Here is a 72,089-nt window from a genome sequence, read left to right on the forward strand (position 1 = left end):
TTGTGACTAGCGCTACAGTGCTAGGCTAAGTGGTCTGGGATGTTTTAGGCTCTGTTTGTAGCGCTGTAGCGTTACCCTGTTTCCAGAAAGGGGTTTTTGGGTTATTTGCAAGGGTTTTTGCCCGGGGGTTCAGGGTTTGATTCCACCACCCTGTTTGGTGGAATTAGGGCTTCCCGAGGCTAGGTTTTGGACTTGAGGTTCGGTGATGATTCTGATCTATGGCTGTGACTAGGTGTGCGCTAGGGCTCGGACGAGATCGTGCTTGAGGATCAAATTGAACAAAGCTAGTGAATCCAAAGGTAAGAAAACTGCACCCGGTTAAGTGTTTGTGATGGGACTAAGAGCTCCCTATATCTGTATGATGTCATAGGTGGTATTATGCCATGGGACATGTGATAAACGGCCTAAGGGTGCCGTAAATAATACTTGCGCATAGGGCGCGGCTCGACCACTGGTAGCTGAGGACAGCTTAATATTCACTGAGCTCGATTTAAGCGGCCCGGAGTCAGTGGGATAAATAGAGGGTGCGGCCTAAGGGCGTTAACCCTAGTTATTATATGTGATTTGATTACTGATATGAGATTATATATCTGGTATGCTGAATACTTGATTAACATGAATGCTGAAACTATTGAATACATGCTTATGCGGTATGAGTTATCTGATTGTCTGCTGAATGATTATGCTCTGTTATTGTGTTTTCTTATTGGGCCTTGGCTCACGTGTACTACGTGGTGCAGGCAAAGGCAAGTTGGACCTATCCTGAGATGGAGAGCTGCGGGGCTGAATGTACATAGCCAGCTGATCGGCCGCCACGGCCGAGAAGTGGAACAAGACAAGAAAAGCTTAACCGTCAGTTTTTCCTTAGAGTGGCTAATCACTGTATTTAAATCTGGAAACATTTGTAAACAGTCTTTAACTTATTACTTTTGGGATCCCATATAAAAAGAATGTTTATTTAAAAGAAATGAAGTTTTGAGACCAAAATCTTTTAACCCTAGTTCAACTATAGTTTCAGTAACACGTTTTGAATTAAATGACTTGATTAGCAAGTATTTAACCTTTACAAACACACAGGGTAACAGTCTTCGTTCTCCAGGGCGTTACAACTTAGTATCAGAGCATCCTAGGTTTAAGGGTTTATGAAGACTGGCTGGACATGTACATTCATCGCGAGAGACAAGCTCGACTCAGGGTTTGGTAATTGTGTATACATGACTATGTGCTTAAATGATTTGAATGAGATATGACTGTTGATATCTGCTTGATTAATAGGGAGCATGAGATACTGATAGGGCCTGGCCCTTAACTATTGCATGATGATATTGAGGTGTGCTTATCAGCAATACTATGCATGTGAATGAATATATGGATGAATATTTGGATAAATTTCTATATTTTGATTGCTTGTGAATGTTTGAGGTTCTAATGGTGGATCATGAAAGGATTATTACCCTGTCATCATAGTCTGATTGCCGAGTGTTGATTGCAGATTGACTTGGATAATTATGCGTCCAAGAAAATCTACACGACTAGCCGGCAGGTTTGAGGCTAGAGATGATGATCAGGGCCAGACCCCTCCGCCAGTCCCTGAGAACTGGCAGCAGCTTATGGAAAACATGCAAGCTCAGCTACAGAGCCAGGATGAACAGATCCAAATTTTGCGGCAACAGGCTCCATCAGGGAGTGTTGCCCCCATTGTGCCACATGCAGTGGTACCTGTTGTACATCCAGTAGAGGTTGGGAATAGATGGGAGTCGTTGAATGAGAAGTTTAGGAAATAGCAGCCCCCGATCTTTGAGGGAGGACCTGATCCACTGAAGGCTGAACAATGGATGACCATGATTACTACCATTCTGAACTTTATGAGTGTAGAGGGACATGACAGAGTGGCCTATGCCACATATATGTTGAGAGAGGATGTCTGGATCTGGTGGGAGGTGGCATCACAGACCAGAGATGTTATTGCTTTGACTTGGGAAGGAGTCAAGGACCTATTTAGTCAGAAGTATTATAATGTTGCCATCACGGCAGCGAAGGTAAATGAGTTTGTGGGGCTGGTTCAGGGCAACATGACAGTTACAGAATATGCCCTAAAGTTTGACAGACTTGCAAAATTCGCACCAGATCTTGTGCCTACTGATGTAGCTAGGCAGGACAGATTTATTAGAGAGCTTAATAAGATGATAGCCCGAGATGTGAGGATTACAACAGTACCTGGAGGGATAACTTATGCCCAGGCTGTAGAGAAGGCTCTTAACGCTACAGAAGAAGAGAATAAGATATGGAGAGAGGGTGCTGCAAGACGGGAGGGCCGCAGGGCGGTGCCTCCATATTCTGGTTCCGGTAGGGACGGAGGCCCCAGTAATTTAAAGAGGAAGACCCCTGATGCTTCGACCATTCCTGGACCTGATAGAAGAGGTCGAGGTACTCAGGGTGGCCGTCAGGGAGGCGGTGATACATGGAAAACTTACCCTGAGTGCACGAGGTGCAGAAGACGCCATCTGGGCTAGTGTCGGGCTAAGGCCTATTATGTGTGTGGGGGTGGTGGGACACCTCAAGAAAGATTGCCCGACAGTGAAGAAGGGAGATGCGGGGAAGGTGGACAGCTTGACTTCAGCTCAAGTGTTCACCTTGATGCAGGCAGAGGCCGAGGCTAGCCCCTCAGTAGTGACACGTCAGCTTTCTAGCATTGGCTCTCTTTTTACTGTATTGATTGACTCGGTGCTACACATTCATTTATTTCTAGTAAGGTGATTGATAGACTGTGTAGACCTAGTGAGTATTGTACTTCAGGGTTTGGGACTATTTTGCCTACAGGGGAACTGGTAGTATCTAGGAGGTGGGTTAGAGCAGTGCCAGTGATAGTTGACGGTAGAGAGTTGTCAGTGGATTTGATTGAGTTGAGTATGGAGGACTTTGATATGAATGTAGGTATGGATTGGTTGGTTAGATATGGAGCTACTATTGACTGTAGGAAGAAGATGGTGACCTTTGAGCCAGAGGGCGAGGATCACTTTGTTTTTGTGGGAACGATGCATGGACCCCGCGTACCCAAGATATCTGTGTTGGGAGCCAGAGATTTGTTACAAGGAGGGTGTGTAGGTTTTCTTGCTAGTGTGGTAGATACCACCAAGGTTTCGCCAATAGGATCGAAAGAGACCAGATTGGTTTGCAAGTTCTTTGATGTGTTCCCTGAGGACTTGCCGGGGTTGCCGCTGCGTAGAGAGATTCAGTTTGTCATTGAGTTGGCACCAGGGACAGAGCCAGTGTCGAGAGCACCATATAGGATGGCACCGGCGGAACTGAAAGAATTGAAGATACAGTTGTAGGAGCTTCTAGACTTGGGGTTCATAAGGCCTAGTTACTCGCCATGGGGTGCTCCAGTTTTATTTGTGAAGAAGAAGGACGGGACCTTGAGAATGTGTATAGACTATAGGGAATTGAACAAGTTGGCTATCAAGAATAAGTACCCCTACCAAGGATTGATGACTTGTTCGATCAGCTGCAGGGTAAGACGGTGTTCTCAAAGATTGATCTTCGATCTGGTTATCACCAGCTGAGGATCAATGACGAGGACATACCGAAGACGGCCTTCCGAACGAGGTACGGGCACTATGAGTTTTTGGTCATGTCATTTGGTTTGACCAATGCCCCAGCAACCTTTATGGACCTAATGAATAGGGTGTTCAAGGACTTTCTAGATCAGTTCGTTATTTTCTTCATCGATGACATTTTAGTGTACTCTAGTTCCGAGGCAGAGCACGAGCTTCATCTTCGACAGGTTCTTCAAAGGTTGAGGGAGCATCAGTTGTACGCCAAGTTTAAGAAATGTGAATTTTGGTTACCAGAAGTGACATTCCTTGGACATATCGTGGGTGCAGATGGGATTAAAGTGGATCCATCTAAGGTAGAGGCAGTTAGGGATTAGCCGAGGTCAAGGAACGCCTCAGAGGTGCGGAGTTTTCTTGGTTTAGCGGGTTATTATAGACGGTTTGTGGAAGGCTTCTCGAAGATAGCAGCACCGATGATAGAATTGACACGGAAGAATTTGAAGTTTATCTGGTCAGAAAAGTGTGAGAACAATTTCCAAGAACTGAAGCGACGACTTATTACTGCGCCTGTGTTAAGTCTTCCTTCGGGGGAAGGGAAGTTTGTTGTTTACTGCGATGCATCGAGGTTGGGTCTAGGCTGTGTGTTGATGCAGAATGAGAAGGTCATAGCTTATGCATCACAACAGCTGAAGGAGTATGAACAACGGTATCCTACCCATGATTTGGAGCTAGCAGCAGTGGTATTCGCACTGAAGATTTGGCGACATTATTTATATGGGGAGAAGTGTGAGGTATACACTGACCATAAGAGTCTGAACTATTTCTTTACACAGAAGGACCTGAACATGAGACAGAGGCGTTGGCTAGAGTTGGTGAAAGATTATGATTGTGATATTCTTTGCCATCCGGGGAAAGCCAATGTAGTGGCGAATGCATTGAGCCGGAGAGGCCCAGGTTAATTATATAGTTCCACCCAGATCTCGAGAGAGTTAGCGGATGAGATGGTTAGAGCGGGGATAGAATTGGTGGCAGGTCGGTTGGCCAATATTACTCTGCAGTAGACCCTGCTAGAGCGGATTAGAGAAGGACAGTTGGTAGATGCTCAGTTACAGGAGGTTAGAAAGAATGTCTTAGCGGGAGTAGCTAAGGACTATTCTATTACTGAGGTTGATATGCTTCAGTATCAGGGACAGATTTGTGTTCCAGCTGATGAGGGGATCAGACGAGAGATATTGGATGAGTCTCATACGACGTCGTACTCACTTCATCCGGGTACCACGAAGATGTACCAGGATCTACGGACGTTATATTGGTGGGCCAGGATGTAGAAGGATATGGTGGAGTATGTAGCTAGATGCTTAACCTGTCAGCAGGTGAAAGCTAAGCACTAGCGACCAGCAGGGTTGCTTCAGCCTTTGGGTATTCTTGAGAGGAAATGGGAGGATATTACGATGGATTTCGTGGGAGGTTTACCCAGAAAAGTTGGGCTTCATGACTCGGTGTGGGTGATAGTGGATAGATACACCAAGTCAGCCCATTTTCTTCCAGTGAGGCCGACATATACTGTGGATCAGTATGATGAGTTGTATGTGAGGGAGATCGTACGTCTCCAAGGGGTTCCTAAGTCTAGTGTCAGACCGGGATCCTATCTTTACTTCCAAGTTTTGGGGTGGTTTGCAGAAGGCTATGGGGACTCAGTTGAAGTTCAGTACAGCCTTTTATCCTCATACTGATGGACGGTCTGAGAGGACGATTCAGGTGTTGGAGTATATGCTCAGAGCGTGTGTGATCGACTTTGAGGGATCATGGAGTAAGTATCTCCCGTTGATTGAATTTTCATATAATAATAGTTACCAATCAACAATTGGAGTGGCTCCCTATGAGATGTTATATGGGAGGAAGTGTAGATCACCCATTCATTGGAATGAGATGGGTGAGAGAAAGTATTTGGGGCCAGATATGGTTCAGAGGACAAGTGAAGCTATAGAGAAAATCTGGGCTAGGATGCTCGCCTCACAGAGCAGACAGAAAAGCTACGCTGATCCCAAGCATAGGGACGTGGAGTTCTAGATTGGGGACCACGTGTTTGTCCGAGTTTCACCGTTGTGAGGGGTGAGGAGGTTTGGAAAGAATGGCAAGCTAAGCCCTATATTCATTGGACCTTTTGAGATCCTGGAAAGGATTGGTCAGGTGGCTTACAGGTTAGCCTTGCCACCATCATTGTCAGGATTCCATGACGTATTCCATGTTTCTATGCTCCGGAAGTACGTCTCAGATGCGACTCATGTGTGAGATATGAAGATTTGGAATTGCAGACATATTTAGCGTATGAGGAGCAACTGATTCAGATCTAGGATCGAAAAGATAAAGTATTACAAAATAAGATGATTCCTCTTGTTAAAGTATTGTGGAGGAATAGTAGGGTTGAGGAGGCGACCTGGGAGTTTGAGACAGCGATGCAGGATCAGTATCCTGAGTTATTTAGGTAAATTTCGAGGACGAAATTCTCATTAGGATGGGATAGTTGTAACAACCCGAATTTACTATTAAGGCTTAAGGGCCTTGAATAGTGTGTCGGGAGGGCATAACTGGATTATATGTGATTTAATGATTTAAAAGCATGTTATATGATTATTTGAATATTTGTGATGCATGACTATGTGTATTAGTATGCATGTAGGCCCTGATTAGGTTAGAAGGGCATAATCGTAATTTTGGCCCGTTGAGGGCATAACTGTACATATACGTGATAAATTGTCGAGACCACATTATTATGTGGATATATTTGTAATCTGTGGCTCAAGATGATCCTAGTGAGCGGTTTAGCGAAAAAGTCACGGCGGGGATTTAAACCCGGCTCGGGGCGAGCCTAGGGGTATTTCTGGGAGTTTAGAGAATATATTGGAGTCTATTTTGACATTGAGGAATAAATTGGTGATTAGTTATGTGCCGGGAAGTAAGCGGTAAATATTAGAGACATTCGAGGAAATAGCGGGAATTGGGTGAAATGACCAAAATGCCCCTAGGTTGATTTAAAGGCTTAAGGATAAAGGGGAGGGCAAATTGGTCATTTGGCATATAAAGGATAAGTGTTATCAGGCTTTATGCTTTAGTGGAAAATGTAGAAGGTCTTAGAAGTCTGAAGGAAAGAAAGAAAAGAAAGAAGAAAAGGAAAAGAGAAAGAAAAACAGGGTGATTTCCAAGAACGGTTTGGGACTTCTTCATCATTTTCTTCTGGAGATTTGAGGCTAGAATCCAAAGGAGCTTAAGGCTGAGATTGTACACTTGGGGTCTTGATCAGGTTGGGGAAACTAGCTGAGGTTGCTCAACTTTTGAGGTAAGATTTTGAGGTTAATATTCAGTTCCCGGTGTTGGTGTTGAGCTGGTTTTTCTAAGGAAAGTTTTGTGGGAATTCTAGGGAGTTGAGGCTGAAGATTTGAGCAGGAGAAGGCTAAGCAATAGTGGGAGACAAACTAGGATAAGCTTATCCATCAAAGGTAAGAAACTCTAGTTTCAAGCTTTGTGATTTCTGTGGTTTTGCTGAGATTTTGAGCTTTAGGTTTAGCCATGATGAATTTTGTGATTTGGAGTGCATGTGATTGAGTTATGTGTGGTTGGGATGTTTGGGATGAGTGGAGGATGTTGGTAGGCTTTTATTTATGTTTGGTTGAAGTTTGGAAGAGTTTTGGTAAGGTTTGGCTTGGGGAAAATCGAAGGAGGAAAATGCAGGGTTTGATGTGTTGTGACTAGCGCTACAATGCTAGTCACTGGGCGCTGTAGCGCTAGGCTAAGTGGTCTGGGGCATTTTAGGCTCTATTTGTAGCGCTCTCCTTAGAGCACTGTAGCACTACCCTATTTCCAGAAAATGGGTTTTTGGGTTATTTTCAAGGGTTTTGGCCCGAGGGTTCGGGGTTTGATTCCACCACCTCGTTTGGTGGAATTAGGGCTTCTCGAGGGCTCGAGATTGGTCCCGAGGCTAGGTTTTGGACTTGAGGTTCGGTGATGATTCTGATCTATGGCTGTGACTAGGTGTGCGCTAGGGCTCGGACGGGATCGTGCTTGAGGATGAAATTGAACAAAGCTAGTGAATCCAAAGGTAAGAAAACTGCACCCGGTTATGTGTTTGTGATGGGACTAAGAGCTCCCTATATCTGTATGATGTTATATGTGGTATTATGCCATGGGACATGTGATAAACGGCCTAAGGGTGCCATAAATAATACTTGCGTACAGGGCGCGACTCGGCCAATGGTAGCTGAGGACAGCTTAATATTCACTGAGCTCGGTTTAAGCGGGCCGGAGTTAGTGGGATAAATAGAGGGTGCGGCCTAAGGGCATTAACTCTAGTTATCATATGTGAATTGATTACTGATATGAGTTTATATATTTGGTATGCTGAATACTTGATTAACATGAATGCTGAAACTATTGAATACATGCTTATGCGGTATGAGTTATCTGATTGTCTGCTGAATGATTATGCTCTGTTATTGTGTTTTTTTGCTGGGCCTTGGCTCACGGGTGCTACGTGGTACAGGTAAAGGCAAGTTGGACCAATCCTGAGATGGAGAGTTGCGGGGCTGAATGTACATAGTCAGTTGATCGGCCACCACGGTAGAGAAGTGGAAGAGGACGAGAAAAGCTTAATCGTCAGTTTTGCCTTAGAGTGGCTAATCATTGTATTTAAATCTTGAAACCTTTGTAAACAGTCTTTAACTTATTACTTTTAGGATCCCATGTAAAAATAATGTTTATTTAAAAGAAATGAAGTTTTGAGACCAAAATCTTTTAACCCTAGTTCAACTATAGTTTCACTAACACGTTTTTGAATTAAATGACTTGATTAGCAAGTCTTACACCTTTACAAACACATAGTGTAACGGTCTTGACTATCCAAGGCGTTACAAACTCAAGGATTAGGTATTAAAATTTTTGGTCAAGCAGTAATCATTTCATAAAAAAGTTTAAGTCTGTACACGGGATTGCAAAAAGAATCTATTAATTGATACAAATAAAAAATAAACACAAATGGTCGGCCTAGGTGGCAAAATCAGGGTTCAACCCTAGTTCCAGCAAGTAATCTCGGTCGTGGCGGTCGAGCAGGTCACATATGTACACTCCGCCCTTGAAGCTCTCCAACTCATGGTTGGTCCAGTTTCTCTTTGCCCTTACATGCACCACGTTGCACCTGTGAGACAAGGCTCAGCAAGAAAATATAAACATGCTCATAAACAGCTTTTCAACAGACTACAAATAAAAAATAGCATGCATTCAATACATTTAAGAGGCCATAGAGCTACACATGTGCCCATCACACTATTCCTTTTGAAACGACTACAGAGCCGGCCAAGTGTGAACCACACTCTATATTAAGCGGCTGTAGATCCGTGCAAGCGTATATCACCCTTCTGAGGTGGCCCAACCATAACGGGTTGCGTTCCGCACTCTAATGTCAACCACGACTTATAAGTTGAGTTTTTCAATCAGATACAAATAGATAAGCATTTATAACTTAATACAGATAAACACAGTGCAATTCAATCATGTTTAATCAAACATTTCATGCATGGTTATCACCATGTTCCCTAACCGAGGCTTAAGCCCTAATCACAGTCCAGGTGCAGTTTTCTTACCACAAGTCTTGAGCAAACTAGGTATGATGACTCTGAGTGCGATCCTTTCCTCCCAAACCTAGCAGTACACCCTAGTCATAGCCATAATAAAGAATATTCATCAAGAATCAAACCAGTAAAGGGTTTCACGACCAAACCCTAGCCCTCGGGACCTTAAATCCTTCTAAACTAGGAAGTAGAATCATTCCCACGCCCTTAGGTTAGGGTTCCCATAACCCAAAACTTCATTTCTAATCTTTTTGCAATTAGCATCCCAGCGACCACCACCAAGGGTCACAGCGCCAGACTAGGCAGAGAGCCCACCTAGATTTTTCCTCCAATTTGTGCTGCATCGCTAAGGCGCACCAAGGGAACCCCCAGCCTCGAAGATGTTCACGTGGGTCGCGACACTCTTGACAAGTGTCGTGTTGCTACCCAAAAAACCCAGAAAACCAACGATTTCCTAAAATCCCAGCTCTCCCAAATCCAATCCAAAAACCAATTTTAATCAAAATTGACCATCAAGTTGGTCAAGCAATACAAATACACAAAATATTACCCTCTAAACCCACCAAAACAACTCCAAAACCCAAAATCACCAATTTGAGCTTCAAACTCCATTTTCTTTCCAAATCCAAAAATCAAACCTTAACTTACAGATTTTCAGTCTAATTTTAGTGCACAAATTTTTTGCTTAACATATTTCTAACATCATTGCTCTTAGATAAACACTCAGAACTCAAGAATTTTTTAAAAAATAAGCCATAACCCAAAATCCTTCAAGAATAATGAAGAACACAAGAAAACTCAAAAAATCCATACCTTTGATGAAGAATTTTGTGATCCTAGCCCTTGAATGATCACTTGACATCTCCTAGCTTTAGGGAATCCCCCATTTCCTCAAGAAATCCCACTAACTTCAAGAATTGGACAATTGAAAGCTTAGAGTGTGCTTAACCATTTGAAAGAAAACAAGGAGAGAAAGAGAGCTAGTGTATACGTGAATGACCAAACCCTCAGCAAAGGGTTGCCTCTTACTCTAATTGTGTGGTCAAATGACCAATTTTCCTTTACTCCAAACTTGTCCTCGTAACCAACTCAAGGGCATTTTAATCATTTGCCAAAATTCCCGCTAACCTCAAATTTCAACACGAATTTCCCAATTAAATCCATTAAACCCAAACACTCATAAAATTAATTCCAATTACCCAATAAATCCTAGTAACTTGCCAAATTACAAAGTACCCCTGGGCTCACCCCGAGCCGAGTATTTATCCCCGTTGTGACTTTACCCCTATTTTTCTCGAAAAGACCGACTCTTGACGAATATCTCAAATATATCCACATAATAATGTGGTATCAAACATATAGCACATATAATTACAATTATACCCTCAATGGGTCAAAATTACAAAAATGGCCCTTTTTTTAACAAAAACAGGCCTTTAAGCATATTTAATACACATAAGCATGCATAAACAATCATATCATAATATAACTCATATAATTCATATAATCACATATTCATCCACTTAATTAACCCATATTTACTCCATGTTCCCTCTCGACACGTCAATCAAGGAACAAAGCCTTATTAGGAATTTTGGGACGTTACACATGGATGGGACCAGTCATAAAATATATAACCACCGGAGAGCTCCTAACTGAAAAAAAAAACAGAATGTCACTAAATTACCAAATCCCTTGCTACATTTTTATGTACAACATGCTATATAGAAGGTCGTACTCGATGCATCTTCTAAGAAGTGTAATCCTTGAGGAGTCCAAAGCCATTTTGTAAGAAGTTCACGAAGGGTTCTGCGATGATTATACTTTGGGAAAAGTTTGTCCAAGAAAATCCTATGGCAGGGTTAATTTTGGCCATCCATGAACAAAGACTCTCTAGACTACATTAAAGGATTCAAAAAATGTCAGCGGTATGCCAATATAATCTGAGCACCTCGCAATGAGTTAACTCAGATGGCCCTTTGCGGTTTGGGGAATCGACTTAGTCAAGTCGTTACCTATAGGAAAATGGGTGTACGATACACAATGGTAGACGTCGAATACTTCACCAAATGGGTTGAGACCGAACTACTTGCAACCATCATGTCCAAGAAAATTCTGGATTTTAAAATCAAGAACATCATCTACTAATATGCCCTCTCGAGAAAGCTGGTGTTCGACAATGGTTTACAGTTCGATAGCAGCCTTTTCATTGATTTTTGTGAGAAGCACGAAATTCACAAGAGCTTCTCAGTTGTAGCACACCCCTAGGAAAACCGCCAAGTAGAAGCTTTGAACAAAACACTCAAAATGTCCCTAAAAAAGTGGTTGGAACAAGCAAATGGTGCTTGGCCCAAAGAAATGCCCCAAGTACTTGGGCCTATCGAACTCTTGCTTGGAAAACCACTAAACACACACCGTTCTACATGGCCTATGGGTGCAAAGCTATGCTCCTAGTTGAGGCAACCATCCCCACCCATCGACGTGCCACCTACGACCCGACAACCAACCTTGAGCTACTTCAAGAGTCGTTCGACCTGGTTGAGGAATACCGTAAGCTATCATAGCTTCAGGCCGCATCATATCAAAAAAAGGTCACTCGATATTTTAACTCTAGGATAAAAGATCGGAAGTTATCGGTAGGGGACCTCGTCCTTAGGCGGGTGTTCCTTTCCACCAAAGATCCGAGAGTAGGGGTTCTAGGCCCCAACGAGGAAGGTCCATACCAGGTGAAGAAAATCATCAGGCCTAGGATGTATAAGTTGGTCAGATTGAACGGAGAATTAATATCGCATGACAAGAATGCCGAGCACCTTCGCCGGCATTACTAATGAAAATTTTAGCAAAGATCTGCACTATTTTTTACTTGCAATTTCCTTTTTTTTTTTTTGGTTTGTCTATGCAATGAACTATGAGCAAAAATTCGTTAATATCATGTAGTCCTAAAACAAGATACGAGGTATATCAGGAAGTTATTGTTTAATTATGTATCAATAATGGCATCGCATGTGACTCGCCCAAAAACCTAAACAAGTGATCACATATTAAAGATTTCTAATCACTTGACGGGCAGATAAGTAGGGCTCGAATCACTCAAGAGCTACATTTCTAGAATGCTAGACCTAAGCAGAACTCAAATAAAAGTAACCTAAAGAGGTACCTTAGAGTATTTTAAAACCTTAGTGTCGACAATAGGCATGCAAGATCTCGAACATGGTCTCCGACCACCGCACGCTTACGACTATGGTGTCCTCAGACCCAAAAGTCAACACGAAAAGCAGCGGATCCAAATATAGCTTTAAATCGTTAGGCCAACTAGGATAAGAGGAACCTAAAAGAGGTACCTTAGAGTTGGGAAAAGAATGAACTAAAGCTAGGAAAGTTGAGTAATCGTACTACAAGACCTGAGTGCATCCCAGGGACTTAGTGTCAAACTGATAAGTACGTAAAAATCTCAAAATGAGCATGAAACTACAAACCTAGGTTTAAACTGCGTAGTGGTATATGTGGAAAAACCTGGAAGTGCGTCTTGGGCCCTAATGACCAAAATAACTCGAAATACTTAAAAAATCAGGCATAAAGTTGCCTATCAATCCAAACATAGTCAGAGAACATCGATACCAATTTACACTATGGAGGCATGAGTGCATTGCGAGGCCTCAATGCCAAAAACTACATGTATGAAGAACCATAAAGCATAATTGACTAAGTTAAAGGGGATAAATGTGTTAAGTAAAAAGAGTTATATATTACATTGATAAAATTAAAATTTATGTACAAAGAGCTCGGGAGTGCGAATGATATTAAGTTTGAGCTCCGAGGGCCCGAGGACTAACAAAAGTTACACATAGAAAAATAAAAAAAAACAAGGCTACTGAAGGGGCTACCCATCACCATTGGTAGGAGCGCCCGAGGACCCTGTGGGTAGCTCAGCAGCAAGAACAATGACATCCAATAGGCCTGTAGTTCCAGGAGTCATCACACACTATTTTCATGGGCCTCCTCGGCCTTCAAACGCTCTTCACAAAGGGCTCAGACGTAGGCCTCATCGTCTTCAAGATAGCTCAAGTCCAGTTCTGGGTTGAAGAGCAACACTTGAAAGATATCATCCATGCCAACCGAGTTGGACAACTCACGAAATTTTGTATTCTCCGCCAAGCGCTCCTTAATCACCTCGACCACCTGGGATACTTGGGCGTGGTTCTTAGACTTTAGAGTCATCTTATGGTGGATCAGGTCTGCTTTGTCTTTCTCTAGGGCGACTATTTTCACTCAAGCCTCAGCGAGCTCTTTCTCAACAACCTTATGAAGAGTTTTCTCCTCATTATTGGCAATTTTCATGACCAGCTCTTTCTCGATAGATTTCCTACGAGCTTTCTCTTCATCTCGAGCAAGTTCAGCCTTCGCAAGAGACTGAGCAAACGTCTTCGCCTTGTCAGGAGGAAGAACGCCACCCCCTTTCAACTTTGCCTGCCCCTCTTCAGAATTTTTCAGCATGGTAGTGTAATTCTAGAGCTCCCCTTGAAGATATTGAGTGTCCCATATAAGTCAATTCACAAACTCACTTTGTTAAATAGTGAGGAGGGTCATCTAAAGGAAAAACAAGCATCATAAGTTAGTTAAAGATAAGTGAAACTAATGGTGAATGTATATTCTAAATTGAAGACCACTTACCAGAACGGAGGTCACCGATTGGCTTTGAGAAAGATGGGCGATCTTTTGCTCTTGCAGCTGAGCCCATCAACGAGAAGGTATACTCCCCATAATTTCACCCACCATTGTCGATAGTCCTGTAGCGAGGGGGCGACCTCCTCCCCAAGTCCTCGGAGGAACTCCTTGAACATAGCACTGGCTGACGCCTCTGAATCGTCTTGGCCATACTCAGCAGAGGGATCACTCGGGAGCCCAGAAAGGGGGCCGTGACTCAGTGAAGCTGCCAAAGAGGGTGTCGACTCCTCAGCAATAGGCCTCTTAGGTCGCAGAGAGCCTTTTGATATCCTCCAATTGTAGGGGAAGGGGATTGGCCACGTCCTTAAGAGGGTCCACCAGGAGAACCAAGCCAATGGTTGATGATGGGCTTCGCTAATTGAGACAGTTAATCCACCGCCTAGGCAGCTGCAGGGACATTTGTGGTGTTGACCCTCAATCTTTTATGTGCCCCTGAGGACTTGCCAGCGTGCTTCCTCTAGCAACCTCCAATTAGGGGTCACACGAGCTGGGTTGGCCGGTTTTGAGGTGTTTGAATAGGCCAACCCAATGACTACGATTTGGAAAAATTATGGGTCATTCCTTTTTATTATTATTCAACCCAACCCTACTTTCCAAATGGATATCAGGGTTGGGTTGGGTTTGTTTCATTGGATTGTTGCAGAAAATTTAAGCTATAATTTTGATATAAAAAAATGATTGAATTTAATTTTCTCATAATTTACTTAAAAACAAAAAAATATTCTAGATCAGTAATAATATATCATGAACAATGTCAATAAAAAACCTATAAAAAAAAGATATCGTAATTAATTTAGTACCCATGTCATGCATCAATGTATATGTATAGCTTGCAAGCAAAGCATAACATATAAGCATAGTTATAATAAATTACAGTGGTAAATATTAAAATTCTCCTCAATAAAATTAAAAGTCTACAAATTTAAAAGAAAGTTCATAATGATTTAAGAAAGATAAAACTAGCTCCATGTTCTACAAAAGATTTCTCTCCAAAAGATGTTATGCACACATATTTAACAAATGAATAAGTTATCTATAAGCTATAAAGAAATTTAAATTTTCAACCAAAAAATCAGCAACAAAAAAAAGACGAATTTTTTATCACTTAGTTAACTAACATAATTTTTTAAAACTTAATATAAAAACTAATAATAAAATGTAAGAATCCAAAAATATTAATCAGTCAAATATTAAACTTCACAAGTCTATAAAGACATATCTATATGAATCTATATTCATATAATACTTAGAGTTGCTAGACATATCAAATTGTATATATAGTATATGTTGTTGTGATTGGTTAAATATATGGTAAAATTGGTTAAGCACGAAGAGGTGAAAAAACCTTAATGATTTTACAAAAGTCAACATGTGAGTGTTGACTTTCAGTATAGGCATTTATAAATCATCGCTTTGGGTCCAAAGTGTTTGTTTGGAGTACATGAGAGTACCTAAAAAGTTTGGGAGCATTTGGGGATGTTTTTAGACAAATTTTTTAGTGTCAAAACAGAGTCGTTGGCGATGCGTTGCCTCCCAAAGGCGACGCCTCGCACAGGCAAAATTAGTAGACCAAGCGACATGTCGTCTGGTGCTAGGTGACGCATCCCGTGGTGCCAGGCGACGCATCGCCTAGGTCTTCCGTACAGTGACATGTTTTGGCTCCAAAATTAAAATTAAAATGCTCTAATCTCATTGGTTGAGTCTAATGAGGTTCCTATACTATTTAAATAGATCATTTGAGTTAATTAGTGACTTGATCACTCACCTCTCTCTCTTTAAAAAGAACTCTCTCTCTCTCTCTCTCTCAAGCTTTCAAAATTACTAATTTTCTCCAAGATCTTCATCAAGAAAGCTTGACTTGTATGAAGGATCAAGGCTTTTGAATCCCAATCTCATTCCATTGTAGTAGCTTCAAGCAATTCCAATGAGAAGGCTAGGAATAGAGATTTTTGTACAACAAATCTACATTTGTGTCAAGCCTTATCACCTTTGTGTTTCACAATAATCATAGCTTTGTGATTTTGTGTTTGAAGATTGTTCTTCGAGAAAGGTCTAATCTATACTTTGATGCTTTTGTGTTTATGTAATTTGTGATTATCTACACATAGAGTTAGATTACTTGTTGTTTTATGCTTTGAGTTGTTATACAAAACAAGGTTAATTAAGTCTAATCTCCAACAATAAAAAATCTCTCTCTTAATCTTTCTTTTGTATCAAAGTTTGTCTATCTCTAAGGTTCTATACTAACCAAATCAATGGAAGAAAGCTCTTCAGTCTCAGCCCTCAAATTCAGGTCTCAAGATCTAGTAAGAGTAGATATGTTTGATGGCTCAAATTTTGTAAGATGGCAAGACAAGATCAAGTTCCTCCTCACAACTTTGAAAGTGCACTACATCCTTGACAAACATTTGAAGACTTTGGAGCCCCCAAAGGATGATGATTCTCAAGATGTGATCAAAGAAAGGAATAAAATGGAAGAGGATGAACTCGTTTGTAGAGGTCACATACTCAATGCTTTTTTGGATCGTTTCTATAATCTCTACACAAACACTACAATGGCAAAGGAAATATGGGAAGCTCTTGAGAAGAAATACAAAAATGAAAAAGAAGGTACCAAAAAATTCATTATCACTCAATACATGGAATTGAAATTATTTGATGCTAAACCCTTACTCCCTTAAGTACATGAACGTCAAGTTATTGTAAATAAGTTATCTACTCTGATAACATTGTTGAAACCCTTCGTTGTGGGAGGGATTATAACTAAACTACCACCAGCTTGGAGAAGGTATAGAAAGAAGATCCTCCATAAGAATGAAGTTATATCTTTGGAAGAAATCTTGAAGCACTTAAGGATTGAAGAGGATTCTCGTTCTAGAGACAAGTGCATGGAAGAGTCCAATGTTGGGACATCAAAGACTAACGCCATAGAGAAACCCTCTCAATCCAAATGGAAGACTTACGAGAAGCCTCAATCAAAGAAAAATACTTATCTATCTCCAAGGAATAATGAAGGGCAATTCAAGGGTGTGGGAGGCCCTTGTTTTGTTTTTGGCAAGAGTGGCCACATGGATAGAGAATGCAAGTATCAAAAGCCCTATAACCATGGATCCAAGGTCAACACAACCAAAGAGGAGTTGGTTGCAACCTTGAGTGAGGTGAATGTCACCCAAAGAAAAGTGCAAGGATGGTGGTATTACACTTGTGCCACCATTCAAGTTACTTATGATAGAAAGATCTTCAAAACCTTTGAAGAGTAAAAGGATGAGCATGAGATCCAAATGGGGAATCAGCAAAGGTCAATAGTGTTGGGCAAGGGGAATGTTGATCTTTACTTCGCATATGGAAATAAGGTTTTATTGACCAATGTGTTGTATGTTCCGGATATGCGTAGGAATATTGTGAGTGGGCATTTGTTGAGTAAATCGGGCATCAAAGCGGAGTTTGAGTTTGGCAAGCTAATTCTATCCAAGGGCAACTACTTTGTGGGGAAAGGGTATGTGTATGATGGGATGATTATATTGTGTACCAAAGACAATGGTTTTGATAATGATGCATGCTCATCTTCCTCTTATGTGCTTGGTTTCGATTCTATTACTTTGTTGCATAATAGGCTTACTCATATAGGATATAGTACAATTAAAAGAGTAATCAAATGGGGTTTAATTGTATGCAATGATGTTGAGCATCATAAGTGTGAATTATGTGTTAAATCTAAGATGGTAAAGAAACATTTTCCAAGTGTTGAAATGGAATCTAATTTATTAGATTTGATACATAGTGATTTATGTGAATTGACTAGAATAATTACTAACCTCGGAAATCACGTACTGTGTATGGACTAAACCTAGTGTAAATCGCAATCTTATGGGAAATAAACAGAGTATACATAACTTTGAGGGAGTTAACCAAAGGAAAAGTATTACGTGATAAAAAATGTCAATAAGTTTAGCAGATTGTGTAGTGTCTCAGAATTTTACTTAGCTATAGCATTTTAATTTTCATGATATTAGTCCCAAGTCGAGATTTTTTTTGGAAACTCGTAGAGCTAGTTATGAATTTTATAAGTTTATCCTATAGTTTAGAAATATTAATTGGTCCTAAGAAAATTATTTATTATAACCTAAGATTTAAATAGAATAATTAAGAATGTGACATTTGTCACATAAGGATTTAAGGATTTTAGATGAATAAAAATAATCATGGGTAAATATAAAGGTAAGGATATTCATAGGAAGTCTAGAACCTTCCCTCAGATGCTTGGATCTCGTATTAATCAATCAAAAGGGTTTAAAAAGCTTTAAGTGTGCTTAAAACGTGCAAAAATGTGGTTTATGTAAGCGTAAGGCGATATATCGCAGCTATAGATGGCGATATATCGCTTATGTTGACATGGAAAAACACGTCAACTTTGTATGATTGAAACCACGGAACCTCGACAAAACAGGGTAGACAATATATCGCCTATAGTGGGCAATATATCGGTTGTGCGTGCCAATTATGAATCTTCGTGAAATCCGAAGCTAGAATCAGTCCTCAACTGCTTGGACTTGTTCTTAAATGATTTTGACTGAGTTCTAAGTATTTGTTGAGAGAAAATGCCATTTTTATTCATTTATTTATTAATTTTAATGGGAGTTAGTTTCACTTGAATCCTATAAATAGGTACCTTCACTAAGTCATTTGCATTTTTTTTCAAACACTACTCAGAGCATCCAAGCTGTCGTTTTCATTCTAGAGAGAAACACCAGGGTTTTGGGGATAAAGTTTTCAAATCTAAGTTTTTCTAAACACTTGCAAAGTACGATATAGTGTGATTTCGGTGTTTGTAGTATAGATCGAAGCTCTAACTATATAAGGTACTCTTAATCCTCAGATCTAGCTATTTTTATTCTACTTATTCTTCGACTTTTAATCAAAATCCTAACTCGTCATAATGACTTTTGGTTAGGTACTCAATTTCTTTGAAACTTAATATTTTCGGTAAGTCTTTATTTGGATAGTTTATATCTTCTCTTCATCTTCTTTTCTATAGGAAACTCATGGTTTTTAATGTTTTTTTAGGAGTTTCCAATCCCGCACTTGTCTCCAATATATCGATTTCGGTAACGAAAATAAGCTAGATTTTATGTGCTATGTGTTTGTATGTTTTTTTTTATGTCTTTAGTCACTCGAGAAATATGGTTGGGCTTGTGTATCGGGCGAGGAACTAAAGAAATGAACTGATGGGATCGATTGAGGATGACGTTGTTATTTTGAGTCTTATGAATTATGTCTTTAAAGTTTTCGTACTTAGTACTTTGAAATATTTAAATTTTAATTAAAGATTTTGTTTCCTTTATTTTTTTTAATGAACAATGGGATCTCGTTTATATGCATAAAGTTCTCCTTGATACACACACAAAAGCTCCAGGTCTAACCGTCAATGTAAGTATTTATGTTATGAATAGTATGCTTATGTTAAAACTAATGTTTTAGTTAATATATGACTTATCACGATATCAATGCCATTAAGGCATTGAAATGGATTAGAGAGCCAAAGGATACAATAAATGTGCTAGAACGAATCACTCGAGAGATATCTCACCTTCAAATCACTAGGCAAATTATGATGAGAGCCATGGATCAATATGTCCTAGTATTTAGACTTTTCAGAGATATGCCTTTTGTAGTTTCAAAATTGAAAGAATTATGGGAAGCTCTAGATAATGAGGACAACTTACTGATAGCCATTGGATATTATTTTCTTATACTTAGGTTTACCTATATAGTTGAAATTTAATTCACCAATGAACAAAAGAATAATATCCTAATGAATATTTCCTGTAGTAGATTCGAGGCTTATGATAATGATGATTATGAGGAATTAACTAATGATATTTTAGATGAAGGATCAGATGTAGAAGATCCTAATTTTTCAAAAAATTTACTTGAATTATTATTAGTATTATTTCTGTCATTATTTTGAATTATTATTGTACTAAGTGAATTTTTTCCAAATGAATAAAGTTATTATTATTTTTGAATGGTATGTACGAAATTTGAATTTTTTTTTTGGAAATCATAATTAATTTAGAATAATTCAATAAATAATGACTGAGTTTGGTGGGTTACAAATCAATGGACCAAGTTCTGTATTGAGAGTTTAGGGGGCCATAGTGGTGGGAACAATTGTACTGATCTCAGCCCTCCCTCAGTATGGTTAACTTCGAAACAACGACAAGTTTCGATATAGGGTGGTTTGAAATAGACTTAGAAAAAGTAATAAAGATGGCATAATAGTCTAAGTAAAGAAACACACCCAAATTTATAAAGATGACTTACATAATTTTTCATAAGAAATTATAAATGGTAGGTCCGAGTTATGTTTGCTTAGACTAAGATTTTGCCTTAGAAACTATTAGGGTAAGTTCTAACTTGTTTCTCTTTATTGTTAGAACTCTGCCAAAGATGTCGCTCCAAAGGTCTGCATGCACTAATGGCAATGCCACCACCAAAAAGACACTCAAGACCCCTCTAGTCCGAAGAAGGGGAGGACCTGCTGCCACTACTGCTGCTACTAGGAACGCACCACCTCTATTTGACAATGACATTGAAGTTATCTAGTTACGATGACAAGTTGAAGAACTACACCAGCAACACAACAACCTCAGCTGCAGCCTCAGCCAACGACTCAAGCACCCCAGCCAGAGCAGAACGAATTATACCAAAATGATGGCTATCCGAATGGAGGATACTCGTACGGGGGATGGACAATGGAAAAATTTTCACCCTATCTAGCCCAGTACATGGAACCAGTCTACGAGCATTTATGAAAGTAGCACACTCCAAATTTTGAAGGGACAACCGACCCCTTTGAGATTGAGGATTGGCTCAGGAATGTAGAATCGATTCTGATGAACATGAACCTCGGCAACGCGGATCCCATATCCTGGGTTTCATCTTTACTTAAAAAGGATGCTAGAATCTAGTGGGATCTAGTGCATCAGTGTCACAATATCACCACCATGACCTGGGCCAGATTTGTGGAGTTGTTTCATAAGAAGTACTACAATTTGGCAGTCATCGCTACAAGGGAGGAAGAATTTTTCAGCCTGAAATAGGGAAATTTGTCGATAGTCGAGTATGCCTGACAATTTGATCCGCTAGCAAAGTTCACACCAGAGTTAGCCTCGAATGACTACTTGTGGGTAACCAAGTTTTCTAGAGGGCTCATACCAGGGCTACCCCCTAATTGGGAAATTGACTTCACAATTGAACTAGTATCGGGAACAGAGCCAGACTCAAAGGCACCATACCGGATGGCACCTACTGAACTCAAGAAGTTGAAAACGCATTTACAAGAGCTCTTAGACTTGGGATTCATCAGACCAAGCCATTCGCCATGGGGGGCACCAATTCTATTTGTGAAGAAGAAGGATGGAAGCATGCAGATGTGTATCGATAACCATGAGTTGAACAAGGTGAAAACTAAGAACAAGTACCTGCTACCCCAGATTGATGACTTATTTGATCAACTCCGAGGAGTGACTGTATTTTCAAAGATTGATCTACAGTCCGGTAATCACCAGCTCAAGGTAAGGGAAGAAGATATACCAAAGACAGCTTTTAGGACTCGATACAGACATTACAAGTTCCTAGTTATGTCTTTTGGTCTTACCAACACTCCAGCCACATTTATGAACTCAATGAACCAGGTCTTCAAGGATTACCTAGAAAAATTTGTTGTGGTATTCATTGACGATATATTTGTGTACTCCAAGGACAAAGTCGAGCACGAGGAACACTTAAGACTGACCATGCTGCGACTAAAGGAGCGCCAACTTTACGCCAAGTTCAAGAAATGTGAATTTTGGCTATAACAAGTGGCGTTTCTCGAGCACATAGTATCCAAGGATGGAGTCGCAGTGGACCCAACTAAGGTAGAGGCTGCGAAGGATTGTCCAAGACCTAAGAATGCGTCAGAGGTTAGAATTTTTCACGGGCTGGCAGACTATTACTAGAGGTTTTTGGAAGGCTTTTCTAAGATAGCCACTCTACTTACCAACCTGACCCGGAAATAACAAAAGTACAATTGTACAAATAAATGTCAAGAAAGCTTCCAGTTGCTTAAAGAAAAATTGTGTTCAACACCAGTGCTTTGCGTACCGACACCCAATGACAAGTTTGTAGTATTCTGTGATGCATCCAAGCAAGGGTTGGGCTGCATGCTAATGAAAAATGACAAGGTAATAGCCTATGCCTCAAGACAGCTGAAGGAATATGAGAAACACTATCCAACAAATGATATGGAGTTAGCAGCAATGGCCTTCACACTGAAAAATCTAGCGCCACTATTTATATGGAGAACGATGTGAGATTTATACGGATCACAAAAGCTTAAAATATTTTTTCACACAAAAGGAGCTCAACATGAGGCATCGCAAGTCAAGACTACATACATTGCGTATCAGTACGTAGACATCTATGTTCAAGAAATTGTACGACTGCATGGAATCCCTAAGACCATAGTTTCCAATAGAGGTTCGGTGTTCACATCGAGATTTGGGGGAGCTTGCAACAATCCATGGGTACCAAGCTAAGTCTCATTTCGGCATTTCATCCTCATATCGATGGATAGTTTGAGCGTACCATACAAATTTTAGAAGATATGTTGCGCGCTTGTGCACATGACTTCGGAAGATCATGGAGTAAATATTTGCGACTTACAGAATTCTCCTACAATAACAGCTACCAAGAAATAATTGGTATGGCGCCCTATGAACTACTTTATAGAAGGAAATGTTGGTCGTCATTACATTAGGATGAGGTAGGAGAAAGACAACTGCTTGGACCCGAGGGTGTTAGAGAGGCTCAAGATGCAGTGGAGCTAATGAGAAAGTATATGCTCGCTGCTCAGAGTCAAAAAAAGAGTTACGCAGATGCCAAGCGACGGGATGTGGAATTCAAGGTCAGAGATAAAGTCTTCTTAAGGATATCTCCAATGAAAGGAGTGAAGTGGTTTAGGAAGAAAGGAAAACTCAGTTCCCAGTACATAGGTCCTTTCGAGTTATTGTGTAACGACCCACAAATCGCTAATACGGCTTAGGGCCTTGATTAGTGTGTCGGGAGGGCATAATTGGTTTAATGCGTGACTACGTGGCAAGCATGATTAATATGATTATATGGATATATTATATGCATGTTTATGAGTATTAGATATGCATGTGGGCTTTTATAGCTTATAAGGGCATATTTGTAATTTTGGCCCGTTGAGGGCATAAATGTGATTTTATGTGATTTATGATTAAGATCACATCATTATGTGGATATATTTGCAGCATATGGCTCGAGACGGTCCTAGTGAGCAGACTAGCGAAATATTCACAACGAGGCTTAATACCTGGCTCAGGGGGGAGCCTAGGGGTATTTTGGGAATCTAGGGAAATATTTTGGGAGTTATTAGATAAAGAATACGTACTGGGGGTTAATTGGACATGACGGGATTAATTGGTAAATATTAGGAACACTTGAGGAATCAGCGGGAACTGGGGGAAAATACTATTTTACCCTTAGAGTAACTAAATGTTAGGAAGATTTCAGGGGCATTTTGGTCCATTTTGATTAAGGGATATGATCTACTAAACTAAGATCTAACTAGAACTCACTAGAAAGTATTAAGTGAATCTCAGCTTCTCTCTCTCTCCCTCATATACATATTCCTCTCTCTCTCTCTCTCTCATATGCTTAAGGCATTCTTGGTGAATTGAGGCATTAAACTAGGGAATTCAGCTGGGAAAAAACTTGGGAATTGAAGCTCAAAGATTGAAAGATTGAAGTTGTGCAATTGGGCTACAACCTGAGGTAAGAATTTTTGTTAGTTTCTCTAGAATTCTGTTAGAAACCAAGTTAAGGTTTGAGTTTGCATGAGGCTTAGTTCTGTTAGCTGGTTTTGGTTGAATTTGAGTGCTTAATAGGAGTAAGAAATTTTTATAGACTGAATTTTTATAGATCTGAAGCTAGAATCAGTCCTCAACTGCTTGGACTTGTTCTTAAACAATTTTGACCAAAATTTGAGCATTTGTTGAGCGAAAAGTGCCATTTTTATTCATTTATTTATTCATTTGAATGGGAGATAGTTTCACTCAGTGAATCCTATAAATACCTTCACTCGGTAATTTGAATTTTTTTAAACACTTCTCAGAGCCTCCAAGCTACTATTTTCGTTCTAGAGAAAAACACTAGGGTTTTGGGGTTAAAGCTTTCAAATCTAAGCTTTTCTAAACACTTGGGAAGTAAGATATAGATTGAAGCTCTAGCTATCTACGGCACTCTTAATCCTCAAATCTAGTGTAGCATCCCAAATTTTATAATAAGTTAATTAGCGTGTCGGGAGGGCAATAATTGATTTATTAATGTTAATATGCAAATCAAATGACTATGTGATTAGAAATGCATGTGTTAGGTGAATTAAATATGCATGTGGGCCCAATTTGGTAATTAAGGGCATATTTGTAATTTTAGACCATTGAGGGCGTAAATGCAATATATATGTGTGTTGTGATTGATACCATGAGATTGTGGTGATAAATTTGTTATGGGCGATAAGAGATGGTCCTAGGGAGCGGAATAGCTAAATAGTCACAACGGGGTCGAATTCCTGGATCGAGAGGAGCCTAGGGGTATTTTTGGGATATATTATGTGCTTGGGATTTACCAAGTAATAGGTAGTGATTTAATGTTGGTTTAAGCATGCCGGGGATTAAATGGGGATTTATAGGAGTATTCGAGGAATTAGCGGAAATGGTGGGTTAGAAGGACGAGGCATGTATCTAGGGGCATGTTGGTCTTTTGGTGAGTAGGCTAACCTTAGGTAACCTAGAACTAACCAGAACCAAGTAATCACTCAGCTCTCTCTTTCTCCTTCACGTTTCCCTCTCTCCCTTGGTCTTTGGAAGGATTTTGAGAGTTTTGAAGAGAATTGTCCAGAAATTGAGGATTCAAGGCTAGAATTTGCTGAGGATTGAAGCTAGAAGTGCTAGGAAGTGGCTCAGGGTCAAATTCATTACAGAGGTAAGGATTAGATCAAGCTTTTTATGAATTTCTCTGTTTTTTGTTAGAGTTATGGGGTTTGAAACTTTGGAGATTGAATTTAGTTTATTTTAGTTTATGTGATGTTCTGAGTATAGTAGTGTTTTGGGGTTCAATTCGGGCATTAGAACCTGTTTGGATCGTTTTGCAGGAGGTTTAGAAATCTAAAAATGGGGGGAAATTCTGGGTTTCTGGGGTCGCACCGCGGCCCGCATGAACTCAGTGGCTATCAGGGGTTCACTAAATCCCCTTAGCTCTACGGCTCTAAGTAGGGTGCGCCGCAATGCGATTCTAGGAAATTCAAGTGTGGCTCTCTAACTTAGAGAGGGTCGCGGATCTAATTGGGGGCATTGCAGTGCCAATAGGTAATTTTGGCTGATTTAGGGTTCCAAGCTCGGGAACCCAAATGTTAAGGCTCGGGAAGGATTCTACTACCCGGTTTAGTAGAATTCGAGTTTCTACAGTCTAGTATAGTAATCTGAAGTTCTTATTTGGTTTAGGGCTTGATGGATTGATATTATTGATGTGTTGTGACTAGGTTTACATCAAAGCTCGGGTTAGGGGATCGTGATGGGGATCGCGGTACTCAATCAACTCGGGACACAGGTAAGAAAACTATTTGTGCCCACAGAGCAGGGCATGACCCTATTGTTTGTGTTTCAAGGCATGGCCCTATTGGTTGTGTTTAATACATGTGTGTATATATGTGAATGTTATGTTGCGTTATGCATGTTAATGAATGAACGGTGAAGGTCGGGTATGACAAGGGGCGGGATCAGTTTTAAGCATGCTGAGTGCAGACCGCTAGGGCGAGACCATCCACCCGCTCAATGAAGACAGTGAACCTGGGTCGGCGTAGGCCACTATGTGTTTAGCCTGTTGACTGTTTTGCGGTATACTATTGGATTGAGATTTTATATGTTATATGCGTTGAGTTTTCTTGCTGGGCTTCGGTTCACGCAGTTGGAGAGCGTTGAGCGACGGGTACATGTTCGGCCTACCTGGCTACCACGACTTGGGTTATTTTGGGAAAAGTATTGTAATGATTTGCTTTGTCGCTTAGGTCCACCATAATTATATTTTTGAGTTGTAATACATTTTCTAAACAATATTTTGGGATCCCAAATCTACATTTTTTATGATTCTAATGAATGACTAAATCTTTATATCCAATGTTGCCAAATAAATTTTTATTTCAACTTTAATCACACTTTTTAACCTAAAACCTCGATTAGCGAGCTAATGGCACATTTACAAATCACATGGTAATGGCTCTAAGGAAGTAGGTCGTTAGAATTTGGTATTAGAGCGTACCAAGGTTTATGGTTCCTAAAGATCGACCGAACATGTACGCTCGCTGCCAGTGTCAAGCTCGTCTCAGGGTTGGTCGGTATTTAATGAACTATATGCTTAACTACTTGTTTAAGTTTCCCTGTTTTCCTAAATGTATAGATAAAACATGATTAATGTGTTGATATATGCATGATGCTAAGGCATGGCCCTCTTGACTGTTATATGCTATGTGCGATATGTTGATTTGTTGACTGTGGCAGATTGATGAGATTGGGAGGTGGCTTTGGATGTTTTTATCATGCCTAATGTGCGACGTCATTGTTGGTAGGCATATTGCAGTTATGCCTCAGTGATCGATGAGACTCCACGAAAATAGGTCCAAAGATGACAACGAGGGTCAGGACCCTCCACCTGCCCCACTGAACTGGAAACAAATGTATGCCAAAATGGAAGCCAGACTTCAACGAACGAAAGATGAGCTCCGGGAGTTGAGGCAACAAGCCCTTCCTCGGGATACTGAGTTACACGTTCCACAGACTGTGGCACCAGTGCCAACCCAGCCTGCGATGGAAAATAGGTGGGAAACCTTGTACGAGAGTTTCAGGAAGCAACATCCTCCCACCTTTGAGGGTGGTCCAGACCCACAATGGGCAGAGTAGTGGATGAAAATGATTTCTTCCATCCTGGATTTCATGAGGGTTGAAGGGAATGAGAGAGTGGCCTGCGTTAGCGATATGTTGTGAGAAGACTCCGCATCTAGTGGGTTGTTGTGTTTCAGAGAAGGGATGTGATAGTTATGACTTGGGAAGAATTTAGAAACATATTCAATGAGATATATTACAATGTTGCAGTCCGAGCTGCAAAGGTGGACGAGTTCGTTAATCTGACTCAAAACCTGATGACAGTTATAGAGTATGATTTAAAGTTTGACCAGTTAGCGAAATTCGCGCTGGACATGGTGCCTACTGATATGGTATGCAAGGATCGGTTTGTGCAAGGATTGAACATCGTGATAGCATGTGACATCAAGATAACATTGGATTCAAGAACTACCACCTATGCACAGGTAGCGGAGAATGCCCTTACTACTGAGGGGACTGAGGACCAGATATGTAGAGAGGGCACCACTAAGCGCGATGCATGCAGGATGGTGCCTCCTTTTAATGGATCTAGCTGGGGTAGTGGCCCCAATGAGCAGAAGAGAAAGGCCCCAGATTCTTTTGTTCCTCATGGCTCAGATAGGAGGCCACAGGGTGCTTTCAGTGGTCGTCAGGGCGGGGGGGGGGGGGGGGGGACAACTGGAGGAGATTCCTAGTGTGTCCTCAGGGCCTGCTTTACTTATGCGAGCATTAGTCATCTGAGGAAGGACTGCCCACAAGCCAAAAAGAAGAACTGAAGCAGAGTGACAGCCTCACTCATGCCAGAGTATTTACCTTAACTCAGACTGAGGCTGAGTCTAGCCCCTCAGTCGTGACAGGTCAGATTTCTAGTGTCAGTTCTTCCTTTATTGCATTGATTGACTCAGAGGCTACCCATTCATTTGTATCTGCTAGAGTGATAGATCTGTTGTGTAGACTTAGTGATTTGTATGCTAGGGGATTCAGGACCTTGTTGCCAACTAGAGAACTGGTAGTCTCAAGGAGATGGGTTAGAGCATTGCCAATAGAGATAGACAGTAGGGAGTTATCTGATTGAGCTAGTGATGGATGACTTTAATATGATCCTAGGGATGGATTGGTTATCAAAGTACGGGACGACGATTGACTATAAGCGCAGGATGGTGACCTTTGAACAAGAAGGGGAGGTACCCTTTGTATTTGTGGGAATAGTGATTGGACCGTGAGTACCTATGATTTCGGCACTGAAGGTTAGAGACCTAATGCCAGAGGGTTGCATAGGATTCCTAGCAAACATTGTGGATACCTCTAGGGTTGTTTTGGTTGGACCGGATGAGACTAGATTAGTATGTGAGTTTCTGATGTGTTCCCAGCAGATTTGCCAGGGTTGCTACCACACCGAGAGATCAAGTTTGTCATAGAATTGGCGTCAGGGGCGGAGCCAGTATCTAGGACACCTTATAGAATGGCTCCGACAGAGTTGAAGGAACTGAAGATTCAGTTGCCGGAGTTACTTGATTTAGGGTTTATTAGACCTAGATTTTCTCCATGGAGTGCTCTAGTGTTATTTGTCAAGAAGAAGGATGGACCCTTAAGGATGTTCATCAACTACAGGGAGTTGAATAAATTGACCATTAATAGCAAGTACCCACTTCCTAGGATCGACAACTTGTTTGACCAACTACAGGGGAAGACATTATTCTCTAAGATGGACCTTCGTTCCGGCTACCACCAGTTAAAGATTTTAGAGGAGAACATACCAAAGACCGCATTCCGCATGAGGTAGGGACATTATGAAATCCTGGTCATATCCTTTCGATTAACCAATGCTCCAGCAACCTTTATGGACTTGGTGAATAGGGTCTTTAGGGATTATTTGGACAAGTTTGTGATCATATTCATTGATGATATACTGGTGTACTCTCAGTCAAAGCCAGAGCACAAGCAACATCTTCGCCTGGTACTACAGTGGTTAAGAGAGCATAGGTTATATGCTAAGTTCAGCAAGTGTAAGTTTTGGTTACCCCAAGTAACATTTCTAGGGCATATTGTCAGCAAGGAGGGGATTTTTGTGGACCCAAACAAGATTGAGGCAGTGAGTATTTGGCCCAGGCCAGCAGTGTACCAGAGGTTAGGAGTTTCTTGGGATTAGTAGGGTACCATCAGCCGTTCATTGAGGGATTCTTCATAATAGCTACACCATTGAATGAACTGACATGTAAGAAGATCAAGTATGTATAGACAGACGGATGTGAGAACAACTTCAAGGAGTTTAAGCGGCGACTGATCATCGCTCCAGTATTGAGTCTGTTGTCAAACAATGAGAAATTTGTAGTCTATTGCGATGCTTCCAAGCAGGGTTTGGGGTGTGTATTGATGAAATTCGAGAAGGTGATAGCTTACGCATCGAGACAGATGAAGGAGTATGAGCAGAGGTATCCCACTCATGATCTGGAATTGGCAGCAGTGGTATTTGTACTAAAGGTTTGGAGGCATTATTTGTATGGTGAGAAGTGTGAAATATACAATGACCATAAGAGTCTAAAGTATCTTTACTCAGAATGATCTAAATATGCACCAGAGGCATTGGCTGAAATTGGTAAAGGATTATGACTGCGGCATTCTATACCATCCTGGGAAGGCAAATGTGGTTGCTAACGCGCTGAGTCGGAAGGGCCCAAGACAGTTATTCAATTCAAGGCAAATATCAGGTAGGTTAGCTGAGGAGATGACCAGAGCAGGAATTGAATTGGTAGTAGGTCAGGTAGCCAATATCACTCTTTAGTCTACGCTACTTGAGAGGATCAAGGAAGCATATGGGGGAGGATCTCCAGTTGAGGGAATACACAGAGGACATCTTAGCCGGAGCAGCTAAGGACTTTTTTATTTCAAAGGTGGGTTTACTGAGGTATAAAGGTCGAATTTGTGTTCTGATGGATTTCAGTATCCAGCAAGAGATTTTAGATGAGTATCATACCACTCCTTATTCCTTACATCCGGGTACGACAAAGATGTACCAAGATTTGACAACCTGGTATTTGTGGCCGGGAATGAAGAGGGATGTGGTGGATTATGTGGCCAAGTGTTTAACTTGTCAGCATGTAAAGGCTGAACATCAAAGGCAAGCAGCATTGCTGCAGCCTTGGGATTTTGGAGTGGAAGTGGGAGGATATCACCATGGACTTCGTGGTTGGATTATCGAAGACTGTGGGACAGTATGATTTGGTGTGGGTGATTGTGGATAGGTACACCAAATCAGCCCTGTTTTTGCCTGTTAGGACCACTTATATAGTGGACTAGTATGTTGAATTGTATGTGAAGGAAATTATGTGACTACATGGGGCTCCGAGGTCGATAGTATCCGATATGGACCCTACCTTCACCTCCATGTTTTGGGAGAGCCTATAGAAGGCTATGGGCACACAATTACGGTTTAGTACTGCTTATCATCCTCAGATGGATGGATAGTCTAGATGATTCAGATACTGGATAATATGTTATGAGTCTGGATACTGGACTTTGGGGGATCTTGGAGTAAGTATCTCCCTATGATTGAGTTTGCATACAATAAAAGTTATCAAGCAACTATCAGAGTGGCTCTGTATGATATGTTATATGGGAACAAGTGCATATCACCCATCCATTGGGATGAGACAGGTGAGAGGAAGTATTTAGGTCCTGAGGTTGTTCAGAGGAACAATGAGGCGATTAAGAAGATTAGAGCTCGAATGCTCGCCTCCAAGAGTCGGCAGAAGAGTTATTCAAACTTGAGACGCTGGAGCATAGAGTTTCCAGTCGACAATCACGTGTTTCTCGGAGTTTCTCCCTTGAGAGGGGTGAAATGATTTGGGGTGAGGGGTAAGTTGAGCCCTAGATTTTTGGCCCCTTTGAGATTCTAGAACGGCTTGGAGATGTAGCCTACAGATTAGCGATGCCTCCATCTCTATCAAGGGTTCACAATGTGTTTCATGTATCCATGCTCCGGAAGTATGTATCAGATTCTACACACGTGCTGAGTTACAAGAACTTGAAGCTAGATCAAGATTTATCTTATGAGGAGAAGTCAGTTCAGATTCTAGATCAAAAAGATAAAGTCTTGTGGAACAAGACCATTGCCACAGTGAAAGTGATGTGGAGGAACAACAAAGTGGAAGAGGCAACTTGGGAGTTTGAGTCTGATATGCGGGATCGATATCCCGAGTTATTCAGGTAAATTTCAAGGACAAAATTTCAGCAAGGAGGGCATAGTTGTAGCGTCCCAATTTTGCTAATAAGGCTTAGGACCTTGATTATCATGCCAAGAGGGCAATAATTGATTTAATTATGTTATTATGTGATTAGAAATGCATGTTTGGGTGAATTAAATATGCATGTGGGCCCAATTTGGAAATTAGGGGCATATTTATAATTTTAGCCCGTTGAGGGCATAAATGCAATATATATGTGTGTTGTGATTGATACCACGAGATTGAGATGATATATTTGTTATGTGCGATCTGAGACGGTCTTAGGGAGCAGAATAGCTAAATAGTCACAACGGGGTTGAATTCCTAGATCGGGAGGAGCCTAGGGGTATTTTGGGGATATAGTATGTGTTCGGGATTTACCAGGTAACGGGTAATGATTTAATGTTGGTTTAAGAGTCTTGGGGATTAAATGGGGATTCATAGGAGTATTCGAGGAATTAGCGGGAATGGTGCGATTGATAGAGTTGCCCTTGGTGGGTTAGAAGGACTAGGCATGTATCTAGGGTCATGTTGGTCTTTTGGTGAGTAGGCTAACCTTAGGTAACCTAGAACTACCCAGAACCAAGTAATCACCCAGCTCTCTCTTTCTCCTTCATGTTTCCCTCTCTCTCTCTCTCTTGGCCTTTTGAAGGATTTTGAGAGTTTTGAAAAGAATTGTCCAGAAATTAAGGATTCAAGGCTAGAATTTGTTGAGGAATGAAGCTAGAAGTGCTGGGAAGTGGCTCAGGGTCGAATCCATTACAAAGGTAAGGATTAGAACAAGCTTTTTATGAATTTCTCTATTTTTTGTTAGGGCTTTGGGGTTTGAAACTTAGGTGATTGAACTTGGGTTATAATGAGGTTTTGTTTAGTTTATTTGAGTTTATGTGTTGTTCTGAGTATAGTGTAAGTGTTTTTGGTCTCAATTCGGGCATTAGAATCTGTTTGGATCGTTTTGCAGGAGGTTTAAAAATTTGAAAATGGAGGAAATTATAAGTTTACGGGGACGCATCGCGACGCTGTTCTTGAGCGCCGCGGCCCGCATGAACTCAGGGGCTTTGGGGGGGTTCACTGAATCCCCTTAGCACCGCGGCATTTGGGTAGGGCACGCCACGGCGCATGTCCAGGAAATTCAAGCGTGGCTCTCTGACTTAGAGAGGGTCGCGACTCTTATTGGGGGCATAGCGGTGCAATGCTCGAGAACCCAAATGTTAAGGCTCGGGAAGGATTCTGCTACCCGGTTTAGTAGAATTCGAGGTCCCGGAGTCTAGTATAGTAATCTAAAATTATTATTTGGTTTAGGGATTGATAGATTTATATTATGGGTGCATTGTGAATAGGTTTATGCCAAAGCTCAGGTTAGGGGTTCGTGCTCGGGATTGCGATACTCAATCATCTCGGGACACAGGTAAGAAAAGTATTTGTGCCTGTAGAGCAGGGCATGTCCCTATTGTTTGTGTTTCAGAACATGGCCCTATTGGTTGTGTTTAACATATGTGTGTATATCTGTGAATGATATGACGTGTTATGCATGTTAATGAATGAACAACGAAGGCCGAGAACGGCGAAGGTCAGGTAGGACAAGGGGTCGGGATCAGCGTTAAGCACGTTGAGTGCAGGCCGCTAGGGCGAGACCATCCAAGGGTGTTGTATCCACCCGCTCGGTGAAGACTACGAACCCAAGGCCTGCTAAAGTGCCTGGGTCGGCGTAGGCCACTATGTGTTTAGTCTGTTGACTGTTTTGTGGTATACTGTTGGATTGATATGTGATATGTTATATGAGTTGAGTTTTCTTGTTGGGCTTTAGCTCAGGGTGCTCTATGGTGTAGGTAAGGGCAAAGGAAAGGTCGACCAACCATGAGTCAGAGAGCATGGAGCGACGGGTACATGTTCAGCCTACCTAGCTGCCACGACCAGGGTTATTTTGGGGAAAGTATTGTAATGGTTTGCTTTGTCGCTTAGGTCAAACGTAATTATATTTTTGAGTTGTAATACATTTTCTAAACAGTATTTTGGGATCCCAAATGTATAACTTTTATGATTTTAATGAATGTCCAAATCTTTATATCCAATGTTGCCAAATGAGTTTTTATTTCAATTTTAATCACACTTTGTAACTGAAAACCTCGATTAGCGAGCTCATGGCACATTTTAAAATTACATGGTAACGACTCTAAGAAAGTAGTGCATTACATCTAGTCTATTTCTATTCTTCTTATTCTTATACTTTTAATCCAAATCCTAACTCGTCATAATGAATTTTTGTTAGGTACTCGATTTCTTTGAAACTTAAGATTTTCGGTAAGTCTTTATGTTGATGGTTTAGATCTTCTCTTCATCTTCTTTTGTCTAGGAAACTTATGGTTTTTAATGTTTGATTTTATGAGTTTCCAATCTCGCACTTGTTTCCAATATCTCAATTTTGGTAAGGAAAATAAGTTATATTTTCTGTGTTATGTGTTTGTATGTGTTATTTTATGTCTTTATTCACTCGGGAAATACGGTTGCTTAGACAGAAAATCCTGAGATTTTTATTGTTATCGTAGACTATAGTTGTGTCTAAACCTACCTCTAAAATAATAGTTAAAATAAGAGGACTATAGCGGTTTTTATCACATACTACGATAATGAGTTAATAACCATTAATATTGAAGTCTATATTATGTTTTATGTTTTAGTAGTTTTTCCTTACTGGGCATTAGGCCCGCTCCTTTTTATTTAGATTGTGCTATAAAATGAACATGGAATGTGGGACAGATCCGAGGCAGATTTGGCTTGTGTTTCAGGTGAGGAACTAAAGAAATGAACTGATGGGATCGATCGAGGGTGATGTTACTTTTTAGTCTTTTGAATTATGTCTTTAAAGTTTCTGCACTTAGTACTTTGAAATATTTAAATTTTTATTAAATATTTTGCTTCCTTTATTATTTTATGTACGAACAATGGGATCCCGTATTTTTGGACTTTCTAAGTATTAATAATAAAGTTTGATTATTTTACATATATATATATATATATCCAAACGATAGAAGTTAGGTCTTAGTAGTTCTAAAGGTACGAGGTCTTTATATTAGTTGGGTCTTTACAAGTAGTCCTCACTCAAATAAATCGACACCTTTCGACATTGAGTATCCTCACCGAACTGTTGGGGTGGTTGATTGGCTCTAGGGAAAACAATGAGTGAGCTAGCAGGTTTGATGAGGAGATGGATCTACAACTCAAGAAAATGAAAATGGAAAAAAAGGTTCTAGTGAAAGAAAAGAGAGAACAATTGTGGGATTAGGGTCAGAGGGACTCTATTACCATCTGACAACCCATCTAGGGAAGTACCATCTTGAGACGCTCGTTGAGTTGACAAACTACTTCTCAAGTCAAACAAGTAGGGGAATTCCCAGAGTCCCGACTAGTCAAGACACGACATGTGCCCCATGCATTTAATACAATTGTAGATGTTTAACCACTCTGATTGCAGCACGTGTCTTAGCATTTAATCCAATCATAGAGGTCCCACCACTAGGGATTCAACACATGCACTGCCTTGACCCCAACACAAGTCCCAAAGCAGCCTTAATGTTTGATAGTTGTCCAGCCGAACTGTAATGCCCCGGAATCCCTAATGCGGTTTAATGGCGGGATTAGTAGGCCAGGAGGGCCATAATTGTTTAATTATGTCATTAACTGATAATATGTATGTATATGTGAATTATATTATAATATGATGTTAAATGAATGCATGTGGGTCCACATTGTAATTACAGGGGTGTTTTGGTAATTTAGCCTGTTGATGGCATAATTGTATATTTGTATGCATGTCGGTGACATATTGATGAGACTGCATTATAATGTGGGTTTGTTCGATCTATTCGGCATGAGACGGTCATGGAATATTAATTAGCGGTCTAGCCATAACAGGTTTAAGTTCGGGGCTCGGGATGAGTCTCGGGGTGATTTTAATGATTAGAGCATTACCGGGAATTAAAGGGTGACGGGATATAAATTATTGGTGTTTGAGATTATCGAGAATAGCGAGAATTGTAGAGCGTTAATTATGATTAACGAGAAAGGTGGGGAATACCAATTTTTCCCTTGGGAGCCTTTAGAAACCTTTAATTGACCTAGGGGTATAATGGTCTTTTCAACCCTAGGATTGATATAAACCATTTTAGGCTGTAATAGCAGTAGAAAAAACAGAGCATCTTCAAGAACCTTCCCGTACCTTTTCTCCTTCAGTTTCCTTTGTGATTTTTGAACCATTCTTGAGGATTCAAGCTTGGAAGTTTGGGAGAGTGTTCCACCATTAAAGAGCATCACAAGCTGAGCTTGGGGTAAGTTTCTAGCCATTGAATTCTCTGGTTTGCCCTGTTTTGGTTCTAGTTTTCTGTTGTGATTTCTAGGTTAAATACTTGGTTTTGTTGGGACATTTGGCTAGGGTTCTTATGATTGTGATGCTTGGGGTATGTTAGGATCGTTTTTGGGTTCATTTGGCACCAAAAATGGGATTTGGAAGCATTGGAAACAGGTTGGAATCGAAGGAGTCGAAGAAGAAAGTTTCAGGGGAGTGCTGGTCTGGGTGTAGCGCTACAGCGCCCATCCTAGGGCGCTATAGCGCTACACATGATTCTTTTGGGAATTTTGGGGGTTCTGAGAATAGCGCTAGGGAGCAACGCTGTAGTGCTACTCTGTTCCTTCAGAATCCTGTTTTGAGTGTTTTTGGCTCGGGGTTTCAATCCTTAAGGCCCGGGATCGAATCTACTCACCGTATGGGCATGTTTCGAGGTCCCGAGAGTGGGGTTTAGGTTAAGACCCTTTCATTGTTGATTTTCATTAATGGAGGTTATAATTGGTTGTGATTAGGTAACCGTTAAGGAACCAAAAAGTTGATCGTTCTCCGGAGTCGTTCTTATAATACTTCTCGCTCGAACCTGAGGTAAGAAAACTGCACCTTGTGTATATGACATGCATGATTGTTGTTGAGGCATGTTGGTTGATAAATGTGGACATTGATTGCATATTAAATGCTAGTGAATATTGTTTACTTGTATATGGCACTGACTAGTCAAGGACACTGACCTAAGAGTCAGAAACGGCATAAGCGTCCTGAACGCAGGGCCGAATGAAGATTAGATCTAATCGATATCAGCTTTGAATGACTCTATGGCATTAATGCTGGACCGATCCTAAGGTCGATGAAACTTATAAGCACTTGACTAGCCTAAGCTAGTTACTCAGAGCCAAGGCCTAAGGCCTAGGTGACTGTTTGTCACATGGCTAGGGAACGATGTTTCAGGGTTATGACTCTATGGTCATTAGGAAGGTTATGTTGGTGACTAGTCACCATGCACCTATCCTGTTTAAGCTAGTGAAAGGTTCACTTATCTATTAAGCCCCGGTGACCCTATCGTCACATGACTAAAGGGAGTTGTTCCCATCTTGGTGACTTTTGCGACTGTCACTTGTCTGTTTTGGACTGAAAGTCCTGAATGATTATTATGATCATTGTTGATATTATATCATGCTATATTGTGTTTTCTTGCTGGGCCTTGGCTCATGGGTGCTATGTGGTGCAGGTAAAGGGAAAGAAAAGCTCACCCACCCTTGAGTGGAGAGCTTAGGTGGTGATGTGTACATATGCGGCTGCTTGACCACCACGGCCAAGGAGTACTCAGAGGAACTAAGGGTTTACCCTATTTTTGCCGCTTAGGTCGATGGGTTTGTAAATTTGAAATAGTAATGACCATTTTATGTTGTGAATAACTTGTAAAAGATTTTATGGGCCCATGAACAGTTTTATATATTTAGTAAAATATATCCTTTCCTTTTTATTGGTTTTTCACCTTAGCCTGTTAATAACACTTAGATGCACGTTTTAACCAAAGGACTCGGGTAGCAAGTCAAATTTCCGGTTCACCGTTCACCGTAACTATTCTGGGGTAACCAGGGCGTTACACGAACACAAGTTTGCCAACTAGGGGCTCGAGTAATTTTTTGCCACGTGTCTATTGGTGAGAAGTCTCAACCGCACAAAATATGCCAGAGACTTGGGGGGCAAATGTTTCAGACCATTTTCGCCCTACCATCCAACAATTCCTGACAGGTGACCACATACATGGCATATTTCCTAAGGATTCCTCGGGAAAGTATTACCCTGCGAAGGAACCATTCATATACATGGCATATTTCCTAAGGATTCCTTGGGAAAGTATTACCCTGCGAAGGAACCATTCATATCCGAGCAACTAGACACCTGAAGAAGGACCTCAAAACCCTCTGTGAGTCATTGTGGAATAACTTCTCGGGAAGTCCCCAAGATCAGACCCATGAAGAAAGCCTTCACGTCAACTTCTCAGAGAGCTCGAGAAACCTCACTAATGGTCTATCAAGATTTTCGAAGATCTAGGGACCACAAAGGATAGGATTCACACGGACTTCATTGGAGAAGTGGTCCCGGGTACCTTTCTGTTAGGATTTCGAGGACCACCCTCTTTTCATGTTAGAAGGCCACCCAATCGGGCCTGTAGCTGAGTGACACATGTAGAATATTATTTCTGTAATGGATAATTCCCCAAAAATTAAGGAAATAAATGTAAACATTTTATTCATTATGGCTAACAGCCCATTTCTACCCTCATGAGGGATCATTTGTAAGGATTTGAAACCCTAGATTTGGACTCCCATTTTTACCTTGGAATAAGAAAATCATCTACCCAAGCTGTAAAACCCTAAAAATCTTGTGATTTCGGTGACCTTTCCCTAATACAAGTGACTCGTGGGCTAGACCTCGTTAACGGTTGAACCACACAAAATTGTTTGTGCTCTCTGATTATTCTTTTCTACAAGCTTTCTTTTTTTCATAGTTGACAGAAAATCAGAATAATGATAATAATTAGCAAATCAGCAGGCATATAATCCTTAGCAATAATAATAAGGATATCCATAGATGAAATCCCTATTTGTAAATAATTTTGCATAAATCATAAACAATTACCCCAAGCCCATTCATAATAATTATAAAAAAAATTGATCTCTATTATTGCAAAAAAATTATATTAATATAACCATTATTCTTGGTTAACTATATAATTATGATTAAAATCCATAATTGCCAAAATAAAATTCTTAATAAAATGTTAATTTGGGTCTTTAATCATTAATTCATACTAGTGTCCATATCTCATATCATAATTTGAAGCTATTATAATAATATAGCCTAAGGCTCATGCTCATAAAACTTTATTCAACAAGCTTTGGAAATTATTTGTTTATTGTTTCATAATTCATAATAATGAAAATAATAATTTCCTTTTAATAATTTCTAATATTATTTAGAAATTCATACTATAAAAATTATGTTGATAATTCAAACAGGAACAATTTCCTCTTTCACTAAGTTAAAAATCATAAGTTCCTATTTCTTTCAAAATCCATAATAACCATAATAATAGCTTCCATTTGATAACAACATTGATATTATTATGAAAACCGCACTATTAACTCATAATAACATATCGCTCATAAAAATTTCTAATAAAAATATTTTTCTAGCCTCGAGAGATATTAAAAATACTAACTAAAAATTTCATATTCGTAACTTAAATTGACAATCTTTAGAAACCACTATTCTAATTAATTCTAATATAACAAATAATTTTATATAACTAACTCAATACGAGTTCGTTAATTTTCTAGAAATTTAGGCAGCATAATGACTGCAAATCAGACATCCCCAAATTTTAAAAACCTGCATAAATAACACAGTTACATTCCCAAAGTAGACAAATAAATCACAGAACGATCTAACTCATCAATACAATCCATAACAAACAATTAAACACAAAAATGCACAATAATTATCCTAAATCCCATTTAATTTCTAAAACTCAAATATATAAATTTAAGGATTAGAATTTATACCCAACACCCGGAGACTGATACGAGTTTGATGGTGAGCTTTGGCGGTCAAAGTGAAATCCGAGGCACCAAAATGGTGGCTAGCCGAGACCCACAGAGGGGTATCGGCAACGGCGGGGGCAGCTCATAGTAGTGGCCACCCAAACATGCAGAACCAAGGAGAAAAAGGTTGCACTTGAATCCTCAAACTCAACAAGCGGGGTGGTGTCGTCCATCTCCACCATATGCGACGGGATCGACTCCGAGAGTAAACAACTCTGGAGTGATTCAAAGATACTTTCTGGTGATGGTTAGCTCTGATCCACTACTGGGTTTGGGAGCTCAAACCATGAAGAATATCGTGGAGGTGGTGGAGTGGCTTGGGAAGATAGGAGACCGCCAAAAAATCCCTCGAAACTTCTTGGTGGCAGACGCCTTCGGCAACTACGTTGTGGCCCTTAGGCGGTGCGTGGGGTGGCTTGCTCATGGGGGCTGGGGTTTCGGCTGCCTGTGAAGCTGCCTATGCGGTGCGTGTCATCGTCGATAAATGGAACGGCGGCCATCAAGCATGGTAAAGATGAGACGCAAGAGAGAGAGAGAGAGAGAAAGAAGGATGCTAATCCAAAAATTTGGGTTTTCTTATTTATTTTTTATTCTTATAGTTTTCATTTTCTTTTTCTTAAAAATCTAATTCATTTGTTTAATAATTATAGAAAACATCTGATACTTTTTAATAAAGTTTAAATAAAATTTTCATTTTATTTTCCATTTAAATTATTATTCTTACAAAATTATATTTAGGGCCCAAAATTATAAATTCTCTACAATAAATTCTTTAGTAAAATCACTTTAATTCTATAAAATTCACAAATATTATAAATTTACTTTATAATATAAATAAACCAAAAATTCTCTTATAATTTCAATAAATCCCACAAAACTTTTCAAAATCTCATAAATTTCATTTTGTTGAAATTAAAAAATTCTTGTTATTTATTTTCATAAAATAATGTAATAATAAAGAGATCAAAATTTCTTTTATTTTAAATCTCATAATTTAAAACATAAATCTTCAAATCTTGATAAATTATATTCATCAATTTAAAGATTTCTTATTATTTATTTTCCAGTACATAATAATAATACAAATTAAAAATAAAACTCTTTGAATTCAAAAATTTTCCATATATAAACTTTAATATCATTTATTATTTATTCTGGAGAATATTACATAATTTGGGACATAAAAATTCATTTATTATCCCAATAAAAAATTGAATAAATAATGAATTAAATTTCATAATTTCACAATTAAACTCTTTTTAAAGTAAAATATCATTTTTCCTTTAATTTTTCTAGTGTAGAAAATGCGAGAAGTTACAACCAAACCTTCTATTTGTTCCATATAGATCTCCATATCGAGATCTCCATTTCGGAATGTCGTTTTGACATCCATTTGATGAACATAAATGTTATATATTGATTATATGGAAAATAAAACTCTTATTGTGGTTGTCCTAACAACTAGTGCATATGTGTCAAAACAATCGATTCCTTCCTTTTGTTTAAACTCTTTGACTACAAATATAGCCTTGAAGGTTTGTAAGGTGCCATCGGTGTGGTATTTGCACCTAATTGGTTTTGAAACTTGTGGAAGGTCTACTAATTCCCATGAGTGGTTTGACATAATTGAATTTATCTCTTCATTTGTTGCCTCTTTCCAAAAAAATAGAGTCTTTCGAAGACATTGCTTCTTGGTAGGTTTTGGGATCATCCTCAACTTCAAGACCCATAGGAAATTTCCATTTGACTTCTTCAAGGTTTCCCTCTACTAGGTAGAGTATCTCCACTTGAGAACATTTCTCATTTGATCCCAACTATTTAAGCATATGGCTTCTCCGAGGCAATTTAGGTTGCTCATCATCCTTTGGATCTTTCTCTTCACGAGATTCTCCAACACATGTGGGTTCTTGAGAGTTGCTATCACAATATAATATGTTCTCAAAGTACTCAACTTCTCTTAATTCAATTACCACACTAGACTTAAGTCTAATAGCCTATAGGCCTTGCTATTTGAGGCATAGCCTACAAAGGCACACTTAACGGCCCTTGGACCCAACTTGGTCCTTTTAGGCTTCGTGCTCTTGCAATAAGCAAGACACCCCCACACTTTAAGATAGCCTAGGTTAGGTTTATTTCCTCTCCATAATTCATATAGAGACACATCACTCTTTTTCTTAGGAATTCGATTCCATATATGACACACATCAAGAAAATCGTCACCCCACAAATTATAACACAATTTAGCATGTAGAAGCATAGAATTAATGATCTCATGATAAGTCTTATTCTTTCTTTCAGCTATTCTTTTTTTTTTTTGTGGAGCGTATGGTGCAGTGCATTTATTTATAATACCATGGTGTTCACAAAACACATTGAAATCATTTGAAGAGTATTCAACACCTCTATCACTTCTAAGAATCTTAATTTTCCTTTCCAATTCATTTTCTACTTCAGTTGTATAGATTTTAAATGCATTAAATGCCTCTTCCTTACTCTTAAGAAAATACATATAAGTATACCCAGAGCAATCATCTATAAAGCTTATGAAGTATCTATTTCCTCCTCTAGTCAACATACCATTTAATTCACATAAATCACTATATATTAAATCTAGCAAGTTTCAACATCTATCAACACTTGGAAAAAGTTTCTTAACCATTTTATATTTAACACATAATTAACTTTTATCGTGCTCATTCACATCACAATTTATTAATCCACATTGAACAACTCTTTTAATTGCTATAACCTATATGAGCAAGTTTATTTTGCCACAAATTAATAGAACTATAATTAATAACATAACAAGAATTAGATGCAAAATTATTATTGTCATTATCAAGAGTACATAGTTTGATCATCTCATTATATGAATAAAACTTTCCCACAAAAGTGCCCAATTTAGTCAAAATGAGTTTACCGGATTCAAATTTCATTTCAATATCAGATTTACTCAATAAGCAACACTTACAATGTTTCTCTTGATATCGAGAACATAGAAAATATTAGCTAGAGTTAATTTATTTCAATTAGTGAAGAACAAATCAATGCAGCCCCTTCCAAGTACCTTGGAGCTCTTTTCATTTTCCATTTGGACTACAAGTCACCCTGTAATGCCCTAATTTCTCATAATATTATCGATAACGCAACATTTGATCATAAACATAAATATTGCTCCTTTATTTAAGAAAATCATAATAAGCAAAAGGGATCCCATGTCTTTACAAAAATAAGATAAGGTTTGTAACAAGATAAAATGAGCAACATTAAGATATAAAAATAAAACTTAAAATAAAATGCTTTAATACATTGGCCCGCTAGATCATTCCTCAGTTATATGGTCCCCACAAATATATCACTAAGCTCTTAGGTCCCACTCACCAGCGGCCTTTCTATCCTCAAATTTCTGCACAACAACATAATAAGGAGTGATCTTCTAAGCCCACTAAGGAAAATACAAACAAAAGTCATATAACAAGTAATCATAACAGACATATCATAAATCATACAAAAAGTTCATAATACCTTAAAACATAAACATAATATAGATCTTAACCATAGGTCATAAGAGGTCATAATAATAATAATAATCATAGGTCATAATAATAAGACAGGTATAAGAAAACATTAAGTGCTTATATAGGGGTGGCAATTAAGCCTCGGACATAAGTCAGTTGTACAATTTTGGCAACCGAGCCTACCGGACATCAACTTAGGTCCGTCATACATTTTTGAACACCTTATGTCCAGCCACACTTATCTTCTTTTTGTACCTGAAATGTTAGGGTCATACATATCACAAGCTAGGTCATGAACTAAACTACCTAATTTTCCTTACCTTGAGTGTGGAAAAAGAGAAGAAAAGAGATTGCTTTTGCTATAGGGAATCCCACAAAACATTTATATATGACATAAAAATTTAAGATTAGAAATTTATAATAAAACTATACTTCCAAAAATTCTAAACCTCATAAAATCATACAGTCACCCTAGAACAAAAAGATGAAATCCCAAGCCTTCACTATAATGCTTGTCTCCAACAACGACACTAAGAGCTTTAATACTTGAGTATATTTTGGCTATATATTTTCTTGATAGGGTTTATTGTTTTGGCTGTAGGGTTTATAAGGACAATAGTGTTTGAGGCTTAATAGAAAAATAGAAGAAGAAATTAATTCCCGAGCACTATAAAGACTATAGAGGTTCGGTTATGTTGTGTTTATGTGGCAAAAATATGAGAGATTTTGGGAGCCATAGATTTCGAAAATGAGAGGCTTGAAATCTTTGCTTTGAGTGTGAAAAATGAAGTGGTGAAAGGAACTATTTATAGGCTTCAACCCCAACTCTTTTCCATGATTCTCTCCAACTCCATTTAACACATTTTCAAAATTCAAAAAATCCTTCCTTAATAGTAGTTTTGGCCAGCCCATCTTCCTACCTATTCAAAGTTCTAAAAATACTCACTTGATGCCACACATACTCACTTGTAACCATAAGTAGTCAAAGTCCTAACTAGCTTACCCAAAGAGTCTCCCACGCCTACACCTAGCATATTCAAATTCAAAAGTTTTCAAATGGTTTCAACCATCACCAACTTAGTCACTTAGTTCAAACTTAGTGTGACACCTCCCATGTAAATTCAAAATGAGTCAAAATCTAGCCTATTTCAATACTACACATCCAAGACTAAGTAAGACTTCATTTGGTTCTTCAAATTAGTGCTAATACTTAATTAAATTAATTCACAAAAATTCTACCTAATGAAACTATAGGGAATTTTGGCTATACACTTTAAAATTTAAATTTTGTGACTTATTTTTATGCCACATGTATACCTCTTAGACCACCAAATAACATGTGTGCATAATTTAATTAAAAGCATAAAATTATACACTAATTTAATCATATACTAAAATCTTATAAGTATTAACCAAAATAATTATAATTATCCTAACCTAATTATAATTATTTTCCAAGTCATGGAAATCATAACTTAAAATAATTAATTTAAAGCTTTAAGCAATATTTTTAATTTCCACCACTCAAATTAAACTATAAACTATAATAAAAACTAACCTATGGTCATAATTAAGGAGCTTATAAGAAAATAATAACATTGGTTATTACAATCTTCCCCCCTTAAAGAAATTTTGTCCTCGAAATTTTACTTACCAAATACCTCGGGATACCGTTCCCTCATATCTTCCTCCAATCCCCATGTTGCCTCTCTTTCATTGCTATTGCTCCACAAGATTTTAACTATAGGGATACTTTTGGACCTTAACTCCTTAGTTCCCCGCTCTAAAACACATACTGGCCATTCTTCATAACTAAATCTTGTTTTAACTCTAAAGTCTCGTAATCGAGCATATGGGATGGATCTGATACATACCTTGTTAACATAGATACATGGAAAACGCTATGCGCTTCTACTAATGATGGCGGTAAGGCCAACTGATATGCTACTTGCCCTACTTTATCCAATATATCAAAAGGACCTATAAACCTTGGGCTTAACTTTCCTTTCTTTCTGAAACGCATAATCCCCTTCATCAGAAATACTTTGAGAAAGACTTGATCACTTACTAAAAACTCAACATTTTGCCTCTTAGCGTCGGCATAGCTCTTCTGGAAACTTTGAGCGGCAATTATTCTTTGTCTTATCTTTTCTATCACTTTTGTTGCTTCTCTTACAGCCTCAGGTCCTAAGTGTTGTCTTTCACCAACCTCATCCCAATGAAGCGGTGATCGACACTTCCATCCATATAGCATCTCATAAGGCACCGTGCCTATCGTCTCCTGATAACTATTGTTGTAAGAGAATTCTATTAATGGAAGTTCCTTGCTCTATGATCTTGAGAAGTATAATGCACACGCCTTCAGCATATCTTCTAATATTTGTATCGTGCATTCTGACTGACCATCAGTTTGAGGGTGAAATGTCGTACTTCACTTTAACTTAGTGCCCATTGCACACTATAGACTTTCCCATATCTTTGAGGTAAAAATTGATCCTCTATCAGAGATTATCGTCTTTGGAACTCCATGTAATCTTACTATCTCTACCACGTATAGCTTTGTGTATTGCTCTGCATTGTAAACGGTTCTTACTGGCAAGAAGTGAGAAGATGTTGTAAATCTGCCTATAATCACCGACACAGAGGCATGCTAGTTGGTGGTCCTTGGTAACCCCATCATGAAGTCCATCGCTATATCTTTGCATTTCCATTCAGGAAACTCTAACGGTTACAATGTTCCAGTGGGTCTCTGATGTTTGGCCTTAACTTGTTGACATGTAAGGCATTTTCCTAAAAATTGTGTTATGTCCTATTTCATTCTCGGCCACCAGTACATTGTCGTGACATCATTGTACATCTTGGTCGACCCCAGGTGAAGTGAATACGGAGTGGTGTGTGCTTCTTTCATAATACTGTCTCTTAATTCACCTTTTTCTGGCACCTTCCATTGTCATTGAAAAGTCAACATTTTCTGAGCTTTGTAGTGCTGCCTTCTTCTTAAGAGGAAACTCATCCTCTTGTTATTTCTCCTTAATTTCCTCCACCAGTGTTAACTTGATCATGAGAGAAGTGAAAAGGTTAGAAAATAACCTACGAAGTTGTGATATCACTGATCGGAAGATGGTTTTACCTAGTTAGAAAATAATTCACTCGACTAGATAGGAATTTAACTGGTCAAGAGGGAGTCTTACCTGACCAGACACATCAGAAGGGGTGTTTTTCCGACTAGGAAAGGGTTTAAGTGGTCAAAAAATGATTTACCCAACTGGATAAGAATTTTGTCTGGTCAGGAGGGAGTCTTACCCGACCAGAAACATCAGAAGGGCAGTTTATCCGACCAGGTAAGGATTTAACTTGTCAGGAAACGATTTACTCGACCGGATAAGAATTTTGTCTGGTCAGGAGGGAATCTTACCCGACCAGACACCTCAGAAAGGGGTTTCACCTGACCAGTTACCTCAGAAAGGGGGTTCACCCGACCAGTTACCTCAGAAAGGGGTTTCATCCGACCAGCTACATTAAAAGGAATATTTAGCCGACCAGCTATGTTAGATTGAGGAGTGTAGCCGACCGGATGTGTCAGAATCTCAGGAGTTAACTGCCGAGTGACTTCTTTACAGAATCTTAGTAACAACTTCAACCCGAATTGTTCGTAACTATCGCGCGAATCTCTCAGATATCCCGAATAATAGCAATATTGTTGTAATTTGAATTTTTTTATTACTTTATTAATTAAAGTTGGTTGAAACAACCAAGGATCCCGTCAAACGGATATTTTTCATGTATGATCCATGAGCCTATAAATAAAGGGCTCATGGCATCATTTTAGGGGATTTGATCTTTCAAGCTTTTAGATTCTCTAATTTTGAGACTTTGGGACTGTGACTTGGGCCATTCTTGGGGAATTTTCTAAGAGAACTTAGAGAGAGAAACTTTGTATTTTCCAACTTATACTTAAGAAACTTAGTTGGCTCAGGTTCATCTGATCTTAAGTGTGGGCTACATATATCACAACTCCAAGTGGATTAGGCTATTACCAACGGATTGGGGCTGAACCACTATAAAATTGGTCGTGTCGTTTTTATTTTCTATTCAAGGCTATTGTCTTCATTATCATTTTTATGTCTACTCGCCGTTGGCCAAAATCGCGGTCAACATTTTTGGTGCTTTCATTGAAAGACTGAATAGAAGAAACACACTACTATCCTACCAATATAGCACCCAAGAAGCCTGGTACGTCAACTGTAAAAGAAATTGTTAGGCCAGAAGATCCTGCACCTGAGAACCCTGACACTGAGCCCAAGGTATTTCTCGAGGAGACAACTCCAGAGGTTGAACAGCTCCAGGAAATCATGGGGGCTTTCCAGGAAGAGATGATGCAATTGAACGCTTGGCAGGAGTCTTTCACTGAGGAAATGGCCAGGCAGAAGGCTGCATTCGAGCAGCAAATATTGGAAATGGATGCTAGAAGCGAAGAGATCAGGAGATAGCAGGAGGAGGCTGACCGGTGACATCGCAAGGCAGTACTTGCTCTAGAAGCCACTACTCAATTGGCCCAGGCCAATGCCCAAGCCGCAGCACGAGCAGCCGCCCAAGGAGCAAGAAATAATAATGTTGGTCAAAAGTCCTCAGCTGTTAGGGCCGATTCTCGGGGGCCAGACAAAATTAGAAGTAATCCCATTGGTCAAGCAGATGATAGGGTCCGCTCTGGGACTGCATCGACGCAAAGGGAGAATTCTAGAACCCATTCCAGAAGCCACCAGTCAGAAACTTCTAGATCAGAAAGTCACCGGTCGGGCAGTAAGAAGACTCCGCCCGGGCATAATCAGACCAGAGCTCCTCGAGATAAGAAAACTTCACAGTATAAAGATGGATATGGTCTGGATGAGGTTTATAGCCATCAAACTGACCGGTCAAAAGAAAAAGAGGGCAACAGCCAACAAGAAGGAGTAAAAGACTGCTCAGGCCGTGTTGAGAAGTCGCCACTACATCCTGGCCAGCGGTGTAGTGGGAGAGAGCAGGTCCCGCGTAGTAAGCCCTCCAAAAAATCGAAGAGTACTTTGTTCGACCGGCTAGGAGGACATGCTACCTGGAAGGATTTAAGAGACGTCATCAATAATAAGAGGAAGACCGCATAGGTCGAATGGCAAGATCTTACCTGCCCAAGCGATTAAGTATAAATACTTGACGATAGTGCACCAAACGGAAATGCTCGACCAGGAGGTCAAAATGTTGAAACATCATCAGTTGCACCAGTCATTCAAGCCCAACTGTAAACTGGGAAGTTTTCAACTTGTCGGTATATTCTCACAAAAATCAATTGGCAGTCAAATCGAGCAATGTTCAACTGTTCGGTAGTTCAAGCAGTGTTCAACTGGTCAGTAAACTGGGTAGTGTTCAACTGGTCAGTGAATTTGAAAAGTTGTCAACTAGTCAGTAAAAATCGGACAGTGTTCAAATGGTCGGTATTCACCTGGTCAGACAAACTGACAGTAATTGGGCAGTGTTCAACTGTTCAAAAATTCTCCATATACTCTATGTGTTTCATAAGTAATTAACCATCAATCACTTGGGAGTTATGACCAAATTTGGTCCTGAGAAAGGTGTTCATCAAAAGACCCATCAGCTAGAGTGATATGACCAAATTGGGAAAAACTTTATCAGATCAAGAAAGTTTTGCCTCCCAGCACTTGCAAACTTTATTGGTTGAATGGCGCTTGATCAGGAACCACCGGAATGGCGAGTATCCAAGGATATATTATCACTAAATACTGCTTTCAGAGTGGTAGCTTAATTTCAAGTTGTTTAACTTGTTATTTAAGTTTGGTTTATGAGTTGGTTATTTGCTAACCAATCATTTATTTTTGAACAATTTATGTTGTTTAAGACTCGTTATTAGACACGTTTTGTCCTTTTTTAATTTACAAGTTATAAAAGAAGCTATGCACAATGTGGTCGATTCTTGCTACAAATATGCATGTGTGTTAATTTTTTGAACAGTGTTCAACTGGTCGGTAAAATCGAACAGTGTTCAACTGGTCGATAGATTCAAGCAGTGTTCAACTACTCGAATATTTTCCATATATTATGTGTGTTTTATGAGTAATTAACTGCTCGAACAGATTCGATCAAGTAGCAAGTGATCAAGGATTTTTCAACCCTTGATCACTTGGGGGCACATGGGGTATATTGGTATATAAGTTAACACAAGAAATAAGAGCACAATTAAGATATTTGTTTTTAGGCTGACTTGTAAATTTTCAAAGACAAAAAAGGCCATTAAGCTACCTTGTTTGACAAAGCTTAAGTAACTTGGAATTTTTCAACATCTCAAGTTAGAAGCAAATATTCGTGTGAAAATAAACATTATGCTCATAAAATGTTAGAGCAATAAGAGTGTGAGAAAGTATACTTAGTAGGGACTTATGAAAAGTCTAGAATTTCTAAGTTAGAAAACTAAGTACTCATGTGAAAATATAAGGCATACATCAGAGTGACTTTACTATTCACAAAAATGTATAATGTTTCAAGTCTAAAGACTTAGAATATTTCAAGTTAGCAAAGAAAAGTAAAGTATAAATGCCAACAGCTCGGCCGTACGAAAAAAATATAAAAGCTGCTAAGCAGCAATTGTCTTCACAAAAGTATAAGATAAAAGAGTAAACTACTGGCCAGGTACAAAGTTTTGCTGGTCAGGTGCAAAGTTTCCCTGGTCGGGAGAGCAGATACAACTTCCCTGATCGGCTGAGCATGCATCACTAGTCGAGTAGGAAACTCAGTGGCTGGATAAGAAGCTCCCTGGTCGGCAAAGAGTGTCTACTGGTAGGGTAAACTTGTCTCTGGCTAGTCAACACTGTCGTCAACATCCAGGACCTCCTCTGGTCGGAATGATAGAGCAAGAGAAGAAGGTTGTAACGCCCTACTACCCAAGGACCGTTACAGTGTGCATTTTAAACAGTGCTAAACTCGCTAATCGAGTCATTTGGCCATATTCGTGTAACAAAGTATGATTAGCAGTTTAGGGTTAAGATACAACGTTTCACTAAAAATTTTACTGTATACATTAGGATCCCAAAAATATAATTTATAGGTTAATTACAACAAAATATTTACAACCAGCCGACCTAAGCGGAAAAATAGGGTTTAACCCTAGTTCCTCTTTAAACCTTCGGCTGTGGCGGTCGAGCAGCCGCATATGTACACATCATCACCTAAGCTCTCCAACTCAAGGATGGTCCAGCTTTCTTTTGCCTTTACCTGCACCACCACTACAAGAAAAAATAGTATTCATAACACTTAAAAACTGCTAACCGGGACTATTGATAGCACTTCTGAAAATGCTAACATAGCCCCTGTTATTAAAAGTCCAGTCTTTTCTATAACAGTTTTTGAATGTTATGTTCGGTGTTATCTTAAACTATTCAATAACACATTTTTAGGTGCAATAATATTCAAATAATAACATTTAGATAGAGTTTTTGGTTATAAATTTGAAGTTTAATCTTGTACTTTTTTCATAACACTTTTTAACTGTTACATTTGATTATTTTGATAACATTTTTTGTTTGTTATATTTTATATAAACCATAACAATTTTTTACGCTTATAATATATTTTTAAATCATAACATATAGTAATAAAATTTTAAATTTTATTTTGATAAGTATACTTATATGGTTTTTTTTTAATTAAAAGATTTTCATTATTGTATTTTGATAAAAAAAAATTCAAAATTAATCATAAAATGTAATTCTCAATATATTGATAAACCATAAGTATTACATTAAACAATAACTAATTCAAACCATGAATGTGTCTACTTCATGAGATCTTAGTTCTAACTTAAGTTTGAAAGTATAACATAATAAAGTTTCTTGAACATTTTTTACTTCAAAAATGAAAAATAAAAACATTACAAGATACACAAAAGTAAACCATGCATGAAACTTGCTCCATCCTTCAATTCATCATCCTTTGTGCACTTGTCCGGAAGACAAAATTCTCACATTCTATGATATCCCTTTGGGTCTGGTTGACAAGTCCTGGAAGTGATCTGAACCTAAAACAACACATATGGACATTAGACACATATTATTTCCGTTAAAACCAAATAGATTATTACATAGATATGCATGAACATCAGATGAGATGAACCTCATACCACTAGCTATTTTGCACATCTTAATGATTATATGTGCTAAAGACAAAAAAAAAAATGGAGATGTTTAAAAATTAACAAAGACCTGTAAAAGATTTCATTAACCCACTTGGAATCCAAACTAACATGTATTTAGCCCAGGTAATGAATGAATGATATACTATAATTTTTAAAGACTTATAATGAAATATCACTGGAACATTGTGCCAAGAACTTAAACAACTCTGAATTGTAGTAAATGGCTGGATGTTATTTGGGGATTGAACAGGGTTAATTAAACAAAGAGAACAAGCACTTAATTAAACTTTAAAGCATGATTTTTAAACAATTTCATGAAAAAATTAGATATAGGTCAAAATTCATAAACTAATTTGTAGACATATCAGAGAACTCTTATAGCGAAAAAAGAAAAAAAATACCTCACCAACATCCATTGCTTCATCTGTTAATGCAGCCAATGTAAACACAACTCCTAACAAACCCTCAACAGCCAGAGTTATTGCATGAGCTTCACTAGCAACTAAGACTGTAACAAACCCATGGACAAGGCAAGCCAAGATGACAACCCAAGCAGTAACAAGTTCCTGAAATGCCAGAAAATCAACTAGCAAAGAAATATCAAAATATAAATAAGCATAATAGAAAACAAAATGAAGATTCAAAAAAAGCTTGGAAACATCTGCAAGATGAAAACTAAAATAAATAAATAATATAACAAGTGAATGCAAATCAAATCCCATAACTATCATATAAACTATAACTTACCAAAGCTATAAATAAGAAAAGAGAATACAATGCAAATAAAATCAAACTTGTCAAACAACTTGCTGCCATTAAGACATTATAGTTTTTCAGACAGTAGGGAGCAATGAAGACATAAAGTGTTTCATAACTTTCTTGATAAAGCAAGGCAAAGGCTTGATACATTACAAACATAATCAAGCAAAGTTTTTTTTTTCAAATAATAAAAAAAAACAGCTATATGTCCTTTACTGATATTAAAACAAGGAAATACAAATCAATGCAACTTAATCTTAACTAGAGTTTATAAGAGCAAGCATATTCCTCTATTGTTGCTCTTTGCAACTACTTAGAAAATAATTCCCTTATATTGCTCTCTAAACAACTTCAGAATAAAGGAAAAGCTAGAAGGAATCAAATAACTCAAGAAAATAAAAGGCCAAACAAGAAACTAGAATACACTCAAGCCATATATTATAACAACTCAATGACTAAGAAACAAAATAAAATAACTCAGAAAATATACCAATTCAGAGAAATAAACAAGAGATAACCACTATAAATTCCAGCTACCTGAGTTAGCAAATAGACATATATACACATTCATCAAATTAAACTACAAAAATCATAAAAAGCACAACCTTTTATTTACTCTCTTGCTAACTATACTATGAAATAGAAACAACAAGGTTTGTACATGAAACAAAGAAAGTTCAAAGAAAAGTCCAGAAAAAAGAGTTAACAGTATGAATGCAGTCCCAATGGAGTGACTAATAAACCTCTTTTAATATGTGGACGGAAAGAGAGGCATACTTGGTTTCAAATATGTATCCAAGGAAAAAGAGTCCATTCCAGAGTTGTCTGATTATTTTGTAGGCAATCCTGTATTAACACAAGTAATTAAGTCAAAGATAAACAATCCGTATAAGCCCATGCCAAAGATCAACATGAGAGTCCCAGCAAGATAAACATCTGTGTCATTGGATTACATTATTAGCAAAAGAAGCTCGTAATGAGAAAAAGATAAGACCAGAAAACAAGGGACTGAGACAGTTTTCTGTTCAAATATCAGTCCTCAAATAAACCATTTGGATCAATAGAGTGGCACAATTACATTGTTTTTTAGCTCTGTAATAATCAGTTGTAACAAGTCTTGGGAGTTGTAATAGTGTGTGTGTGTGTTTTAGTACATAATTGCATACACATTGAGAGAAGGAAAGAACTGTTGAAAAGTTACCAATTACTTCAACTAGCCGCAGAACCATTTGTCTAGCGTGAATCCCTTTAACACAGCTACTCCAGTAAACTTTATATGCATCAACAATATAAATGCAACCCTACAAAGATTGAATTTAGTCTGAGTATTCATGTACTATATATAGTACCAAATACACTTATGTTCATCACTATAACTTATACTTAAATATAACTAAAATGAATTGAATAATGGCTATGGTATTTCAATAATTTTGTAGAGAAGAGAAATTACATTGAGAAAGCACAAGAGGGAACCAGCCAATGAACCTGCAACTACGAAAAGTGCCAAAAATCAGAAGTTGAAAATCACTTGCCCAACAGCAAAAGAGTCAGAAATTCTTTTCATTTTCAACATGGTTCATAACCCATTTGAGTATACTATTTTCTAGTTTTATTTCCAAAGATTCAAGCTTTAATTATCATGACAATCGACTAAAATTTAAACAATTTCATAATTGCCAAACCCAAATCTCATAATTTCATTTAGTTTCTTCCACATGTAGTAGTGACCCTTCACTACAAAACCCCCAAAAGAACTTAACTTTATTGTCAGGACCACATTACAATATGCAAACAAAAACAAATTATAAACACACAAAAGGCACCAGCACTTATGTTATTAAAATAATAAGTTACCATCAATTAGAAGCTGCATGAACAAGACAAACAAAATTCAAGAAACATATCATGTATAGCTAGATGCATATTACCATATAACATGCACCCAAATGCATATTACCATATATAATACTTGGCTTTTATTGATTTTGTTTTTCTCAGTAAAAGGAAAAGAAAACTGTGACTACACTTTGTTCATGGAAATTGTTACGTACATGGAAATTGAATAGAGTACTGCATAAAAATAATATATTACACTCAAAAAGCAACAAAACCAGAAATAAGAGAAAACTTCACTTCTTAATTATCTAGCATATATGGAGTTAACAGTGTTCATAGAACAGCAAGTGGCCACAGTACTCTAAATTTCAAACATATGGTTCCAATTCTACGCGAAGCAAAGAATTCAAGATGAAAAAATAAATATAAAAAGTAACAATGAATTTATAATACACTACAACTGGCCTAGAACTTCTTTCTTCGCTCTTCACATTTGAAAGTTGACTATACAAAATTTACAGTTGAACGCTTAGTTAAACAGAAAAACACATATGCACCAAGCAGTTATCTAAATCACACACGTACATACACACACCCTTTCCCCACCCGAACCCCACCTAATTAACACAAAATCTTGAGCATTTATAAATACCTGTCCAGTGATGGTGTATAGCCTGTTGATCCAACCATTGGATGCCATTCCAAGCGCTGAGAACAAGTATCTGTGAGTCTCCCCTGGTCTTTGCAGGGTGTACTCGATGTAGTAGAAACCTGACATGATTCAGTTCAAATTATACCACATAGTCCATACCAGAGTTTGCTAAAACCAGGACTAGAATGCTGGATTATATAAAGTCTTACCATTGGAAGATTTACTGTTGATAAGTTTGGCTTCCACACCTGGTGGTCTTTGCCAGCTCCTGTCCAATCCACTCACCTGTTCGTAAAGATTACGAATTGAGTTTAAGAAAGGAAAATAAATAATAATAATAAAAAAAAATGTAACTACTTGGCAGAATTTGAGGATGCCCACCAAAGTCTCAGCAAACTCGTCAACTTTGCCGAATGATTCTATCTTGGTGAAATCCGGACCAAGCCCCGTAATCACAACGCTCACTGGTAGTGGTGAAAAATGAAACCAAACCAAACCCCATTGAGGCATTTTATCAAACACATAGAGATCAATCAGTTGATGAAGGAAGAAAACTACAATTCATACCATTGGAGCTAGTGTTCCCTTCTGGGTAGAAAGCAGTGACAGATTTGAACCCATCAAGCTCACCTGCAGCCAATGACCACCCTACAAAAAGCAAATAATTGAAATTATACACAACACAAGCTGAACTGAAAAAGCAGCCATTTTCAGCTCACCTTTTGGTACAGATATCTTGAACTTGTTTACATCATTAGTGTAGATACGAAAACCCTCTGCCACTTCTGTAAGAATAACCCAATACCCACTTTAGAATAAGAACTAAAAATGGTAACTTTAAAGAAGGGAAGGCAATGATACTGGTCTCTGCAAATGCATTGGACAAAATTGGATTACACGAAAACCCAGCAAAACTCATGGTCATGCCAACCAAAATTTGCCTCCTATTTTGGAAACTGCCAAGAAGAAAAAAAAAACAGTTAGAGTTAATAATAATTAGAGATTGAAAGAAAGAAGCCCATTTCTCACAAATGCTTCAGTTGCGTGAGTACCGGCGTGAGGGAGGCTTCAGCAGGGGTGTGGTTGTGGTGTGGTTCAACCGCGCGAGGGTTAGAAAGCCGAGAGAATGTGAGAGAGCGAATGAGAGAAAGAGCAAGGGAGAGCGAATGAGAGAAAGACTGAATGCACTGAGAGATTAGGGATTAGGGATTTGAGACTGAATGCAATGAGAGAAAGACTGGTAGAGATTAGGGATTTGAGCGAGAGAGAGGCACGCTGGTAGAGAGAGAGCGTGAAGCTGGTAGAGATTAGGGATTTGAGAGAGAGAGAGGCACGCTGGTAGAGAGAGAGCGAGAAGCTGGTAAAGATTAGGGATTTGAGAGAGAGAGAGGCACGCTGGTAGAGATTAGGGATAGAGAGAGGCACTGAAAGATTAGGGATAAGTTTTTTTTTCTGTTCTCTTTTGTCAATTTCAGGCGGCAAAAAGTGTTTCATTTGCCGCCTAATTTTTTTTTCCCCGGGTCATTTTTTCTCCAAGTCTCCCTATCAATAGCACTTCTAAAATTATGTTATATTTTAATGTAATATTTGAGAAAAATTGTTGTAGTGCACATAGCACCCGTGAGCGGAAGCACAACAAGAAAACTTAATATGCTCATGAATAGTAATAACATGTTACAAAATCATAATAGGCATGCCTAGCAATAATAGCCCTATTCATGCATGCAAATAAGTCCAGATAATGATGGGGGATCCTACCATCCTAAATGGATGACTATCAAGTCCATCCTAATCAGATGAGTGATTAACACTTTGAGGTTTTGATAACCATGCTGGGGCGTATAGCCTTAATCAATAACACTTTGAGGTTCTGATAACCATGCTGAGGAGTGTAGCCCTAATTAGATGAGTGACTGATGAGTGAGACACTAACTTAATCAGATGAGTGACTGATGAGTAAGTCACTAACTTAAACCAGATGAGTGACTGATGAGTAAGTCACTAACTTAAATCAGATGAGTGACTGATGAGTAAGTCACTAACTTAAACCAGATGAGTGATTAACACTTGAGATTCTGATAATCATGTTGGGGCTTGTAGCCCATAGCCATGTGACGATGAAATCACATGGGCCGTCTGACCATGGCTCTAAGTAACTAGCCATTAGGCTAGACGAGAACTTTTAGTTTTCATCGAACTAGAGGTCGGTCAGGCATTAATTCTCATGATGAGTCATTCAATGCTTATGTCGATTAGATCTAATCTTTTTAGTTTGCGTTAAACATGCTAAAACTATTATTGACTCTTAATCCAATACCATACGACCAGTGCTCAGTTGTACTGCAGCTTCATAGTTAATACTAACACCATTATCGATTCTAACTAATGAGTCAGTGCCATTCACAAGTAAGCAATGCAACCAGGCATATATCATATGTCAAATATCCAAATGTAGGGCATTCATCATGCTTACTTAACAATCAATAACATAATTATGATCATGCACAAATACAGAGACTCAAGCTCTGATCAATCTCATATTGAATATTCATGTCATGCCCTAACCACATGTTTCTCATGCATCACACACATCACATATTGGGTGCAGTTTTCTTACCTCTAGTTCGAGGGAGAAATAACAAATGAATGACCCTTGAGAACGATTGATCCTTTGATCTCTTAGCAGTCACCTAGTTATAACAAAATATGGAGCTCCAATTAATGAAATCAACAATAAAAGGTTCTTGACCAAAACCTCACTCTCGGGACCTCGAATCGTACTCAAACAGTTAGTAGATTTGATCCTGAACCTTAGGAATTGAAACTCCAAGCCAAAAACCCTCAAAATTTCCCAAAATATGAATCAGGAAAAGCAGGGTAGAGCTACAGCACTGCTCCCCTAGCGCCCCATCTCTACAACCAGAATTGTTTGCCCTGGCTAGACCTGTAGCGCCCTCCCTTGGGCGCTACAGTGCTACAACCAAGCTGAACCAGCCCTGGTTCTTCCTCCTTCGAGTTTTCCATTTCCAACCTTCAAAAAATGATCCCAAACTCCATCCAAACCCCCAAATGAACCCAAATATCTACTCCACATGTCCTAGGCATCATAACCCAAGCAACCTTTGCCAAAAACTCCCATAAATTCTCATTATCCCAATCAAAATCCCAAGTGAACATCAAAAGGAAAAACAAAGCAAGAACGAGAGTTTTAATGGATAGAAACTCACCTCAATCTCAGGATCACATCCTCTTCAATGGTAGAACATAACCCTAGATCATCAAGGCTCGACTCCCTAGCTTGGTTCCTCAAAAGGAGCTCAAAAATTTAAAGGGAAAGGAAGGGAAAATGATGATCGGGAGAGGAAGAAAAAAATTATTTGTTTTGGTTTCTATTTTCTACAGCCTTCTCAAATGATATATATCCCTTAGGTCAAAAGACCAAAATGCCCCCAAGCCTATTTAAAACCCTTAACAGCCACCAAGGGAAAAATCGTCCTTTCCCACCTATCTCGTTAATCATAATTAACACCCTCTAATTCCCGTTATTCCCAATATACTCAAATACTAATAAATCATATCTCATTACCCTTTAATTCCCGGTAATGTACTAATCTTCAAATTACCCCGAGACTCACCCCGAGCCCCGAAATTAACCCCGTTATGACCGAACTGATAACTTGCATTCAAAGATCATCTCATGCCGAATGGCTCGAAAAAATCCACATTATGATGTGGTCTTACTCATAATTCACCAACATGCATGAAAATATACAATTACGCCCTCAACGGGCCAAATTACCAAAATGCCCTTATAATGAAATGTGGACCCACATGCATGCATTTATCATCGTATTATAATATAATTCACATAAACATGCATATAATCTTTCAATGATATAATAAATCAATTATGGCCCTCCCGGCCTCCTAATCAAGGTCCTAAACCTTATTAGGAAATTTGGGTCATTACACAGGCACAGTGCCAGCTGGAAAAGCTGCCTCCTTAGCAGCCTTGGCTTCGCATTTGGCGAGATCTTCGGCCTTTGCTTCTTCAGAGATAAATTCAAGGTTGAGAGGCTTGTTTAACTTCCAAATCTTATAGAAGCAGTTGAAGCAGATTTCTTCATAACGAGCCAGATCAACTTCCTTTTCCTATTTCAGCTCTTCATTCTCTTGAGTCTTTTCTCTAGCTGGTCGGTCAATGTCTTATTATCCTGGATTTTCTTGTTGTTTTCATCAACCAACTCCTTCAACGATCTATCTCGGTCAGCAATTGTCTCAGCCTGCTTAGTCTTTTCTTGGAGATCTTTCTCAAACTTTCAATCTTTGCCTGGGCTTCCACCAATTGATCACTTAAGACCTTGACCAGCTCATTATAGTCGACTGCTCGGTGTTGAGAATGACTAACAGTAATGAGTCTGTGACGCCCCACATCACTATGGCTGCTTTCTGGAATGACGACTAGCCCTACAAACCAAGACAAGTCTTTCCAGCGTACTTTGTCCTCACTTGCACACTTCCTGGGAAAACTTCCCAGGAGGTCACCCATCCCTAGATAACTCCAGGTCAAGCACGCTTAACCATGGAGTTCTCAAGTGATGGGCTACCGAAAAGAAGATGCACCTTCCTGATATAGGTAGTACCCATCAATCCATTTAAGCCTTCTTCAACTGTGTATTCCCATACCTACACAGTCTTAGAATCATTACACTTGACCTTCCCCAGGCGGTGTGGGATTGCACAGCTTACCCGGTCTTTCCCCTTACGGATCACGGGATTCTGACTGTCACAATCACCCTCCCTTACGGGTCCGACATCCCCGTCGGCCACACTTCCGGCTGGGTCAAGGCTCTGATACCATTATGTGACGCCCCACATCACTATGGCTGCTTTCTGGAATGACGACTAGCCCTACAAACCAAGACAAGTCTTTCCAGCGTACTTTGTCCTCACTTGCACACTTCCTGGGAAAACTTCCCAGGAGGTCACCCATCCCTAGATTACTCTAGGTCAAGCACGCTTAACCATGGAGTTCTCAAGTGATGGGCTACCAAAAAGAAGATGCACCTTCCTGATATAGGTAGTACCCATCAATCCATTTAAGCCATCTTCAACTGTGTAGTCCCATACCTACACAGTCTTAGAATCATTACACTTGACCTTCCCCAGGCGGTGTGGGATTTCACAGCTTACCCGGTCTTTCCCCTTACGGATCACGGGATTCTGACTGTCACAGAGTCCCTAGAGTAAATAACCTAAATAGTATTCAAAATATGAACAATCAATAAGAAAGTGAGTGTTTCTGATAAGATGCTTACACTCTCAAAGGTATGATTGGCGTTGAGTAGTGAAGAGTATGGTCTAGTAACTCTTTGTCGTACTCACCAGCAATGGGAAGGGGCTCGCTTGAGCAGGCTGATCGAGTAGTTTGTAGACTAGCAGAAGAAAGAATATATGGAGGAGTCAAGCGTGGGATAGTGACTAACTGATTAGATGGTCTCCCCTGGTTAGGCAGTGTAGTCCTCACAACCTTGCTTGGAGGATTCAGGCTGCTCCCATCATTAGTTTTCCTCTTTTGGGTAGAGGTAATGTTGAACTGCTTAAACATGTATGGATCTGCAAACAAGTAAAGCAAAAACTCAGTCAGTGAAAATGAGAAATAAATATAAGTGAATGAAAAGTTTTACTATGACCACATGACTCTACAGAATTTCATCACAATCATTCTCAAAAATTTATCTAGAACAAAATAAACTCTGGTTACTGTTAGTAGAAAAACCTGAGTTTAGAATTTCATCGAAAATGCCATCCTCGTCTTTCGATGATGAGTTGTCTTCTCTAAGTTTTCCTTTCCCAAGCCTAATAGGGAAGGTAGGTTGGTGAGAATTTTCAAGAAGAGGCTCTCTAATGATGAGACCACCTAGTCGGCGTGGCTGAGGGGATGGCTCAGGAAAGAACTGGCCAGTCACTACTTCGGTATCTGCGTTAGACTGATCAGCCGAATATGCTTCATCAGTAGTGCTGCCCACAACAATGTCTTGGTTTTTCTGTAACAATCCCACCAATTTAATATTCTCCAAGGTGACCAACTACTTAACATCCTTCTCCTCAATGGGCATGTTAGCGAGATCCTCTGCCCGGGAATGCATTTCCCTGGTTAAGAGAGGTTGATCAAAAGGGTGTGCATGCGTAAAAGCCAGGTTGTTGGCTTTGATGTCTAATGTAAGAAAGTATTCTATATAATACTTTCCATGATTCTATTTATGGAAACTTCCATGAAGATACTTAACCCTTTTTGCCTATGAAAGAGGTGGGAAAACCCTGTATTCTTGTGGCTGGGGTTAGTCCTAAGATCGAAAAAATAGTGTACCTCATGAGGGGTAGGTGAGTCCTGACCCTGGAAGTGGTAGAGAATGTATAAGGCAGACAGGGCTTGAATCCTGTTTGGGGCAATCTAGAAGGGAGAAACATTATAGCAATCTGCTATTGTCCAAAAGAAAGGATGCAAATGGATAGTAGCTCATGCATAAATGTGATACCTAGACCAGGCATAATAGGCACCACCAAGATTATTGGCTCTCTGATATGGGTGCGGTCATACCACATTCACTCCTTCAAGTCCCAAAGTTTGAATGTGTCTATCGAGCATTTTGGAGTTCAGCTTAGAAGCCTTAGTTACGAACCATGAAGGCACACGATCCTCTTCTTTCCTCGGTTTGAGTGTAGCAGTTTTTTGGATTTCTGTGGAAAAAGTCTAGATAGCCTTTCTCTTCGGTTTACTAGTTTTTCATGCTTGGTGAGGAGTCTTTGTAGAGGCTTCAGTCTCAACCTCTTCTAATAAATTGTCTCCCACAAAAGGCACCTATTCCACTACCTTTAGCGTTGCTCTACGAGCTACTTGAGGATCTTGTTCCTGAGGGAGTCGATTGGACTTTTTCATTCTCATCGGTTGGTGCTAATGTTGCTGCTTAAGGAATCAATCTTCATGAAGGAAGTATAAAGTTGATCACAGAATGATTTTCTTGAGACGACGAAGACGGTCTTCCAGAGTTCGTTTGCTTGGAGATTTGGAAGAAGAATCGCTGCTCAGAAGGGTATCACTTGAAGCGGGAGATGAGAAATCAGAGTCTGTTTGGTTGTCACCTTCCCTGTAGTCGAAACGATTCATCTACAAAAGAAATACGGGGAGGTGAGTAAACCAAAAATAAAATGAGTGTAAAGTAAAAATATTTACTGCCCAGTGAAAAAAAATTCTGAGCAGTGAAAACATTTTACTGCCCAGATAAAAATGTATGAGAGTAGTAGTGATAATTTGATGCAATTCAGAAAGAAAGAAAAAATTTAGTCACATGGCACATTCCAAGGCCAACCCGATCGGATGTTGTACATTTTTGTGCTTGGGTGGTGTTTGGGTTCTCGAAGATGGGTACATACCCGAGCGACTAAACATGTGATCAAGCGGATGAAGGGACACCAAGGAGTTCGAGGAGTTGGTGCCTACTCAATTGGTTAGGCACGGATTCCAACCAGCCAAGGTGAACCCAATCTGAGGACCAAGTGCCCGAGGAGTCACGACATCCGAGTGATGCGTGGTCCGGTCGGCTAGCAAGTGTCCAAGGAGTTAGGGCCTACCCGACCGATTAGGCACGGGTACTGACCAGCCAAGGCAAACCTGATCTGCCACAAGCATAATTCCAAGCAGCTCACACGTGTTCCGAGCAGCCAAGGAGCCCGATCAGAGCAAGCTAGTCCGAGTGGAACAATGCCTATCCAATCAGTCACACAAACAAATCCAAACAATAATTTTGTTAAAAAAAATATCATCACTCGACAAGCACAAACTCACTCAAAAACGTGGGGCACAAACACTTTTTCATATTCATGGAGTACACCAACACGATCAAAAAGGGAATTTCAAGGGTTTCAAAAAGCTTCAAGAAAACATCAATGCTCATCCTATACCCATGAACTCGAATATGCAATGTGGAATGGGAGATCATTTTTTTCTTCAAAATTTCATGAAATTGGAGGCAAAATTGACTAACCCAAGGCCTAAACTACATCAAAACAGCCACAAAATGAACTATTCAACAAAGATTCATCACAAAATTACAAGGAGAGCACATCAAATGTGGGTTTTGACACTCACATATTCTAACCAAAATTTGTGCAGGATTTTAATTCTTCAAAATGTTTAAAAGTGAAGTTAAAAAAGAAGAAACTTACCCAAGTGGATGGAAGAGCCTTTGATTTCTTGAAAGAATCATTGGTTTGTTTGAAGGAAGTGGAGCACCCTTGTAGCTTCGGAGGAGAATTAGCCAAGACAAGAGGAATTTCTTTTTTGTGATGTATTTTTTGCTTGTGAGGGATAGGCATGTGTGGGCCTATTTAAAGGGAAATGAGGAACTTTTCAATTACCCTAAAAACTCTTAGTATTCTCTTTCCCACGATTGGAACTGATAAGTGCCATTTTTATGGCCTGAAAAGTTTAGTTGTGGGTTCACTTGAAAAGGCGGGAGAATATAGAAAGTCATTTTTTGGAATTTTTGGACACACAGAATATTAAAATTACTGGTGAGTCACCACGTGGAGGCAACTGCAAGGATATTCTCTGAATTCTAATTGGCTATTCAATTTTTGGAAATTTAACTGGTCAGACTTTTATTATTTGTGAAAGTTATTAACCTGACGAAGTTTTTGGACGACCTCAAAAATATTTTGCTAGAGAAATTTTTTATCATACAAGTAAATCATATAATAAACTTCGGGGGCAAATGTTATCCCCAAAATTTCAATTCGATGATGTGGCAATCAGAAGTGACAGGTGGCAGTGCATGATTGTCAAGCGGATCATCAAGCGGCACATTAATGGTCAATAAATGTGTTGACCAAGGGAAATGAAAAGGTTAGAAAATAACCTATGGAGTTGTGATATCACTGGTCGGAAGATGGTTTTACCTGGTCAGAAAATAATTCACCCGACCGGATAGGAATTTAACTGGTCAAGAAGGAGTCTTACCTGACCAGACACATCAGAAGAAGTGTTTTTCCAACCAGGAAAGGGTTTAGCTGGTCAGAAAACGATTTACCCAACTAGATAAGAATTTTGTCTGGTCAGAAGGGAGTCTTACCCGACCAGACACATCAGAAGGGCAGTTTATCCGACTAGGTAAGGATTTAACTTGTCAGGAAATGATTTACCCAACCGGATAAGAATTTTTTTTGTTCAGGAGGGAGTCTTACCCGACCAGACACCTCAAAAAGGGGTTTCACCCGACCAGTTACCTCAGAAAGGGGTTTCACCCGACCAGCTACATTAGAAGGAATATTTAGCCGACCAGCTATGTTAGATTGAAGAGTGTAGCCGACCGGATGTGTCAGAATCTCAAGAGTTAACTGCCTAGTGACTTCTTTACAGAATCCCAGTAACAACATCAACCCGAATCGTTCGTAACTACCGCGTGAATCTCTCAGATATCCCGAAGTAATAGCTATATTGTTGTAATTTGAATTTGTTTATTACTTTATTAATTAAAGTTGGTTGGAACAACCAAGGACCCCGTCAAACGGGATATTTTTCATGTACGATCCATGAGCCTATAAATAAAGGGCTCATGACATCATTTTAGGGGATCTGATCTTTTAGACTTTTAGATTCTATAATTTTGAGACTTTGGGACTGTGACTTGGGGCATTCTTGGGGCATTTTCTAAGAGAACTTAGAGAGAGAAACTTTGTATTTTCCAACTTATACTTAAGAAACTCAGTTGGCTAATGTTCATCTGATCTTAAGTATAGGCTACATATATCACAACTCCAAGTGGATTAGGCCATTAACAACGAATTGGGGTTGAACCACTATAAAATTGGTCGTGACGTTTTTATTTTCTATTCAAGGCTGTTGTCTTCATTATCGTTTTTGCTTCTACTCATCGTTGGCCAAAATCGTGGTCAACAAAAATAAAAATTATATTCTCTCAATTAAAGCAAAATTAGAATTAGAATTAAGGGCACAATTTTGTTTTGTTTTGCTTAATTGGATTAGTAATTATTAGAATATCATTTTATAAAAAAAAAATTTATTTTTACAGCTAAATTATAAAAAAAAATATTGATTTTGTGAAAACACATTTTTTCAAGGATGATCATCAATTTGAATTTTGAAATATAGTTGTCATCTTTTTCTTAAAAAAAAATTAATACCTTATTTTGTGGAAGAATGATTTTAGATAAATAATTAAATAAAAGAAAAATGCAATATCCCCGAAATGAGATATAGCTGTACACGCGTGACACAGTCCAAGGACTTTTCCATACGTGTATTAATATGTTGATATTGTATTAGTGTTGTTTTAATTTTATCTATTTAATTAATTAATAAATTGAAAATAGTTTTTTTTAATTTGGTAAGTTAGATATTTAACTAAATCGATGCCTATCATTATTATAATTATATTACTATTATTATTAGGAATAATAAGGTAATATAAATCTCTATATATAAGATATAGAATAAGAAGAGAAAAAAATACACAGCAACACAATACATAGATAATTCATAATAGTTCTTAGATTTTTTGTTAGACAGAAAGTATTTCTTCTTCTTCTTTATTCTAGTCATTCTCATATCACAATTCAAGTTCTCATGTGTTGAGAAATACTTATGATTCCTAAAATACAAACTCATGTTCTCTATGTGCCCACACACATCTTGAGGTGTAGAGAACACTCCAGAAGATCGTGGTTTGAGTGCTCAAAGCTTTGGATAGGAAGATCGAAAAATATACAAAAAGACTCAAGGACACTTGATAGGCTTCAAGAGGTAATTGTTATGTTCTTGAATTTTTTTTGTGTGTATGTGTTTATATGTTATACATAAATATATTTTATATTTATATATATTTGTTGCACGATTAATAATATTGTATGTTAATGTTTATGGATTGTTTTCTTATATATATAAACTGTTTATATGAGTGATGAAATTTTTTTATTGTTATTGTTCCTAAAACAATGGGCCCACCATGCCAATTTCGCTGCATGCTCTGAATGTTTTTCCAACATAACATGCCTTTGAAACTCATACAATTCAAGCAATTATTGGTGAGTTTCTTTAAGAAAACTTATAATCTTTGAGAGCTAGAGAGAGAGAGGTTAGAGAGAGAGTTGTAAAGTGTAAAAATATAGAGGCCCTAATTGCCTATCTCTGTTAAAATACTAATTTTAATAAATAACTTCGTAAATTACATAATCTGACTGAAAATATAGTGGGTCTTCATTTAAAATAAATACAGAGCTTGGATCTAATATTCAAAACAAAAGAGAATTTGATGTAGTCTTAAAAAAAAAAGCACATCTCACTGTTAAATTAACATAACAAAATACTCTAAGGCACTATGGCATTCCGGATCGTTTTCTCGTTCATTGGCTCCCCGCAGCATACATACATACTTATGGAAAACTGACTCAGCTCACCATGTGTGCCAAACAAGTCTATCTAGTGTCTACCTGCAAGGGGGAAAGTAAGGGGGTGAGCTAAAAGCCCAGTAAGGAAGTACAAACACAACATACAAGCATAAGCGACATATATCATAAATTCAAAGCATAATTTTCCTATAGCAATCATTGCCAACATAAGTCATAATCATAACATGAGATTATTCACGACATAAGAATATTCGTACATCATAAGATCATAATCATAACCATAAGATCATTTGCAACATGAGCATAAACATACAACATAAGATCATAAGCATAAGCATACAACATAGTATCATGACTTCCCTATTGTCTAATGATCACATGTGACTCCCTTTTGGTCACTTCCATGGCACCCTTTTGGCCATCAATCTCTCTGGCACCCTTTTGGCCAGAATCATAGGCATATCTGCCCTTTAATAATGCTACAGCACTAGGTTAAGAAAACACAAACAAATCCAAAAATATCTCATAACTAGAGTCCATTCAAAACAAAATAGAAATCTAGCTAACTTCTTTACCTCAGGTCCAAGCACAAAACCCAAACAACACAGGACCACTTCCTCAAAAGTCTAAACATAACAAGTACAATTTGGTCTCAATCACAATCCATACTCACACAAGCATATCACAAAAGTTTTCATAAACTTGTATACTTTCTAAGTGCCTATGTTGAATCCAAAGAATTTCGCTAAACTCATAATACATGGAACACCACTTATCATGCTACCATTTGTACATAAAATCATAGATTTAACCACATAAGAATTTTTAAACAAATCCAAACTTGAAATTCTAAACATGACCAAATACTACTAATATCAAATGACCAATTTTCTTTCTCATTTTGGCTTTCTAAAATCATGTTACATGTTTCACAAAAAATCAACAATTTTACACTTTTCAAAAATAGATTTTGGATGTGAAACTCCGTAGCTATGTTGAAACCATAGTTTATTTCAAAAAAAATGTGCCACTTTTATTTCCATTAAATTTCAACAAATTTTCATGTCATATGCAATACCTAATGTTACCAATCATGCTTGAAAGGTTACCAAAATATTTCTTTGTTAAAATTTCTTATACTAGGCCGAAATGTACAAAATGTGACACTTTGTTTTACAAAATATTGGCCAAAACGCATAGCAACAAATCATGATAATAATTTGGTAAATGCCTCAAGAAAAATCAAAATTTCTTGTCGTACATATGGGCCAAAAACTCTATAAAGAATGGGAAACTTAATTCTCCAATTAAATCTTATCATAAAATCATGACTTTTCATAGAATAGCATAAACTCATCAATATTTTTAACAAATTACAAAATCATAATCATGCGCCTATCCAAATCATCAAGAAAAGAATCATAGTACAACATGCTCATAAAAATAAATAACAATACACAAAATCTAGCATGCTTTTCTATTAGTTTTAGTACATAAATATTCATCATGCCTTTAATCAATTTAAAATAGAACCCTAGGCCTAAAACAATGTCATGGTCAAAACCTCAAGAAGAACAAACAGAATAGTTTCCTACATTTCCTTCACGCATACTTATCAAAATCACAATATTAGGCATCACAAATATATACTTAGCATGTTGCTACACAACCACCAAAGCATGACAACAATTATCATGATATTATTAACAAACCTAGCATGCCCCAACATGTCTCAAAACAAAAACTATGAAATATTTAACAACCTATGTAGTAATCATTTATCCTCATAATTCATCATAGACAACATAATCACATAAAAGAGAAACACCAAAACCCATATACAACCTTTGGTTGAAACCTATACCCCAAAAATGTACCATTGTTTCCAAAATTTTAAATAAAACCTAACATGTTCCTAATAAATGTATCATAACCATACATATGTTCATCATGGAAATAGTGCATAAACCAACACTAGAACATATACTCATCAAGATTAAAATTATTAAAACATCATCATACATTATAAAACACATTTTCCTAACACAACATGTCAAAAATCCTAAACAAAATAGGCAGCTAATGTTTATAGCATTTTCACTTTGGTTTTGGGATTGTCTTCTCAAACATTCTCTAAAAGTGAAACATTCAAGCTAGGATAAGTTGAATTTTGAGGATTTCTAAGGGAAGTTGGGAATTTTGAGGGAATTATCAGCTATGGGACAGCTTCAACCAAGCAAAAATTTTGAAATTTGGAAGGTAAGTCTTTTCTTCTTCAAGTTTTAAGTTCAAAGCTTTGATGTTCTTGGTTGAGGTGAGATTAAGGCCAAGCTGTATTTATTTGAGGTTTCTAGGAAGTCTTAGTGTTGATTTTGTTGGAGGAGATGTGTTGGGATGTTGTATCAAGCTTGGAATTTAGTTTCAAATTCATAATTCAGACTTTGATATTCGGATTTGGGTAAGTTCCTAAACTGAAGCTCAAAAATGTTGAATCTTTGAATCTTGGTGTGTTGATGTGTTTTTGGAGTACTTTGTTGTTTGTTGTTGTTTTTCTAAGCTATTAAAGTTGTTTTGTGGTTGTAAATCTGTTGGAATACTAGTTTGGGTTGAGTTTTGGGTCTGAAATATAGGTAGAAGTCATAACTTTTGGATTGGGGAAGAACACTTGAGTTTCTGGGTAATTTTTGGTTTCTGGCGACCTAGCGTGACCGCGCTAGGTTGTGACGCGACCGCACTAGTGTCTTAGAAAAGGTGGAATTTTTTTTTGGTATTGGGGTTTCGATACTAGGGGTGCGACCGCGCTAGTGCTCTGAAACCCCAAAATTTCTATGGGCACGACCGTGCCAGGTGCCCCCCAAAAAAAAAGGTTTTGCTCATTTTTAGGATTAGGGCTTGGGGAGCTCGGAAATCCATTTGGGGGCCCACTTGGGTGCTTGGGGGACGTTTCTAATGTCCCACCAACTGGAAATAGTAACTATATTACCTGGGATTCAGAGTGGGCCTTGAGATTTGGATTGAATCCCTAATAGGAATATATTTATGTTGTGACTAGATTTCCGCAAGGCTCGAGATTGGGATTGCACTTGAGGTCGTATAATCATTCGCACGGTACTTGAGGTAAGAAAATTGCACCCGTGTTGAAATTAGGGCTTAAGCCCCTGTGATTGAACATGGTTATAACACTGTTTTGAAATGTTTGTTTGAGTATGAATAATTGTGCTTTACATAGTTGTGTTTATGTATGTAATGTATGTTTGTTTATATCTAGAAGTATGGTACACACTGGTACGGCCCTATGGCCGCTTCAAAAAACACTGGAGCGTGAGTTACGCTTGACCGACTTTATATCTATCTAAACGAAGCAAGTGTGGTGCACACTTGGGTGGCCCTATGGCCGCATAAATAAATTGAATATTGTTGAGCATTGTTTATAATTATTAAGCAGGCTATTTATAATTTTAATCTGTTGATTGTCTATTTTCTTAATTGTATTTTCTTGCTGGGCCTTGGCTCACGGGTGCTACGTCGTGCAGGTAAGGGCAAAGGAAAATTGGACCAGCAATGAGTTGGAGATCTTCCGGGGCAGCGTGTACATAGGCATCCTACTCGACCGCCATGGTCGAGACTTCTTTTGGAGATCTAGGGTTTAATGATTTTACCGCTTAGGATGGTTATTATATACCTTAATTTTTATCACTTGTATCAGTTATAAACTCTTTTTTTTTTTATCCCGTGTACATACCAAATTTTTTAATGTAAAGTTGCATTCATTTATCAAAAAACTTTTATACCACATTTTTAATTAAGCCTAATTACATGTTTTAGTCCAAACGACTCGCTTAAGTAGTTGAGCACAATTTTAAACACACAGTGTAACGATCCTTGTTTAGTAGGGCGTTACAACTTGGTATCAAAGCTTCCAAGGTTTAATGATTCCTGAAGAATGGTTGGGCATGTACACTTGCCGCTAAAAAAAATGCTCAAATCATGGTTGGATAACCAATGATCTGAATATATGTTAATTGCTTAACTGAAATAGATATGCTTTATCTGCATGCTAACATATGAAGCATGAAATATACTAATAGGGTATGGCCCTTGACCGCTATGTGTACATGAAAAGTCATGCTTATTAGCATTGCTACTGTATGTTAGCGTTGTTGGAATGCTTATCAACATTGTGGTTGGATGTATTTGCTTAATTGTCTGTGTTGGACTATGGGGTAACTTCTAAAACCCGTTATCATTGCTGGATAAGTCGAGTCGTTGATTACAGATATACTTGGAGAGTTATGCCTCCAAGGCGATCAGTTTGACTAGCTGGTGCTGAGCAGGCTAGAGATGATAACCAAGGTCATAACCCTCCGTTAGTCCCTGAAAACTGGAATCAAGTGCTTGCTGATATGCAAGCCAGACTTCAGAGTCGGGAGGATGAGATCTGATTATTTAGACAACAGGTTCCATCAAGGAGCGCTACACCAGTCATGCCACTTGTTGTGCTACTAGTTGTGCAACAACCAGAGGTTGAAAATAGGCGGAGACCATTGTAGAAAGATTTAGGAAACAACATCCTCCAATCTTTGAGGGAGGTCTGGATCCACTCAAGGTCGAGCAGTGGATGAGCCTGACTACCTTCTTCCTGGATTTTATGAGAGTGGTAGGTAATGACAAAGTGGCTTGCCCCACCTTAATGTTTTAGGATGATGCTTGTATTTGGTAGGAAGTGGCGTCCCAACCATGAAATGTTGCTACTATGAGTTGGGATGAGTTCCGAGACCTGTTTAACCAGAAGTATTACAGTAATGCAGTTAGAGCTGCGAAAGTTAACGAGTTTTTCGGTTTGGTGCAAGGCAATATGTCAGTGATCCAGTATGCCTTGAAATTTGACAGGCTGGCTAAATTTGCACCTAATTTGGTGACGACGGATGCAGCCAGGCAGGATAGATTTGTTTAGGGGCTAAGTGCTATGACAGCTCAGGATGTTCGGATTACACCAGTACCTGGGGAAACTACTTATGCCCAGGTGTTTGAGAAAACTCTCACAACTAAGGAGGCAGAGAATAAGATATGGAGGGAGAGTGATGCGCGACGTGATGTTCGGAGGAAAATGCCTCCATTTGTGGGATCTGATAGGGGCGGAGGCCCTAGTGACCATAAGAGGATGTGTAGAGTCCAAGAACTTTACTTAGCTAAGATAGATAGTAGTATTATAATATTTATAGCATTATCTTTGTAACTGTGGATTTTTGGTTCAGACCGGGATTTATTTGGACACTCATAGTAGTACTTATAGATTTTCTAAGTTTAACCTATAGTTTAAGAATATTAATTTTAACCTAAGGTTTGATTTATATGATTGATATTAAGGATAATATTTATTATACTATAAGGTTTAGATAAGAACCAATAGGATTTTAAGCACATGTTATGAATGGGTGATTAAAGATTAAGTATTTTGAGGATTAAATTTAATAAGGGGTAAAGTTTGAATGCTATAAGGTTAGTCAGCAGCTTTGAATACGTTGAGGGCTTAGTCAAGGCTGTTTACTCCATTCAAATTTAGCTAAAAATGTGTAATTTCGTGTTTAAATAATCAGCGTGTGTCGATATATCGCAGCTATAGGGGGCGATATATCGCAGCACGTAGATACGGAAAACACGAGACGATGCACGACAGCCTCGGGCATACTGGCCCAGACGATATATCGCCTACAGGGGGAGATATATCGCCTCCTTCAGTATATTTTGAAACATTTTGAAATCGTTTTCCATTCAGCCCTTCAAGCTCTTGATAAGTCCAGCACCTTTTTGAACGAGTCTTCAGCCTCTGCTGAACGATAATTCAAATTATTTTCACCTAAAAAGCTATTATTTTTATTCAAGTAAAATTAAGATCCTTTCATTCCTAAACTCTATAAATAGGACCTAGTACCCAGCCATTATTCATCTTTTGCTCTAAGTTCAGAGGCTGCAAGTGCTAGGTGAGTGTGAGAGTATAAACACCTGGGTTGGGGAATCATAAGCTTGATCATCATAAGCTTATCAAACACTTGGGGAAGTAAGGTTTTATAGTATTTCGGTTTGAGATGTAGATTGGTCTTACAAGTCTTCAAGGTAACCCAAAACTCTAGTTCATTTCTGTACTTGTTCTTTTAAGTTCTCATAGCCTTCTACTCAGCCTCTAACCTTAATCTTTATTTTGGTTAGGAAATCTAAGTTCTTGAGCAAAAAGGTTTTGGTAAGTATTTTTCTCAAGGTTTAGTCCTTCCATTTCTTTTTCTTCAAATCTACTCACCCTGATATATATGGTTTTAGGAGTGTTCCAAAAGTCCCAACTCTGTCCTCATATCCTGGTAACTTTGGTAAGGAAAATAGGATAGAAATGCATATGTTATATGTTTTATATGTTATCTTATGTTTCTTATGTTATGATAAGTGTTATGATATGTTTGTAGGCTTGGGCATATGACCCATTTGACTAACAAGCCCCAAATAGATTATGGGCATATGACCTACTTAGCTAGTAGGACCCCACTAATCTAATGGGCATATGACTTGTTTAGTCTATGGGACCCCAAGTAATAATGGCCATTATAGTAGGTGGATGATATATATATGTTATGTTATGTTATGTTATGTTTTTATGTTTCTTATGAAATTTA

At 38.6% G+C, this 72,089-nt stretch overlaps 1 protein-coding gene and 1 long non-coding RNA gene across 2 annotated transcripts; both read right to left on the reverse strand.

Moving 5' to 3' along the window:
• Positions 1 to 8,455: 8,455 nt before the first annotated feature.
• Positions 8,456 to 39,635, reverse strand: LOC133818891 (uncharacterized). Its single transcript, XR_009886154.1, has 2 exons — positions 13,847 to 39,635; positions 8,456 to 13,762 (listed from the first exon to the last, which is right to left on the reverse strand). It is a non-coding gene; the product is annotated as an uncharacterized LOC133818891 (long non-coding RNA).
• A 13,087-nt stretch (positions 39,636 to 52,722) lies between these two features.
• LOC133815085 (psbP domain-containing protein 3, chloroplastic-like) lies at positions 52,723 to 54,525 on the reverse strand. Its single transcript, XM_062247971.1, has 6 exons — positions 54,382 to 54,525; positions 54,210 to 54,285; positions 53,944 to 54,119; positions 53,367 to 53,379; positions 52,963 to 52,997; positions 52,723 to 52,845 (listed from the first exon to the last, which is right to left on the reverse strand). The coding sequence occupies exons 1-6, from the start codon at positions 54,508 to 54,510 to the stop codon at positions 52,723 to 52,725; spliced, it is 552 nt and encodes a 183-aa protein (XP_062103955.1). The 5' UTR covers positions 54,511 to 54,525.
• Between the last annotated feature and the right edge of the window lie 17,564 nt (positions 54,526 to 72,089).

The sequence above is a fragment of the Humulus lupulus genome, chromosome 2 (assembly GCF_963169125.1).
Source record: "Humulus lupulus chromosome 2, drHumLupu1.1, whole genome shotgun sequence".
In the NCBI taxonomy this organism is placed as follows: domain Eukaryota; kingdom Viridiplantae; phylum Streptophyta; class Magnoliopsida; order Rosales; family Cannabaceae; genus Humulus; species Humulus lupulus.

Bases quoted from the DNA above. Each gene is read 5' to 3' on its own strand.
- LOC133815085 (XM_062247971.1), bottom strand. From the start codon at position 54,510: ATGCCTCAATGGGGTTTGGTTTGGTTTCATTTTTCACCACTACCAGTG. The intron at 54,120-54,209 runs GTAAGACTTTAT...GAATCATGTCAG, and splicing joins CAACAGTAAATCTTCCAATG to GTTTCTACTACATCGAGTAC. The intron at 52,846-52,962 runs GTAATTTCTCTT...TACTATATATAG, and splicing joins CCCTCTTGTGCTTTCTCAAT to TACATGAATACTCAGACTAA.